This window comes from Rhinatrema bivittatum, chromosome 8 (genome assembly GCF_901001135.1).
Source record: "Rhinatrema bivittatum chromosome 8, aRhiBiv1.1, whole genome shotgun sequence".
Lineage (NCBI taxonomy): Eukaryota > Metazoa > Chordata > Amphibia > Gymnophiona > Rhinatrematidae > Rhinatrema > Rhinatrema bivittatum.
In genome coordinates, this window is record NC_042622.1 from 217,159,648 (window position 1) to 217,229,578 (window position 69,931).

General features: G+C 45.1%; 1 protein-coding gene across 4 annotated transcripts; it reads left to right on the forward strand.

Annotated features, from left to right (window-relative positions):
* Positions 1-680: 680 nt before the first annotated feature.
* Positions 681-23,808, forward strand: LOC115097979 (CTD small phosphatase-like protein 2). Of its 4 annotated transcripts, XM_029614203.1 has the most exons (13): positions 681-1,022; positions 1,206-1,544; positions 5,104-5,245; positions 5,791-5,926; positions 9,788-9,910; positions 15,073-15,169; positions 15,350-15,461; positions 15,958-16,044; positions 16,505-16,567; positions 17,868-17,947; positions 18,323-18,449; positions 22,675-22,770; positions 23,503-23,808. In XM_029614203.1, exons 3-13 carry the CDS (start codon positions 5,123-5,125, stop codon positions 23,563-23,565), a joined length of 1,107 nt encoding a protein of 368 aa, XP_029470063.1. In that variant the 5' UTR covers positions 681-1,022; positions 1,206-1,544; positions 5,104-5,122; the 3' UTR covers positions 23,566-23,808. The 4 variants fall into 4 exon arrangements, with proteins under 4 accessions (XP_029470063.1, XP_029470064.1, XP_029470062.1 ...); XM_029614204.1 differs by lacking the exon at positions 1,206-1,544; XM_029614202.1 differs by lacking the exon at positions 681-1,022 and having other exon boundaries at positions 1,086-1,544.
* The last annotated feature ends 46,123 nt before the right edge of the window (positions 23,809-69,931 follow it).

The window sequence follows — 69,931 nt, forward strand, 5'->3', positions numbered from 1 at the left end:
CCTGTTCCACTCCCATTTGTGATTTTATAAACCTCCATCCTATCCCCTCTCAGACTGACCTTTTTTGGTTTTGTATGGAGTTCATGCTGGCCATGACCAGTTTTAAGGGACGCAGGCATGGCAATTGCCTAGCACCCAACACCACAAGGGCCCCCCCTCCCCCCTTGGCAAAGCTGTGTGATGTCACCGAGGCAGAGCTTCAGGGCTCCTGGTACTAGCTGAGTTCCTGTACGTCTCACACCAGCCCCGATACTGAGAATGGGGTATGGTTAGAGTCTCTAGTTTCCAACAATGCTGTGACACTTGCTACAGAACCCATCTTCACCAGAGAATTTGCTGTTCTGCAGCACTGACTTCTCCCACTGCCATTTGTGCCGGCTGATCTGCCGCTGTCAGCAGGGCTGTAACTAGAGATGGGCAAGAAGCAAAGCACTTTGGGGCAGAAAACTGAAATGCAAGCTTGGACCAGCAGCAGATGAAAAGCCAAAAGCCACTCTCCTCCTACCCTCCAATGAGTAAATGTGGGGAGGAGGAAAAGAGAGAGAGTCTGATTGTGAGAGGTAAGTTTATCCTGGGGAGAGAAAATGGCAGAGAGAATCTGATTGTGGTAAATTAATTTATGCTGAGGGTAGTTAGGGAGGAGTCCAGGGATAGACTGATCATGAGAAGTGAATGTATGCTGGGGAGAGAAGGGCCGAGATAGATTGTGAGAGGAAGATTTCACCTTAAGGTCTGAGAGTAAAGAGTGAATTTACTGTGAAGGTAGTTTAGGACTAGATTGAGAAAAGAAGCCAGGAGGTAGTTTAGGCTTGGAGGTGAATTTATCCTAGGGGAGACAGTCTGAGTGTGGGGAGTAAGTTTCTCCTGGGGGTAGTTTAGGACTGCGGGAGGCTTCTCCAGGTCTAAATAATGAGATATAGGCACAAGGCCTCATCCTGGAGCAGCTTCCTGCTGGGGCCCCGCCTCGTTAAGCACAGCTGAGCTCCTGTTTATGCCTCTTCCCTTTGCTTTCCCTGAGAAAGGTGAGGTTTTGTGTGTGTGTGTGTGTCCCCCCCTTTTTTTTTTAATGAAAAGTTTGGTTTTTGCACAAATAAAAGAACGGATATGTTGGCAAATAATGAGGTTGTTAAGTTATACATAAAATATTCTGAATTGTGTACTGATAAACTTATAAGATGTGAGAGAGGATTCAATTTCTTTTAAAGAATCAGTTAAGTGCTACCAGGGAAAAAACAAACCCGGTTAAGCGAGAGTGGTTTTTGGAGCTGCTGGTTCGTTTGTGGAGGATTCTTTTCACCCTACGTAAAAGCGCCTGATGTGGTAAGCAAGTGCCTACACCATTCATAGATCGCCAAGAAAACGGCGATTTCCGATCGCGGAGCCTTCCTGCCGCTTTCCGCGCCTGTTCCCGGTGCAGCCACCTCCGCAGCGCGCACGGAGCGGCCCGAGGGCTGGGACATGGCCTGGGGCGCTGAGCCAGCCCCGCTCACTGTTCAACGCCAGAAAAGCAGCCGATTGCTTGTACGCTCTTCTGAAGACAGATGGTGAGTAGTTGTGGCTCAGAGCTGTTGTAATCTGCGCAGTATTTGCCTCGTTTCAGATCAGTAGTGTAGCTCTTTAAACTTACTCCCCCCCCCCTCACATGCTAATTAGCTGTCGTGACGTCAGAGGAGTGACGTCTAGCCTTGGAGGTTCTTCTCTCCCTTCGCCTCTGTCTGCTCTCTCTGCCCAGGGTCCTCCTCCCCCCCCCCCCCCCCCCCTTTGATATATGATTTTATCTGGATTATTCCAAGGAATCTAATCTCTTTAAGACCTGTAAACCCAAGTGCACAGAAATAAAGGTTAACTGAGTGAAATAATGTGATTCTTTTACTTTATTGTTATTGGACTTTTCAGACTTACTCCCTTTCTCGGCTGTCAACAGAATGAGGAAAACAAGGACCCTGCTTAAAAAAAAAAAATTATAAGCAGCTGTGGATTTATAATGCCTGCTCCCAGCTGCCCCAGAAAAAAATGGAGGCAGCGGCTGATGTACAATAAGTCACTGCCACAGCAGGAGGGCAGGGCTACCTATAGAAATGACGGCAGAAGAAGACCAAACGGCCCATCCAGTCTGCCCAGCAAGCTATGCATTTTTTTTATAGCACTCTCCTAGTGGCAAATGTGCCCCTGCTTACAAGTGAATGATAAAATGCCTTTCAGAGAGAAACGATGGCAGAAAGGCAGTATGATTATTTCTGCTAGGTTAAAAACACAAGTCTCTAATCTGGTTCCCGGAAAGATATTCCCATGCGGATGAGTTGCCCTGCTTTTCTTTTTGATGGAGTATATATTATTTAATGTAGAAACCGTGAAGAGGGCCTCTATCTGGGTGAAGCTTACTATAAGTTAAATACAAGAATAAACTTGAGACACCAAATCACAGAGAAGAGCAAGGCAGCTCCTCCATAGAGAGAGAGAGATGTTGTTGTTGGTTTTTTTTTAAATCGGACCATTGCATTAATGGCCTTACAATCAGGATACTAAAAGGGAAATTCAGAAGAATCCAGGAATGTAAATGATCAAACTCTTCAAAACTCGCATAAAAGGACTTAATGGAGGCTTGGCGTCTTTAATTCACTACCAGAAATAATCCCACTGCTTCTGTGTAGCCTTTGGATCCCTCTAACACTACAAACCCACTCCCATCCCCCTTCATACTACCATTGAAATGTATTTTATGGTTTGCTTGTGGTTCCTGGCAGTGTCCTCTGCTTCTGGGACCTGAACAAGAGAGCACTAACTGCTGAAGGCTAGTCAAATAATGCATTTAGGCCAATAAAAAGGTATTGGTTTTGTTTTCTAGGGAAGGAGGGGTTTGTTATCTTTATCTCTGGGCATTCAAATGGACTAACCCAGCAGCTGTACTACTGTGAGATGGTGGTAATGAAGGAGAGCGTGGACTTTAGTACTTTGAAAATGCGGAATGGTCATTCTTTCTGTTCTGGCATGTCCTCGGTGACAGGAATCTGTTTTCTGCACTGAGGAGATGGAGAAATGGGTTTGCGATCTTTCCAGGCACAAATCTAGATTCACACCCGTAAATACTCTGATTTAGAGCAGGGAGAAGGCTGTTTTTTACCTCCTCCTCCTCTCTGACTTTTCCCTGGATGGTATGGTAACACCAAAGAACTGTGGTCAGTACCAGCGGAGGAGCCGATGCAGTAAGATGCCTGCTGAAAACGGGCGCTAACACTGAGCGCAACCACATCCCCTGGGCAACCCGATGCAAGACTTCAATGAGAAATGACCTGTTATATGGATGTCTGATTAGAAATCTGAGTGTACCTTCATACGATACTGTGAGGATTTCAGCTATCGTGTCTATAAGCCTGTGTATAGGCTTTAAAAATCATTAGGTACCTCAGTGATGAAAACTCTTGAGGAGTTCACTGTCCACTTCCGAATTATTACATTGATGACATGAGAGGCGCCATAATAATTACTTATCTTTGGCTCTAGGGTCGGTCTTGCTCAGCTCAGCCAAGACCGACCACAGAGCCAAAGATAATTTACTTATCTTTGGCTCTGTGGTCGGTCTTGCTCAGCTCAGCCAAGACCGACCACAGAGCCAAAGATAAGTAATTATTATGGCGCCTCTCATGTCATCAATGTAATAATTCGGAAGTGGACAGTGAACTCCTCAAGAGTTTTCATCACTGAGGTACCTAATGATTTTTAAAGCCTATACACAGGCTTATAGACACGATAGCTGAAATCCTCACAGTATCGTATGAAGGTACACTCAGATTTCTAATCAGACATCCATATAACAGGTCATTTTTTGTTTAGATTGGTTACATGTTATACAGCTCAGGGTTTGCATAACTAGACTTAAATGAGAGGCAGTGTTAAAAAGGGAGCGCTGAAGGAAAATTGTGCATCCGTGGCGCTCAATGGTTTATTGCATTGGGTGCCCAACTACACCGGCACTCAATACGCTCGTCTGTTTTCATCCCGCTTCTTTTTTTGTTATAATTCACTTCAGTAACCTCAGCAAAATATTAGGGGCCCCTTGCTATGGACGGCTAAATTGTGGAGCCATAAGTGTTGTTTTCTTAATGAAGTGACAATGTACAGTTATTTTTCCCCACAACAAGCAGTAAATGAAAGTGTCACAATGATAGAAGGGGGAGGACCTGCTTATCCCAGCACCGGGATCCTATTTTTTAATGTTCTCATGAGCCCTTGACTGCAAGCTGACGTTACTCCACCTCCGGGGCTGGAGTCAAATTTGCCGCATTAAAAGGTGTGTGTTGGGTGCCCAGCGCTGTACTGCATCGGGGGTAATATCTAATGGCCTCATCTACATGCACTTTACATCTGACGGGCATTATCTGGTATACATTTGTTTGGGGGTGTGTTTTGGATGCACTAATCTCCTTACTGCATTGGGCGCTAGTCTAGCGCGTTGGAAACGCGCCTCCAACCGCATATAAACCCATGCGCTAAGCTTGGGCGCACTTTATTGCATCGGCCCCAGAATCTCACGCTGTCAGTTCAAAGAGAATCGTAACGCCTGGAGGAATAAGCATGGAGTGTAAAACTGATGCTTTTACAAGCTGGAATCTGCCAAGTGACACCCCCCCCCCCCCCCCCCCCCCCCCCGGGCTGGCCTCCGCCAGACAGATCCGTCGAGTCTTAACTTCCTTTCGTTTGACTCAGCAGGGCACGTTTTGTGTTCTTAAGAGCACTCTCTACATTCCTACTCCCCAGCAATGGCCGTGCAGCTCCCTCTGGAAAGGATGATGGTACTGCTGCTGCCATCCTGCCCTGTGCTGGGGCACTGCAGAGAAAGCAATGATAGGACGGGTCGAGGTGAAGGCACAATGTTGTCATTATGACCCAGTTGCAGCTGGTAGCCTGAAGAGACCTGCAGGCAGATCAGTAACTCTGGAACAGACTCCTTGGCTTTAGGTTGACCTGCCTTACAGCTGGTGGCCAATTGCTCCCTGGGGGTTCCAGTTTTAGAGATGATGGCCTACTTGGCTCCTCCTTAAGTAGTAAGGGTTTCTTTAATGGATTACGTCTAATTGGAAGGCTTTTATTTTCGTTCTTTTGCAGACTAGGAATCCATCACATAATGATTCTAAGATCCCGGATGTTACCTGGCCAAGAGCCCATAGAATCAATGACCCTGCAAACACCACAGAAATATCCAAGGAGCCCCAAAAGTCCCAGATCTGAAGGATGGCATAGGAAAGCAGTGAGTAACGATGCAACTCCGGGGCAGATTCCTATGCACCCTGGTTATTACCTGGGAGAGGAGCTGGGTTTATGGGAGTTAAAGGGGAAGGATGTGATTATTTGGAGAACGAGAAGTGATGTTTTCCTGTGACTTGATTCTTTGCAGCTTATGTTGACTTGGATTGGACTAATGCGAGAATAATCTTAAAGATGATGTGCTATGTGACTTTTTTTTTTTTTTTTTACCACGTGGAAATTTCCACCCAATGATCTTCTCAAGATCAATTTTGATTCCTTACTGTGACATCTAAAGGCAGGAATCTATGCGGCCTTGGCAGCTCACATACTACATTTCTTTTTATTACCAATATTGATCCAATCTTATAACCTACAAAGAATCCTGCGCTGGTACTAGAACTCTGCACTTCCTCTTGAAGTGATTTTCTGTGTTACTTTTTGTTTTTTTTTTAATCCCTCACCGAGAATCCATCCAGCGCAGGGCCTGTGGAAGTGTTGCAGTGCTTCTCCCTTGTCTCTCACGCCTGTCTCCATTCTTCTGTACAGGAACTATCTGAGACTTCCTGCAGCACGGCAGAGCTGGCCAGTGACCCCAATGACTTTGCCCTGCGATCCCCGCATCAGAGGACTTTGAGGCGTGCTAAGCTCAGAAAGAAACGGCGGCAGAAAGTACAGGAGAAAGGTAGAAGTGACCGCAGCGTGCAGATTTTTTGCCTGGACTGTGCAGCGCTAGGGAGGGGGGTGCAGGAGGTACCACGCGTCGCTGTGGCACGCTCTGTGCACACCGGAGTTTAGCCCTGGCTCTGGGATGAGGAGCGCTCTGCTCTGTCCTCGCAGACACACACGCGGAAGTAGGCATTCTTGTTTCACAGAGGGACCAGCAAGGGAATCTGACAGCAGATAAGGTTCTGTTCTGCCCTAAGTCACTTTCTGTAACAGCGCCATAGAGCTACAGCAGAAAACATACTGCAGTTGGAAATATATTCCAGCCATCCTGAAACTCTAAACATTTACAGGCCATCTTTACAGGGGTAATCGTATAAGACATAAAACCAGGTTCTTTGTCATAAACTCACCTGCATCTGAAAAATTATATTTTAATCCTTCAATTGATTGTACACTCATGTGTGTGTATGTTGGATAAGCTCCCAAGGTGTAGGTATGCAGGCAGAACCCAGAACAAGGCATAGCAGCCTATAGCTAATGTGGCCATGGAAATAGGCACCACTGCCTGTTGTCACCCTATGGATCCAGAAATGTATGGGATGAGGGGGGAGGAGAGGAGCACCTGCTCCGGGCATCATCAGGCTGCTGTCCCAACCCTGCTGCATCCTATGGGGCCCAAAATAAAATTCACAGCTGCCACCCCGCCCTCCTGATCCAGCTCATGTGGGGCTGAAGACTCTGCTGCTGCCTCTACAGCCAGAAATGTTGAGTCAGCTGCTGGTGTTCTCTCTCTCCTCTCCGTGGCCCAGCACAAGCCAAAAGGAGCTGGCGCCTTTCCCTCCCCTCTTGTGAGGTTCAGATACCATTTGAACCCCATGGAGCTCCCTAGAAATATATAAGATTCACCTCCGTGGTTCAAACTGCTTCCTCCCTCACGTGACCCATGTGGGAGGAAAGCAAAGGCACCAGGACTTTCTCTTCTTCCAGTTTGGGCTGGGCTGGGCCAGGCGAGGAAGGGAGCAGAGATTGAGGATTAGAAGGAGAAGAGCAGCACCCGGAGCATTTGGGAAGAAATATCTGGATTGGGGGGGGGGGGGGGAGCATGGGGGCGGGGAGGTTAGTGGTGGCAGAAAATGAACAGAGATTAGGTGACTGGGGGTGGATGTGGGGAACATGGATTGGCGTGGGGGTGGGTTTGTGGGAGTCGGATGAGGGGCCTGGTAGCATCTGGAGCATTGGGTGAGCAAGGACTGGGAGACTGATTGGAAAGAGTGGCAACTGAGGCATGGGTGAGTGAGGACGGAGGGATTTAAAGGGGAGAGCAGCACTTGGGTCATGGAGGAGGCAAGAAGAGATGGAGATCAGGTGGGAGGGGAATTGTGGGGACTGGAAGGATGGGGATGTAGAAAGAGAATTTGGGAGACCAGTGATTGGAAGACTGGGGTGAGCTGGGGGTATGCGTGAGATCTATTTTTTTTTTTTTTGGTGGAACTAAGGTGTGAGTCTGCAGGCTGTGAAACTGGGACCTAGGATTACGAGTGAGGGTGTATGGGATATGATATGCAGCTAGGGGGTGTTAATGGTAGGGTATGAGATGGGGTGGAGGGGAGAGAGAGTGGAAATAAGGGAGCTGGGGATGGGGTGAAAGAGAAAAGAGAAGCTGGGTAGAGGTGTGAGATGAGACTACAGCTAGGGGAGAGGGTGAGTGAGTTTGAGCAGATGAGGGAATGGGAGGCAGAAGAAAGTAGATGAGGACCGAGGAAAGGTGGCAACAGGGTGGACTAGGGAGAGAGTGAAAGACAAGAGGAAACTGGGAAAGGAGTGAGAATAGAGGTGAGACAAGGAGTGGGCTAGAGAGAAAAAGAAAATGGGCTGGAAGGACAGGTGAAATTGGGGGAGAGAGAGCTGGTAGGTAGGTGAGAGATGAAAATGAGATTGAGGAATAGAGAGAGAAATGAGATGAAAGAAAAACATGAATGTCAGAGATGTAGGGGAGGAAGAGAAGCAAACAGGAGAAGAGAAGAAAATGAAAAGGAGACCCTGAAAAAGTTTGGAGAGAATGGAGAAGAAGGTGCTGAGGGCAGGAAAAAAAATAAACAGGACCAATTCAATGCCCAAACAGCAAAGGTAGAAAACATAATTATTTTAAGATTAGCAACTGGAAATGTGTCAGCTTCTGGAAAGTGCATCTCCAATCTTTGTATTTTGCACAGTACAGAGGAAATGCATTTCTGTTTTTCTTTCTCCAATGTTGCACTGCATGAAGAATCTGGCTTCTTGGGGGTTTCCAATTCTACTTTTGTCTGCACATTTCCATATCTTATTTGAGGTCCCTTATTCTGCATTTGGCGAGATCGGTCTGTGTTCTGTACCAAGGTGTGGTATTTCTGCTACCGTGTAGGGCTCTGTTCTGTTTTCTCAGTTGAAGATGTATTGGTGTCTAGGGCCTGGTGTAAAATTTCTGGTGCTCCCTGTTCATAGGTTGGGTTATTGCAGATTGAGTCCTGGAAGTCAGAGTTGCTTTGTATGGCAGATTTGCTGTATGTAGGTTTGGAATGGGGTTTTGTGTTCTTTTCAAAGTGTGTGGTAGTGGAGAGTTTGTGTTGCTGTTACTGAAGTGACACCAGAATTTTGTATATGATGTACATTGCACTTCCCCTATGAAGGTATAATTGTGTGTTTCTGCTGTGGTACATGTATGGATCAATAAAAAAACAAACAAACCCCATAAAGTTTAAAAAAATCCATAGTTGGGTGCTATATCTGAATTCTATATTAGTGTAAATTTAATATATTTCTGTTTATGAAAAATTTGTGAAATAATAAAGCAGTAGGTAGGTCAGAGGTGTATATATTTTTTCTCTTTAACTTAGGGTGGGGCTATAAGAACACTTGTCTGTCCTTCAGTAACTCCAGTCTGCCCTGCCCCAGTGCAAACTGTGTGTGTGCAGAGGCCGCGGCGCAGTGACCCACGGCTCGACTTCCTCGCATGCTTGCTTGCATGCAGCCACGGTGCGATCCTCAGCTTTATTTATCATGAGATAAATATGCTGTGCACAGGCTGAGGGTACGCCTGGCCTTAGGTGCCAAATTGCCTGGCTACTTCTCTTAATTGACAGAAATTAATTTAAGAAGGAAAGATTACGCCTCCTGGTATTCCCATATAAAACTTCTTCACTGAAAAATGAATGTGGGCTTATAGCCACATCTAAAAATTAAACTAACAAAGTCACGATGTGGACCTTGATTTTGCATCCTTGTGCCTGCTTCAAGGGAATCTATTCTATCTACAACAACGACTCTTAAATCCTTCACGTCTCTTGAAGCAACCATTTTTTTTTCCCTGTTATTTTGGCTTGGTGGCTTCCTCCTCTTGTTCAGTGCAGTTTACAATGCCAAAGACCCCAGCTGATCTCTGTTTTTTGGACCTGGGCAGCACATTTCTTGTAAACAATATCCAGACTGCATTTACGGTTCTGTGCTGCAGAAAGAGCTGCACAGGTTGGATGACTTTGTGTTTTTTGGTACCTGGCATGCATGAAACATGTGGCTTATGGTTTTTTTTTCTTGTTTGTTTTTTTTAAAGAGACTATGTGTGCTGATTGGGATTTCATTCCAGGAACTCAGCTTGTAGCCAGCTTTGGTGAAATAATTTTTAAAAAAATGTTTCCATTTAACAGCTTGAAATGCTTTTAGGAAGCTGCTGGCATGTACAAAGTGTGTTTTTTGTTTTTCTTGGCTGAAGCAGCCGCCTCTGTTATCACCCTTGTGTGCAAGTGCTGTGAAATGTTATCGAATACTGTCCTAGTCCCACACAGAGACCCATTGCTGACCCTTGACACAGTGCTGCCTTTTTTTTTTTTTTTTTCCCTTGCAGTATATGCAGTCAGCCCGCTGAGAGAGAGGTCCCTGCGGGTCCGTTTTCAGCTGTCTGAGTCCGCTATTCCAGACCATGCCTTCTTCCCTGTGATCAGTTTCCCTCCCCAGGATGGAGTGGTAGGTGAGTGGCCTCAGCTTTTCTCATAAAACTGTGAGACCCGGGGTTTGGGGAAGATGGGGGGGTGTCCACAAGTGAAGGACTATGGTCAGCGCTTCTAATTTTCTGTGCCCTGTGGCAGTTGCTGTGTCTGCCGAATTTCCTGTTCCCCCAGACACCTGCAGAAATCGGGTGCCCTGTGAGCTAACATCTCCCACTGCTACAGGGGGGCTGGCCGGCCATCTACCTCCAGCCTCTTAACGCTTGTCTCCTGCTGCCTCCTGACATCTCATCTCTGCCTCCCTGAGGGGGGCGCTGCAGCAACCCTCTTCCTCTCACCTAGGGGGCTTCCCCCTATCCCACCTTCAGTCGATGGTAACTCTTCCCGGAGGGACCATGTTTAGAGAGAAGAAGGAAAATCCTTCGGGTGCTATGCTCAGCGGAAAAAGCAAGGCCAAATGCCTGGGGGTACTTTGTACCCCCTTGCAAGTTTCAAAGCAAAAGTCCCCCCGTATGGACAGTTTGAACATCTGCAGACAGATGTGTTGCTGCAGGGGCTGAGCTGAACTGCTGCTGGAGCCTGGGGGCCTGGGCTCTCGTGGCCGGGAACAGAGCCTGAAGCCACAACAAAGCTCACCTCCCCTGGGCTGCCAAGTGTATTAAATCGCCGAGGAGATTCGTATGTCCCAGCGTTAATGGGGCAATCTTTAAAACCTGCCCACATGGATATTTACTGGGTACTAGCGACTGTACCCGTTCTACGCCCGGGCGGCGAGCCTGTTTATTGGCACATCTGCTCTTGCATGGAAACGTTAGCTGACAAGGAAAAACGAAATTGTTTTCACGCAGGGCAAGGGACGTGGAGGCAGATTTGCTAAAGCCAGGGCTGGCAAAGTTTATTTACCAAGCTGTCTCTCGCACTCCCCCACACCCCCTCTCCTCTCTCACATTCTCTCTCACCGGCATCCCCCTCCCCTCATATAGGCTCCCTCTCTCTGAAACCCACACTCAAGCATCCCCCCCACCCACCCTCTCTTACCTCCCATGCTCTCTCACACCCTCCCCACCCCTCTCTTACCAACCATGCTCTCTGTCACCCCCCCTCTCTCACACACACATTCTCTCTCACACCCTCCCCACCCGTCTCTTACCAACCATGCTCTCTGTCACTCCCCCTCCCTCACACACATTCTCTCTCACCGGCATCCCCCCCCCCCCTCATGCTCTCTCTCACCCTCCCCTTCCCAACACACATTCTCTCTCTCCGGCATGCCGCGGGACGCGCTCCGTTCGCAGCATGCCGGGGGCTCCTCTGCTATTTTCTGCCTGTCCCGTGATGGCCGCTGTCCTTCCGGTGAGGGAGGAAATCTGCGGGAAGGAGGAATTCTGCGCAAATTCTGCCTTCCGCAGTAGCGCTGAACTCCCCCAGGAGTACCTCTTGTAGCTGGTGGTGTGACATGGCCGCTGTACGGCGTGTTTGAGCCTCCAAGGCGGCCAGGGAGCTGCCTGCGCCATCTATCGGCGGGCTGGGGAACAGGCGCGAGCACTGCCGGACGCACTACCAAGCCCGATATATTATGGATTTATTTATTAAGATTTAAATTCTGCTTTTCAGCTGCTTGAAGATGAGAGAACGCAGATTTGTAGACTTGATCTGTATTAAGTTGAGGAGGGCTCTGGGGGTAAAAGGGTTCAAGTTAATGGAATTTAAATTTTCGACACTGATTTCTCCCATTACCATGTTGCCTTCAGCGAGTGTATTAAAAAGGAATAATTATGGGCTGTGTGATGTCCTTTTCAGAATGGACTTAAATCTGCCCACATTGTTGCAAAAGTCCACCAGTACTTTTTAATCCCCAGGACTGCACCAGCTTTCAAAGGGAAGGTCCCGGGCAGAAGCACCCCCACGATTCGCACTTCTCTTTATGTGCACAGAGATGCAAAAGTGCAGGCTGTGTGATGTTGCCTGCCCTGGGCCTGCTTACTTTTTTGTCCAGCCCGAAACGTGCGCATGCCGTCCATTCCTGCGGATACCATTAGCCAGGTAAGGGCTGGGCCGTTTTCCCAGGTAAATGGCCTGATTACTCGCGTCCTGCTTTATGATACATTTTTGTGATTTTTAGGTCTTATAGGGTTCTTTTGATCATTTTGTTTGTTATTGCTCTATATTTGTTTGCCGGCTCAGATTGTTATTTATATATTTTTTTTTTTTAGGCATGGCAGGAATTAGAAATAAATGTGATTGTATGTGCATCTATTCAGAAGTATTAAAATTTATATCAAACAGGTCGCCCACCCCCATCTGAGAGTGTGATGTTTCTCAAGACTGAGCCCTTTCAGGGTGTCCAGCTTCTTGCATCCCCCTCTTTTTGGTTTCTCAGGGTGAAGCCACTCATTAGATGCTGCTCTCAAAGACCCAGTTGGTGAATCTAGACATGAGGAGTGATGTGAAGCTTCTGAAGTACCCCTGCAAATGCACTGTCTGTAAAAGGAGCTGCCTACTAAGAGAGAAGAGCCTGTGAACCTCTGGGGCGGTGTAAACTGTTCTCAGTGAAACGAATAAATGACTTTGTGCACCATAAAGTCATCAAGGGCTCACAACCTTAGATCAGCCATTTCAGGGGCTGAGGTACATAAGCAAGGCAAGTCAACACACAAAGTTGTAGCTGATGGTCTAACCCAGCGGTTCCGTATTGACGGCTGTGGACAGCTGTGCGGAAGACCTGAGTTTGGCTAGGCTCCTGTTCTCCAGGAGGCTGGATTGGCTGGGGATGCTGTGTAGGCAGCGTTTACAATCCCTGGGGTGGGGGGGGGGAAGTAGGATTCTCAGCCAGGTTCGGATTTAGGCATAGGCAATTGCCTAGGGCACCAGGTTTGGAAGGTACCAAAAATCCAGGCCAAAGAGGAGCCTACTTCCACTTGCTTTAGGGCAGTGTGCTGGCACAGCTTCAAAGAGGAACCACCGTGGTTCTCTGGCTATGGGCACCAAAATCTTAAACCGTGCCCTGTAGCCAGTGTGCTGGCACAGCTTCAAAGAGGAACCACCGTGGTTCTCTATGGGCACCAAAATCTTAAACCGTGCCCTGTAGCCAGACCTAGGGCTCTTGTTGACCAAGTTCCAGAGGGAGCTGTGGCCTGTGGATGTTGGCAGACAACTGTTGATGCAATGGCTGGGCTGAGCTGAGAGGATGATTATAAAAGAACCAGCCATCTTAGTGATCGTCAAGCATATGAGATTCTGATAACACATTTTTGCTTTATTTTTTTCCTTTTTACCCTTTGATTTTTTTATTTTTTTTTAATTTTTTTGACTTTTGTAATTTTGTATTTTTTTGTACCATTTAGTAACTTTATTTCCTATAACATGTTGTTTAGCCAGGTTCTGTTTTTATTATGTAAACCGTTGTGATGGTTCTACCGAATGACGGTATATATAAAACCAATAAATAAATAAAATTAAGGGGGAACCTTCCAAATACTTCGAGGAAGGAAGATCTTTAACACTGCCTCCTAATCCCTAAAGTAGAGCAAGGCTAGCTTTTTTACAAGACCATGATTGCCAACACTTTGCAGGGGCACGGTACCTAGAAGAAGGAGTTGTTGGTGTAGGCTGAAGGTCTGGAAGCTCTAAGGAACAGGAGGAAACCGTCAAGTCAAAAACTATGCAGTAGAGTTCCCACAATGGGACCTTGCATCTCTGAATACGTAGGCAGGCAAAAGCTTACACCATGTCTTTCCATCTCTGTCAGGTTTTAGCTTTATTGAACACGCAGGCAAGCCCGGTTCCTGATCACAGAACCAAACGCCTCCCTCGTGGAGGCCTCCTGGCTTACATCCGTCAAGTTCCTTTATCCTCCTGGGGCCAGCCGCCTCCTCTGGTCTCCGAGGCAGATCCAGATTTAAGAGGTAGACGGAGGCATCAAATACCCGGGTTGAAAAGGAGCCCTGCATAGGAGCATCAAATTCTTAAATTCAGCCCTGCTCTGAGGTGGCTAAGAGCAGGAGCGTTTAATTCAGACTAACTCTGTGTGGAATGGATCATTTTTATATAGGAAGATTTACGTAGCTCTTCTTGCATTGCTGAGGGGTTCATTTTATTACTGCAGAGCTGAATAAGTAACAGCAGGTTTAAAGATAGCCCTGTACTTAGCTGGATAAGTTTTGGATATTGCAACTTATCCGACTAAGTACCTGATTCACGAAGGGTTTTTCCCATAGACACAAAATGGGAGAAAAGCTTTAATGAATCCGGCCCTAAGTTAGCCGGATAGGTTTGTCCGTTTGCCCAGCTCTCTCTATGCTGACTCTGTGCCGTCCTGTCTTCTGTCTGCATCCTTCCCTGAGGCTGCTTGTTTTGTTACATTGAATTGCTGCCAGTCTTTAATTCAGAGTTTTACTTCTTTTCAAGTGCTAGTTCCCTGACCTGATGAAAGGAGCACAGCTTTTGACAGCTAGTCCCAAAAACAAAAAAGTGCCACCTATGCTTCCATCCATGTGGATATATGTAACAATGTAAAATAGGAATTTCTTGCTTACATGTTATGTTTTACAAATGTGGCTATGCAATGTTTTTGTGATCTAAGAGAGAATACATTTTTTTTTTTTAATTTTATCACCTAAACTTTTATTTACCTTAATTTCCATGGGGTCCATCTTCAGCCATTGAGCGGCTACATAAGTTAGCCGGATACACCTATCCGGCTACCTTAACTAGGATATTCAGTGGTGTGGCCACACTACCCGGCAATCTTAAAAAAAATAAAAATAAAATAAAATTAGCCAGTTAGGTATATCCGGATAACTTTAGACAGGCCTATAGCACGGTCACAGTTAGCCGGTTAGATTCACCCGCTAACTCCGCTCCTTCCTGAAACCCTGCCTGCCCCAGGTACGCCCCTGACACATCCGGCTAGAATTTTTAGCTAGATAGGTTGCCGAATATTGCAACAAAACCATTTTGGAGTTATCCGTTTTTAAATGGCTTTTGACCATCTACTCCTCAGTACCTAAGCGGACTTAACTCCAAAGCCACGCAACGCTATTCTGAGTCTGAGGGAGAAATCTGTGCTGCACGCGGGTCCTTGCCGTCTCTGAACGTCCCTGTCTTTGCATGCTCTGGTCTACTGCGCGTAGTGCACGTGCGGAACCAGGACCCCACAACCTGACACGTGCGCTGCTTTTCGCAGATTGCTGTAGCCTGCTTCATAAAGAGAGAAAGAAGAGTGTGGATCTGCCTTGCTTTGCTGACCTGCCTTCGGATGAGGCTGGGGAACTCTTTAATCCGTGAGTGCCGCCGCCCCAGTACTGGAGAAGTAACTGCTGAAACCTCCTACGCCCAGTCCTCACTCCATTTTGTCTCAACCCTGTGTCTTCCCCCCCCCCCCTTTCCCCCTCCCTCCTGACCTTTGTAGCCTGTCACCCTGCTGATTTCCTGCTTGCATCTCTCTCCTGCCTTGCTTTCAGGTACAAGTTTCTGTGTAACATCCCGCAGCTGTCGGGCATCCACCGGCCCCGGAGGAAGGAAATTCCCTTCAAAACGCGCAGCGTGCCCGTCTGTACTCTTGTGCTGGAGCTGGTAAGGGCGTCCCCGTGTGGGCCGGGACACTGCCGTGGCCAGGCGATGCAATTCTGGGGGTAGGAGCAGCTCTAGAAGTGCTAGCATGTATATTTATTTAAAATATTTGTGTGTGTGTTTACCGCAAACCAGAATTTCTACAGGGTGAGCGCATGCCAGAGGGTGGGGTGGGGGGAGCTCTCCCAGGGAATCGCGGTGCGAGGGTCTCTTCCGCCTTCCTTGAGGAGGCGACATTTATTTCTGTTTTGGGAGGGCCAGATGGATGGGTGACTGGTTAGGGATGGGGGGTCCTGTGTCGAGAGAAGTCGGGTGGAAGGGAAGGGGTTGGTATGGGGGTCTTATGTTGGGGGGGGGGGGGCGGGAGATGAGATGGAAGGAGGAGTTAGGAGGGGCTCCTGTGTTGGGGGAGCCTAGGTGGATGGAAGCAGATGGCAGAGGTGGTGGTGGCGACATGAGCTGCTGCTGCTGCTGACCCCATGTACTTTTGTTTTTTTAGGAGGATACTCTGGTCTGCTGCTCCATGGCCCCATTCACACATTTTGACTACAGCTTCCTTATTCCCTTTCAGGATGTTTACTACAAGGTCTGTAACGCTCAGAATGAATCGAAACTATTTAAACCATCAATTGTTTGTTTTGCTCCCCCAAGCCGATCTCATTTATTTGTATAGCAAATTCTGGTATCAGCAGGGATGATAGGATCTCACGAAAATCCTGCTCTGAGGGTATGATAAAGCCAGATTAGAAGCAGCAGCAAAATTGCCACCAGCTCCAGCTTCATCTGTCTTGCCCCTCAAGATTTGGGCATCACTTGTGGTCTGGCCCTGTCTGTATTTTCCTGAGGTATTGAGGCAGGGCCTAACACATGGTCCCCATCCAGCCCCCAGATTTCTGCCTCCTGCTGATGAATATTATCCAGTAATCCTGGGAACTGACTATGTTGTAAGTAGTTTGTGCTCTGCTTTGGGCTGCATGAGATGTAGAAATATTTTTATTGCAAATGTAGAAAGGGAAGATGTGACGTTGGAACTTATTCTGTCACAGGTTTACGTAAAGCTGAGGCCTTTCACCAAGGAGTTTCTTGAAACAATTTCTAAAATGTATGAGGTGAGTTCTTTGCAACGTAGACGTGAGTGGGGGAACCCTAGGGTACATGGAGCCCTGTAAGGGTTGGGTGCACTCTGCCTTATACTGGGGAAGCTCTGAGACATTAGGGTGTGCATACTCCTGGGGGAATTCTGCACACTTTATATTGGTCAAAATAACACAATTTACACGACAGTCTTAAGCAATTACATTTTAAATTAATACAGAAAAGTTCTTACTTAAAGTTGCAGAATTTCCCTAGAAATTCCACCGTAAGTGTCCCTTCCACTCGCTCTCCCTACTCCCCTGGCCACTTTGCCCTCTCAGGCCCCAACTCCTCCACCTGCCAATATCTCTCCCCTCCACCTCTAGGCTCTGTTTACTCTATTCCTGGATGAACAGCTCAACCCCTTCCACTCTATCGCCAGTCCCAGAGTTTGACCCCATTCTCCGTACTGCCCCTCACACAGGCTCCCTCTGTCCCTCCCTCTCTCACACATGCTCCCTCTCTCTAATACACATACACACACCCTCATACAGGCTCCCTCACTCTCTCGCACACACATCCCCTCATACAGGGCCCTCTCTCTTGCATACACACCCACACAAGCTCCCTTTCTCTCTCACACATACATCCTCACACAGGCTACCTATGTCTCTCTCTCATGCATCCCTTCACACAGGCTCTATCTCAACACATACATAATCCCTTCACACAGGCCAGCACCCTCACATACACAGGATCCCTTTTTCATACGCACCAGCGCGCTCTCTCTCTCTCTCACACCCCTTCACGATCTCCTCATATAGGCTCCCACACTCAAGCAACCCCCCCCCCCCCTGCTCTCTTACCTCCCATGCTCTCTCACCCTCCCCCTCTCCCTCTCCTCTCACACACACACATTCTCTCTCACCGGGGCCTTTATCTTCGCTGCGAGCAGAGCACACTCCGTTCGCAGCACTCAGGGGCCTTCCGTTTTCACCGCAAACGGCGCACCCAAGCCTTCATCTTTGCCGCGAGCGGAGCGCGTTCCGTGGCACACGTGGGCCTTCGTCTTCACGTGCTCCATTCGTGGCATGCTGGGGTCTCCTCTGCTATTTTCTGTGCAGAATTGCCAAATTCTGCGCAAATTCTGTGCTCCACGGTAGTGCCGAATTCCCCCAGGACTAGGTATGCATTACACTGGGAGTGGGAGTTCATAGATCTAAAGCTGGTAAGGGATGAAGAGGACACGAGGTTTTAGGTAGGAAGAAACAGGTCTCTTTCTCAGCGCAAACTTATCTTAGTTTCTTTTTTTGCTCTTTCCAAATGTTTTATCAGATATTTGTCTTCACCACAGCAAAACGGGAATATGCTGAGAAAATCCTGGCCTTTCTGGATCCACAGAAGAAGCTGATCCGGTGAGAGTTTGGGGAGGAATCAACTATGTGGAAAGTAGTTGGGGGGGGGGGGGAAGGGGGGAAGTAAGGGAGACAGGGAACTTGATTTTGCAGGTAGCATCGCTGAAGTTTTGCAAGGTCAGTGGTCACGCGATGACTTCACGTGCCATGCAGAGCTGGCGTAGGCTAGCTGGTGCCCCATCTCACCTTCCTTCTCTCTTCCTGTACCATCTGGTTCCTCCCACAGCAGCCCCTTTATGGCCCACACACCCCAAAAGCCAGACCTGATATCATGGCAGAGATCTTCAGGGGGGCAGAGTGGATCCGTGGGTATCCTATTGAAGATCTGAGAACTGAGGTCCTGTGTGTGTCTCTGTCTCTCTTTCTGACTAAAAGGCATCGTCTGTTTCAAGAAGATTGCGCCTGCATCCAGGGTCACTATGTTAAAGACCTGTCTGTGCTGAAGAGAAGTCTAGCCAGCACGGTCGCTCTGGACAGTGCGCCGCACACCTTCCCATATCATGTGAGTGATGCTGCAGCTCTCTCAGTAACTTTGCTAAGGGAAAACAAAAAAGGAAGAGGTCTGCCTACAACTACCCCCCCCCCCCCCCCTACCACCCTGGTGACACCTCCTACCCAAACTATTGAAAAGTGACAGAAATGCCCTCCCTAGCTTAGACCTCACTAAGCACAAACCATGAATATTTGACCTCCGTGTTGCCTCTACAGTACGAGATCATTTTTTTTTCCTGGAGGGGGGGAAAACTTAAGACCTAATAATGCTCGTTACACAGGGCAAGTTTGGAATTAACCTGCACCCTTGTCCTCTAGGATCTATTTAAAGAAATTGAAGGAGGGCAGGCTCGTAGCGTCGCGTAAATCAGGGCGTCTTTCCCCTTCGTCCGGTTTACCGGTGGGTTGACTGCTCCAGTGGGGACTGGGATGGACTCGGCTGAACACCCCCCCCCCCCCCCTACTCCTTTTCCCGCCCCCTCCAGCAGCTGCAATTGTTCGCTTAACACATGGGGCAGGGGTGCTGCCTGAGGCGAGGGATGATAAGATGGCTCTCCCTCCTTGGAGTCTGGCCCTTTAGCTGATGTGAGATGCTGCAGAAGGGGGAAAGCGGGAGGGGGGGGGAGGTGGGGTTAGAGCTCCCAGAGGAGAGGCAGATAATATTAATATTCTAGGAAGCTGGCAGCCATGCTACGCTCCCAAGACCGCTATGACTTGCCGCCCATGTTTCCCCAGAATTTGCCCCTAGAGGTCTGTCTGTCTCTCTCTCATATTTTTACAGGCACTGCTGTGCTGACAATCAGAGAACCCTGCATAAATGATATTTTGGAATTCACCTGTGTTAGGCCTATCATAAAGTGCATTCGATGTGGGCTTCGCGCTTTAAAAAGTCATGAATAAACTGAATAACAATTATAACATAGTCAACCTCGCGTACCAAAATAGCACTAAATGCCAGCACTCAGTGTAACAACCCTACCCATGAAAAAGCAACACTGCAAGACCCCCTCACCAAATACACCATCAAGTAAAACAGAAATCTACAGCCATAAAGTGAACAGGAAAATATAACATCAGTCACAATAAAACTATAGACATTAATATTTCAAACAGTTGATGAACAAAACATCATTCAATGATTTGAACCAAACAAAATAGTCTATTGGTTTTTGAGACCTTTTTAAATATTTCAAAAGACACATCAAAACCACCCTATGATTAAAACTAATAAGAATACAAAAATTCCCTTTCTCTGTACCTTGGATACTTTTGATTTCCAATCATCCTACGATTTGAGGGGGAGGAGTCTGAACAAACTTTATTCACTCTCACACGCACATACAGGCTCTTACCCGCACACACACAGGTTCTCACCCCACACATAACACATGCAGGCTCTTCCCCTCCCCCCCCCCCCCCCCCATACACACAGATGCACAAAATATGTATCCCCCTCCCGACAGGCACTTCCCGCACATACACGGGCACTCTTTTCCTCCCCCCCCCCCCCCCCCCCCCTTACGTGCATTGTACTCCCGTTCCACACACACACACGCATGCTCTCTCCCCGCCCCTCCCACATACACAAGGCTTAATTTGTAGAGGGAAGTGGAACTAGGGAACGGAGGTGGGGGGGAGGGGAGGTGGAGCAGCAGGGAGTGACCCATAAAAGAGGGTAGGATTGAGCGCCCGCTCTTGTAACGCGTGCCAATCCACCTCTCCTGAGGGCCCAATTTAATATTTAAATGGGCTGCCGCAGTGAAAAGGAGGCACTAAGGAAAATTGTGTGTCCTAGTGCCTCCTCGCCATTGGGCGCTCAGGAGAAGTGGTTGTCGGTACGGGTTAGGAAAATGGACGCTCGTAAAATTGAGTGTCCGTTTTCCTAACTTGGCTGCCAGCAACTTTTTTTTTTTTTTTCTCCAGTTCTCCTTTATTTGCTTCCTCCAACTTAATATGGCTTATTTTCTGCTTTTCTGTTAACTTTTGGGGCTGCTCCAGGGCAGGTGTCAATTTTTCAGAATAAAAATGTGCGCGTCGGGCGCACTTTTTTTTTTTTTGTATCGGGGGGGAGGGGTAATAGCTACCAGCCTCATGAACCTGAATTTACATGTGATGAGCGCTATTAGCTACGTGCTGGTTTGGATACGTGTTTTAGACGCGCTAATCCCCTTATTGCATGAGGGATTTTGGACACCCGTCCACACTGTGCATAAAGCTGTGTGCTCAGCCGAGCGCACTATATGGCATGGGCCTGTTTATGAGCACTGGTATGTGAAGGTTGGCTAGGGGCTGAGCACTGCTAGGGGATGGGGAATCGAGGAAGGAGGAAGAGGGTAGAGAAGAGGCCCTTTGGGTATTTTTTCTCTTCTCCCTATCTTTCTCCTCCCCTTCCTCTCTTCTCTGGGGATCCTGCTCCTCCATTCCTAGCCCTCCTATGAATCACCCAGTGGTCCTTGTCTCCCCCCCCCCCCTTCTCTCCACAGTGGTCCTACGGTCCCCAAATCTTACCCCCAATCCCTGGCAGTCTTTGATTTCCCCCCTGCCCCTGGAAAATTTCCCTCTTCAACAATTCTTTTCCTCTCCCTCCTTAGCTAGTAAGGAACAGGCCTCGTCTTTGAGCCAGAGTTAGTTGCTCGGTGTGTCCTATACCCACTCTCCTCAGACTGGAGGATGCCTTCAGTTCATAGACATGGCTTGCTCTTTGCTTGCTTGTGTGCTCTCCTCCCCTTATTCACGCTTTTCACACTCCATTCCCTTCATCTCACTCACCTTTCCCTCTGATCATCTCATTTGCACGTTAAAGTCACTCTAATACCTCATTCACACGCCACAGCACCTTTGATCTCCTCCCTCTTCTCCACAAAATTCTCAGCCCATCCAATCTGGTCACTTTAATGTTTTTGCCTTCCTGCAGACCCTCCCTCACTCTCTCTCTCTTCCTCCATATCCCCTTGCTCTCTTGTCACTTCCTCCTCCACCAATGTGTTCACCAGGGCCAGGTAGTGAGACTCAGGGGGCCAGTAATAGCAGACGCAGTGGGGCTGACAGGCACTCACCCCCATCTGTCTTTTGACTTTGCCCATTTTCCTTCACAGCCTCCTCAATTGTACTAAAGCCATCCCACCAAACGGAAGGCCTTGTGGCTTACCCACCACTCTCTGCTGTGCTCTGCTTTCTCTGGGACCTGGGGGGGGGCCCAGAAATGATCCGTGCCCTACAGGTTCTGCTCCATTCCCACAGGGGAGCCAGATCCAATTTACACTGCCGGCTCTATTTTGCTTCCTTGGGTCCTGGGAAAAACGTGGCAGAAAATAGTCCAGGGCTGTTCCACCAGAAATGAAGCCCTAGGGTAACAGACATGAAAGGGGATTGAATGAATTTAGCACAAAAGTTGAAGCCTTCACAATTGATGCTGCTGTTCATAGGTTTCAAACTTGTGCTGATTCTACCCTTTTTTTTTTTTTTTTGTGTCCTGTGCTTTGCAATGTCTGCTTCATGATCACCTTCTCCCCTCTCCCCCTCCTGTTCCCCTACAGGAGAGGAGGAGGAAGTAACATTGGAGTGGGTGGGCTGGATTAAGGAACAGAGTAACTGATTTCTGCCAGGTTCGTTTCCGCCGCTCCTCTTCCCTGCCCGTTGACTGGAGCAGAACCTGCGCTCTGCTCTGCTCTGCTCTTTAGTCTGAAAAGAAGTGCCAGAGCTCTGTCCCTGGCTGTTTTCCCTGCCCATCCAGGCGTGCTCTCACACATCCACATGCACACGGGTGCTGGCGCATAACACACACACTCGCACGGCCTCACCCTCTCTTCTTCCGCTGCAGCAAAAAATGGGGTCTGCCGCGGTCCTGCTGGGCCTCTCTTCGGGCCGTGGTGGAAACAGGGTCGGCCGTGACCCTGCCAGGATGAGGCCTTGCTGCAGGGTCGTCGTCTTGCGGGGCTTGGCATCCCGCCCCCCCCCCCCCCCCCCGCCAGCACGTTGTCCTGCAAAGCCGCAGACTTTCTTCCCCTAGTCCTGTCTGACAAGAAACCATTCCACCCTCTGCACCCGTAGCTGCCGAGACCTGCCCGCTTGAACCCAACGCATGGTTTCTACGAAGCTTGCTGTGTTCTATCCTTACAACTTTCTTCCACTTCAGCGAGGCTGGGTCTTGCTTGCAAATCAGTCTCTGGCTGAAGATTTTGTTTACACCTTCCCTTCTCTTATTGTTTGGCTTTTTTTTTTTTTTCTCCTTCCAGATTTCCAATAGGCTTCAGATCCAGAGCTGGTTAGGCAATAGCGATGATTCTGAACTCCTGAAGCTGATGCCTGTCCTGGACCACATGACCCAAGTGGTAAGGAGTGAGGGCCGATCTGGGGAATTATCTCTCCAGCTTATGCACGCGTGAGATGCAAGAGACCAGAAACACACCCCCCCCCCCCCCCAACCCCCTGCCCTGCAGCACCCTCTTGCTATTTCCAGGCCTGGATTTAGGCGCAGGCAATGGTAGGCAGCTGCCTCCAGCACCAAATTCTTATAGGCGCTGGAACGTCGCCGCTGCCGCCCTGCCTAAACCTGATCCTGCCGTGCCGCTCCTCTCATCTGGCAGCACCTGAAGAAGAAGGAAAAAAAATCAGCACATGCTGCCGTGACGCTCACATGGGCTTCCACGGTAGGAGGAGGAAGAGCTGGCACCGGTCAGAGTGTGCGAGGGCTGCCGTAAGCTCTGTGCTGACTTTCTTCATCTTCAGCTGCTGCTAGAGGAAAGAAGAGGGGCCATGACTTAGGGGGGGATTGGGCAGGAAGGATCATACTCGCCCCTCTCTCCCCATTGCCTATGGGTGCAGGCCTCCTTAATCCAGCCCCGACTATTCCTGACCTGCAGCACCGTCTGTCATTCCGGTACTGAGATTTCTCTACCCCCAGCTCCGCCCTGCAGCACCTCCTGCTTATCCCAGTATGAAACTCGCTCCTGGCGTGATAAGTTTCCATAGGTTTTTAACACAGTGCACTGTAAGGGGCGGGCGTGGCTGAGGGTCGGGCTTTCCCGTGTGCCCAAAGTGTTTTTGAATTCTTCTCTCGGCAGGGTGATGTTCGTGCTGAAATCTCCAGGAGGTGTCGCCTGAGCAAGATGTTTTCTGAACACTGAAGATCAGCTGGAGCCCCCCCCCCACCCCCTACAGCTGCAGCGAAAATGGGTTTCAAAGTAGAAATGAAATAAAAACCGTCCCTGGTGAGGACCATGGACCGGTGGCATTGAAAGCATCAGCAGCTGCAGCCTTCCTCCTCCCCTCCCCCCATCTTTTTTTTTTTCCGTATTCAGTCAGTGGCTTCTTTGGCTGTTAGAATTACCAGTTTTACACAAGTAAATCTTTCCATATCCCACTGTGAATGCTGGCAAGGATTTGGGGCGCTTTGGGGTGATGCAAGCTGTCCTCTCACCTGCGTGATCAGAGCATGTTAGGCTGCAGCACCTCCTCCTCGTTCATCCTTGGCATTGAGCTTTCAGCCACTGAACAAGGTTACTTTTTATGCTTTGCCGCATAAAGTGCGGAGGTCAAGCTTCAGAAAACGTCCTTTCCTTTTGGAGAGAAGTTTCTTCTTGAAAGCATCCTACTTTGCTTAAGTTTTTTTTTTTATTTTTAAATTCATAGTAGTGAACCAAGCTAATGTCCTGTTGGAAGAAGAGAGAGGGTGGGGACGCTGCGTGGCTTGATGGGATCACAGAAGAGCTTGGAAAAGAGAGCGGGAAGAAGTCCACACTTTATACCGGAGGACGCAAGGGGCTTGCTCTGCTGAGGGGCAGAATACAGGGGCAGTGTGGAGCTTGACTGACTGGTTTGAGGGGCCAGGGTTGGCAGCAGACAGGAGAATGGATGTGTGGGGATTGATTGGGTTAGAGAAGGGACTGTGGTCTCGGGAGAGCAGAAATACGCTGTTGTTTTTTTGGGGGCAGAAGTGGCCAACGCCTGCTCTTTGAGAGCCACAAACAGGCCAGGTTTTGAGAATATCCACAACGAATATGCATGAGATAGAGTTGCATTCACTGCTCACATTGTATGCAAAGCTATCTCATGCATATTCGTTGTGGATATCCTGAATTCTTGATCTGTTTGTGGTTCTCAAGGATCAGAGTTGGCCACCCCTGCCTTAATGTTTTTTCCTTTCTGTAAGGAGGAATTCTGAGTTCGTTTTTTTTTTTTTAAATATTTAACTTGTAACTGGTTTTTTGTTTTTTTTTTTAAATTTTAATAAATGTATCATTGCTTTTATGTGCTGGGAACCTGTGCCACCATCCTTCTTATTGAAAGCTCAGTACTCTTCAGACACTCCATATCTGCGCAATTTATGGGATTGTGGGGATCCAGAAGAAGGTGAAAATCCCATGAGCGTTTACCAGTTCTTTCCCCAGGTAAAGACTTGCTTTATCTGCCTGCCCTCAGAGACGGCTCTTGGAGCAAGGGTGGGGGTCTTCTAGAGAAATCCAGGTATGCTGGATAGGGAAGGGGGGAAACAACCATCCTGCCTAGGAGCAGATGCTGAGAGCACTTTCTGGTTTAGTACCTCCCTATGGGGCCGATGCAATAATCTTCGCGGAAAGCGGGCGCTGACTTTTCAGCGCCCGCTTTCTTAATGCATGCATGGCACCCACAACGGGGGTGCCATGCATGTCTTCATATCTCGGTGCCTGCCAAGTTATTTATTTATTTTTTACTTTAAAAAAGAAGTACAGAAAAGCAGGTTTTTTTTTCTGCTTTTCTGTACTTCTTTACAATGCACTCAGCTCCAGGCAGGCGTTAATATCTGAGGGAGAAATGTGCATCTGAGACGCACATTTATTTTTTTGCATTTGGAGTGAATGAGTAATAGCCTCATTCACGAGCATTTGCATGTGATGAGCGCTATCTCATTCACTCCGTGTCGGACGCGCGTTAAATAGGCACTAATCCCCCTATTGCATTAGGGGGTGGATTAGCGCCTATTTAACCCGCGTCCGACAGCGGGTTAAACAGTGCGCTCGGCCCCTATGGTGGCAGGAACTCTGCTTCTTTTTACATGTGTGTGAATTTGTTAGATCTGACTCGTGCAGCCCTAGCTTACTCTCAGAAACACCTTTTTTGCTTCTTTGGAACATGGGTAGGTGCCTGCTTATTGAAGGCAGATCTAGGTGTTAGATCAGGGTTGGGGGCCTTCTGATATTCTTGTATAGACTGAGTGCATCACCTCTTCCTCCTTAGTTCCCAGGATCAGAGCTCCCAGTTGATCCAGTTTCTCCGCCTCCTTCTACCACCCCTTCTGATTTATCTAAGAAGTGGTAAAGGGAAACTTTCTATTCCTTCCTACTGATGCTTCTAGAAAGCAAATCCTGGTGCATGGGCCCACAAGTAAATCATGTATTCACCTAAACGGTCATGTTCCTACCTACAGAGAATAATAGGCATAGAGCTTTTCTGTTTTTATTTACGAAGGCATAGGAAAAACCTTCAAAGGGTGTATTTCTTTGAATCTAATTTTACAAATAGTCTATAATTAGGACCTTTTTCTCCTAAAAGCATAGGAAAACATTGTGTGTGTGCCCACAATAAGAATTTTTCTTCAGGTGACAAGCATGCACATGTAACTTACTTGGAGTGTCATGGCATGAAGTAAGCAACGATGATTAAATAAAAACCAACCAATGTCATTTTCCATATAATTGGTGCTGTTTAGCCACCTCAGTGGTGCTGTTTGAATATTTGGCCCCACTGAGCAGCTGCCACTTAGCCAGATGGGGGCATTTCAGGATACAGCTACTTAGGCTAATTAAGCCGGAGAAGTCCCGATTTTCAGCCTTATCCAGCTTGCTTAGGGGGCCGACTCTATTTAGCAGCGCGGTAACATTGCTGAATATGGACTTCATGGTTTTCAAACAAAATATAATTAAATGAGAAGTTCTATCTCTTGTTCACACTCTTGTGGTTAGAGAAATCCAACTTTTCAAAGTCTTCAATCAAACATGAATGAAAATGTCAGGATTTTTTATTTTTTTTTTTGAATTTTATATAAGCAGCTTAGGGCAAGATCTGCAGCTTTGCCCACACTGCACAGATATTACTCAAACACTAAAGAAAAGACAATTGAATTTCTGCCTGGGCTCCCAAGTGTAACTCCCCCCTATTCTCACTCTCTCTTCTTTTCAAAGTCAAAGGAGAGTTTCTCTACTAGAATTTATTTTTTTTTTAATGTTTTAAGGACCTCTATGACCACCATATTTCAATATCCTCTGCAACTAGTAATTCATAGCAAAATGACTTGGAGCTCTCCAGGAGAGAGAGAAGACCTTGGAAAAGAGGTAGGTGCAGGGGGTAGTCATACCCATGTGCCTCTCTGAAACCTGTCAGCTGTTTTGAGAGTGCTCTTTCACAGAGGACTTACTGAAGATCATGGACAAGGAAAATGCGTAATCCGCAGTCTGTTGGACCGTTCCCAGCTGGGGATTCAGTAAAGATGTCTGGAGGCTCCTCTTTCTGTAGCAAAGACCTCTTCCTTCACCAGGAACTGCCCTGTGGATCTGGGAGACATGGTGACCTCCCAGGGCTGCTGGGAGCTGATCCAGCCTCTACCATCGATAGCAGCACGGAAGAAAGAAGACTTTTTCAATTTAGACACTACAGGCCAGGTTGGTACCAAGAGGCCACCCCTCCTCTATGTCGATGCTTTGCATTAGCTGCCTGGTAACAAACGTAATCCCTTTCTGGGCAGACTGCAGGGTCCATTTGGTCTTTATATGCTGTCATTTGCTATGTTACATCATTGATTTTTCAGGGCTTCCCACCCCTGTCTAGGGGACCCCGCAACCAGTTGGGTTTTCAGGAAAGCCACACTGAATGTGCACGAGAAATTTTCAGATCATGGAGACGCAGTATATGCAAATTTCTCATGCATATTCAGTGTGGCTATCCTGAAAATCTGACTGACTGTGGGGTTCCCAGGACCGATTTGGGAAGCTCTGAGCTTTTTTTTTCTTCTAGCTCAGGCGTGGCCAACTGTGGTCCTCAAGAGCCGCAAACAGGCCAGGTTTTCAGGATATCCACAGTGACTATGCATGAAATAGTACATGTAAATAGTCACTATGGATACCCTGAAAACCTGGCCTGTTTGCAGCTCTTGAGGACCACAGTTGCTCATTGAAACGTGGTATAAAAATGTTTAAATAAAATTGAGTTGGCCACCCATTTTAGCTCAATCATTACTCCAGATCTGGCCACCAAGTTTTGTCCTTCACATTGACCATGATGCGTTCACTGCCAGGGGCTGAGTGCTGCTGCTGCAGCATCTCTAGCCAACCCAGGGGCACAGAGAGCCTGATCTGGGAATCTAACCAGGGACTCTCCATATGATGATATGTCTGGCCTAGCAGCTCCTCGAGTCTTCAGTTTTAGACAATAGTTCCCTGTACGTACCTGAATCAGACCAGGCTCCTGGGTTTATTCATCCGTGCCAGCAGATCGAGACAGAGACAGTAAAACTGACACTGCTTCATAGACACTGATGCCACCTGCAGTTCCTCAGTATTTCTCTGTCTCCAGCAGATGGTGGCTGATACATAAACCTGCAGTTCCAGTATTTTTTTTTGGTCTCACTTTTTGTTGCTCTGAGCCTTCCTCCCAGGAGTTGGGGTTCCCTGTGAGGGATCCCTACCCTGTTTGGTTGAGGCGGATGGGCTGGGGATTGGCGACCCTTTTGTACGCCCGATCCAGGGATTGCTGTGGAGTGTCCATCTAGTGGTCCAGATCTCTCCCCTTCACAAGGTCACTTAGGTGGCTGGGTTTTTGGCTTTTTCCTCACTTTCCTCTCCTTTTGCTTAACCTGCTGAATTGAGCTGGACAGCTCTCTTCAGTTTTAGGAACTGGAAGCTAGAGTGAGGCTTTGTAAAGTTTAAAACTACCATTGGGGCCAATGCAATACAGTGCACTCAGCCAAGCACACTGTATAACCCACAGTCGGATGTGGGTTAAATAGGCGCTAATCCACCCCCTAATGCCATAGGGGGATTAGCGCCTATTTAACGATTGTCCTACGTGGAGTGAATGGGATAGCGCTCATCACATGCAAATGCATGGGAATGAGGCTATTACTCATTCACTCCACATTCAAAAAAAAAGTGTGCGTCTTATGCACATTTAGCTCTCAGGTATTAACGCCTGCCTGGAGCAAGCATTAATAGCTGAGCGCATGTATAAAAAGTACAGAAAAGCAGTTTTTTCTGCTTTTCTGTACTTCTTAAGTAAAAAAAAAAAAAAAAACCTCTGCAGAACGCCGAGTTATGAAGACCGACGCCGGTAAACTCTGCGTCCATTTTCATTACTGGCAGACGGCAGGTTATGAAAACAGAGGCCGAGTTTACTGGCTTCAGTCTTCATAATTGGCAGCCGCAGTGGGTCGCGTTAGGAAGGAAACGCTAAGGTTGTGCAAGCGACGCTATCGCCTCCTTCCTAGCGCGATCCCCTAATTTGCATATAGCATGGCGCCCCCCCCCCCCCTTGCGGGTGCCAAACACACTTTCCGTGCTTTTTTGCATCGGCCCCATTGCGATGTGGCTTAAGGAAGCTATTGGATCCGTTTACATCCTTAAGGGTAGGCCAGTTCCGGAAGGTTTGAGGGCCCATTCTACTCTATCTCAGGCAACCTCTTGGGCAGAAGCTCAGTTGGTTTTGCCACAAGAAATTTGTAGCTCGGCGACTTGGAAGTCTCTGCATGCTTTTGCAAGGCATTATCGGCTGGATGTGGGGATCGTGAGTCTCAGTTGTTTGGCAACAGTGTTTTGCAAGCAAGACTCTCCAGGTCCCACCCTGTTTAGGGAGCTTGGGTACATCCCAGGAGTCTGGACTGATCCAGGTATGTACAGGGAAGGGAAAATTTGGTTCTTACCTACTAATTTTTGTTCCTGTGGTACTATGGATCAGTCCAGATCCCATCCGATTTATGAGAGTGGAGAGTCATCTGCTCAGCTGTTGCATTTAGCTTGGGTACAGATCAATACTGAGGAACTGCAGGTGGCATCACTGTATATGAAGCAGTGTCAGTTTTACTTTCTCTGACTCCGTCTGCTGGCACGGATGAATAAAGCCAGAGTCTGGACTGATCTGTAGAACAAAAATTAGCAGGTAAGAACCAAATATTCCTTTACCCTTCCTCCTCCACGAGCCTGAATTATTCCTACTTATTGCCTTCCCCTTGAATGGTGTGAGCATGGCAGGCTACCATTGGATATAAAGGTGCTCTCTTTATTGGTTGCTTGCAGAGTGGATATCTGACTTTAGGAACATAAGAACATGCCACACTGGGTCAGACCAAGGGTCCATCAAGCCCAGCATCCTGTTTCCAACCGTGGCCAATCCAGGCCATAAGAACCTGGCAAGTACCCAAAAACGTTACCATTGCTAGTAATAGCAGTGGCTATTTTCTAAGTCAACTTAATAGCAGGTAATGTTTCTCTTTGCTCTCAGGATCTCCAAACAGGTAGCAGTTCCAGCACCAGTGAACAGGGCCTTGAGAGCCTTTTTAATTTGCTTTACTGATAAAGTGTGGTTTTCCGGCTTGTGTTCTGAATTAGAGCCAGGCCTTATACGTGCAATAGCAGGCCAGGGGTTTAATTAATGGTCTCTCTTGCTCTTAAATGGAAAACAGCAGCACTATCGGCTCTCCCCTCTGCTGTTTGGTTTGGCAGTTGCGGTACTGGCTGAGCAGATTCAGGCAGTTTCAGAATTTATGGTTAGTGGGTATAACAGTAAGATTTTATACATACATATATGGGATGTCATGCTTTGTCACATTAGATCTTCAACCCCAAGAGGGCCATGATCTCCTAGAAACCCGAGTAGTTTCTGGTTACAAAAAGAACTCTCATGATGGTACCAGCAGCAGTCATTCCTCTTTGCTTGTCATGTTTTAAAAAAGCAAGTGCTGCCTTTTGTTAGGCATTAATATTTCCAGAGCTTTTGCTCATCTATTCCAGCTGAATTGTGCTCTAGTGCTCAATAGGATCCAACAGGGGCAACTTTATGGGGTGGAGAGGGAGATGGTGAATCGGGGCAATTGGCCTAGGGCCCTGCTCCCTCCCAAATATCATTTTAGAACAGCTACACCCTGCACGGCAGAGAGACGAATATCAGCCAGGAAGTACAATCCCTGCACCCCTCTTCAGTCTTGAAGGGGTGGTCTCTATCCCCTATTAGGGGCAGCACTGACATCCAGCCAAGCTTAAAAGGACTGGATTTATCCTGCATAGATCAGATAATTGTCCTGCCTCTGCTCATTTACTTTTTTCAGCAATTTCATATAATCTGCCTCTCAAATACATTCTGCAGCTTAAATATATGTTTCTACTTTAATTTGGCAAAATAAACACAAAAAAACCTCAGTACTCTGTGCCTGGCTAAAACAAGATGGAGCATGGTCTTGCCAAATCTAATAATAAGTTACAGGGTGGCTAGTGTGGCATGTAGTGGAGACTAACGTGGAGGCGGGCACATAGTGGGCAGAAGGCATAGACGTCTCACTATTGACACAGTTCCCATCTGACCCACAAGGGTAGAAAATTGCTTGAACAACCTTTCTGATCACGCAAATGCTTAAGTTATTCCAGCCTGTGGGTAAGCATCTTAAAAAGAAGGGTTGAGTCTCTTTCCCCTTTAAAAATAATCCCACTACAGCTTTAGGTTCCCGTGGCTGGAGCTTGATTGGTTAAGAGAGCTATAGTTCCTGTGACAATAGAGGGAAGGAGATTGGAAATCTTTTAGTGCTCTATGGGCTGAATTTGAGTCTTCCTATTTTTGCATGTAGCTGCAGCTGAGGGAAGAAATCAGCCCTAAGGAAGCCAAGGGCAGTATGTTCAGATTGCCTTCACTAAGTGATATTGTATCACTTTAATTTCAAATCTTTTTTTTTTTAATTGAATTAACACTGTCCAACATACAAAGCAAACGTTTAGTAGGACCTGGGTGGTGGTTCTCTAGGTCACTACCCATTGATACAACTTAATCTCCCACTGAGTAATCCCCCCTCCCCTATGCCCCTGCGAGCATGTCAATCCATTACAACATTGCTGAAAGGAACAGTCTAAGCAGTGAGCACCAAACTTCTTGCAGATGGGGGTAAAGAGTGCAAATAGGACTCCCATACCAACAAAAACATTAGTCTGTGTTTCAGTAGATTGAGCTTCTCCATATATTTCTTATTAATTCACATTGTATGTGTGTTATTCCATAATTGTGTGATACTAGGGGTATCTGCCCTCAACCAACATTGTAAAATAACACATTTGGCTAATAATAAGGCCTGGCGAAGCCAGAGTTTTATGTATTTGCGACCCATCGCAGTCCCAGTCAGGCAGTCAAAAAGAAGAGTCGGGGCCTGCATTGGTAGAGAAATCCCCGTGAGTGTTTGGATATAGCGAATTAGACCACGCCAAAATGTTTGTATCGTGGGACATGACCAAAACTGGGGCCCCAGCCTGCCTGGCTCCTTGGTACATTTCACACACACTGCAGAAGGAGAAAGCACCCTCTGCTGCGGGCAAAAGTAGCGCAGTAAAAATGTGTAAAACATTGCCTGTAAAGTATTATTACTGGTTAAAGATTAGAGTTTCCCAAAGGTGCAGTTGTACTGGGGCACCGATAATGACAAAGTTATCTCACATTATCAGGCTCCTAACAGAGTTGTCCCAGTTCAACTTAGGCTTAGATTTATTTAAAAGGGCACAGAGAGAGGACATGGTCGGCCATGAAGGATCCTCCACATCAAAAGCCTCAGATAAAATTAATCTCTGTTCTGACCCCCAATGTGTCACCCGCAAAGATTGAACATAGTGACATATGTGCAGATATGCAAGGGAATGTTTATCTAATTCATATTGGTCTCGCAGTTCTTGGAAAGATAAGATCTCTCCCTCTTCTGTAAAAATAAATAAATACATTTGCAATCCAATTTATACCTTTTTGGAAGCAAAGATTAAAGACCCAGGGGGCTAGTCCCAGCAAAAACTTTGTTCCCCTTCAGTGGTAAAAATTGAGAAACCCATCAATCTAAGCACATTAAAGAACATAAAGCTCACCATGCTTGTATTACCAAGCATGTTAACGAGCTTTGCCTGTACTGAATGGGCAATATTGACAGTCTTTAGAGTGTAAAACTTAACTGGGCTGCCAGAGTGTCATCAACATAGACTCTAAAGACAGGGGAGTATAATATTGGGTCTCTAATAGCCAATCAGTCACATAGCATAAATTACCGGCCACACGATAATGGCGTATAGCTACCAAACCTAGCCCCTCATTTTCCAAGGTCGCACCAACTGCCAGAGCGCAATGCTTGGTTTACCATAATCTCTGTAGGTAACTTCGAATTAATTTTTCCAATCTACAACTATCTCTTTTTGTTAAATGGCAAGGAATGGGTTGAAACATCTATAACCATTTGGGTAAAATAATCCTTTGAAATAGATTCACCCTTCCTGCCAAGGATAGGGGGAAATCTCGCCAGCTATGAAGTAGTTCCTCCATTTCTTTGAATAGCTTATAGATGTTAACCAACAAGATTTGCTCCACATCCCTAAGTAAAATAATACCCAGGTAAATAAAGGATTCTGAGACCCAACGCATGGGAAAAGTCCCCTCCCAGGTTGGTTGTATTTTATTATCAGTAGGCAAACCTTCACATTTATCAAGAATCAGTTTTTAGTCCTGCTAATCATCTATAGGTTGTAAATCCCCAAGCATCACCTGAAGAGAAAATTGGGGGTCAACAAGGTGAAGTAATATATCTTTTGTGAATACTGCTAACTTGTTGGGAAGGGCGGTCTCCAAAAGGTACTCCCTGAATATGTGGATTGTCCCATAAGTGTTGGTGTAATGGTTCTAAAGAAAGAATATAGAGCAGGGCCGAATGGGGACAATCCTGCCTTTTACCCCTGCTTAATATAAATGCAGATGAATTCCATTGACCCTTCTATAGGGCTGGGGATCTCGATACAACAACTGCATCGCTTGAACAATGTAACTTTCTATCCCAAAGGCTTGTACAGTTTTGAACATCCATTCCCATTCTAGGCAGTCAAATGCCTTCTCCCCGTCTAAACTTAATAAAAGAGAGGGCATTTGAAGCCATTGCCACTGTTCCATAGAAGCCAGAATTTTCCATGTAGTATGGACCGCATATCGGCCATGCACAAACCCCACCTGTTCTTTAATTTAATCCAGGCAGAACCCTGGCCAAACGAGTAAGCATAATCTTGGCCAGCACCTTCACATGGAAATCCAAAACATAGAAACATAGAAATGACGGCAGAAGAAGACCAAATGGCCCATCCAGTCTGCCCAGCAAGCTTCACACACTTTTTTCTCTCATACTTATCTGTTTCTCTTAGCTCTTGGTTCTATTTCCTTTCCACCCCCACCATTAATGTAGAAAGCAGTGATGGAGCTGCATCCAAGTGAATATCTAGCTGATAAGTTAGGGGTAGTAGGGGTAGTAACCGCCGCAATAAGCAAGCTACACCCATGCTTATTTGTTTTACTCAGACTATGTTATACAGCCCTTATTGGTTGTTTATCTTCTCCCCTGCCGTTGAAGCAGGGAGCTATGCTGGACATGCTTGAGGTATCAGTTTATTCTTCTCCCATGCTGTTGAAGCAGAGAGCCATGTTGGATATGCATCGAAAGTGAAGTATCAGGCACATTTGGTTTGGGGTAGTAACCGCCGTAACAAGCCAGCTACTCCCCGCTTTGTGAGTGCGAACCCTTTTTTCTTCTCCCCTGCCGTTGAAGCAGGGAGCTATGCTGGATATGCGTGAAGTATCAGTTTTTTCTTCTCCCCTGCCGTTGAAGCAGAGAACTATGCTGTATATGCATAGAAATAGAAGTAACAGGCTTATTTGGTTTGGGGTAGTAACCGCCGTAACAAGCCAGCTACTCCCCCCTTTGTGAGTGCAGATCCTTTATTCCACATTTCCTCTTGCTGTTGAAGCTAGAACGATGTTGGAGTCACAGTAAGCATGTGTACGTTTATTGAATAAGGGTATTGTCTCCAGGCAGTAGCCATCATTCTGGTGAGTCACCCACTCTTCATTGGCGGCCTCTTGACTTTATGGATCCACAGTGTTTATCCCACGCCCCTTTGAAGTCCTTCACAGTTCTGGTCTTCACCACTTCCTCCGGAAGGGCATTCCAGGCATCCACCACCCTCTCCGTGAAGAAATACTTCCTAACATTGGTTCTGAATCTTCCTCCCTGGAGCTTCAAATCGTGACCCCTGGTTCTGCTGATTTTTTTCCTACGGAAAAGGTTTGTCGTTGTCTTTGGATCATTAAAACCTTTCAAGTATCTGAAAGTCTGTATCATATCGCCTCTGCTCCTCCTTTCCTCCAGGGTGTACATATTTAGATTCTTCAATCTCTCCTCGTACGTCATCCGATGAAGATCCTCCACCTTCCTGGTCGCCCTTCTCTGTACCGCTTCCATCTTGTCTTTGTCTTTTTGTAGATACGGTCTCCAGAACTGAACACAGTACTCCAGGTGAGGCCTCACCAAGGACCTGTACAAGGGAATAATCACTTCCCTTTTCTTACTCGATATTCCTCTCTCTATGCAGCCCAGCATTCTTCTGGCTTTTGCTATAGCCTTGTCGCATTGTTTCGCAGACTTCATATCATTAGACACTATCACCCCAAGGTCCCTCTCCTGCTCCGTGCACATCAGCCTTTCCCCCCCCATCGAATACAGTTCATTCGGGTTTCCACTCCCCATATGCATGACTTTGCACTTCTTGGCATTGAATCTCAGCTGCCATATCTTCGACCACTCTTCCAGTTTCCTTAGATCCCGTCTCATTCTCTCCACTCCTTCCGGCGTGTCCACTCTGTTGCAGATCTTAGTGTCATCCGCGAAAAGACAAACCTTGCCTTCTATCCCGTCCGCAATGTTGCTCACAAAGATATTGAACAGGACCGGTCCCAACACCGATCCTTGTGGTACACCACTTAAAACCGCTCTCTCTTCAGAGAAGGTTCCATTTACCATCACACATTGTCTTCTGTCCGTCAACCAATTTGCAATCCAGGTCACCACCTCGGCACTCACTCCCAAGCTTCTCGTTTTATTCACCAGTCTCCTGTGCGGAACCGTGTCAAAAGCTTTGCTGAAATCCAAGTATATGATATCGAGCGCTCTTCCTCGATCCAATTCCTTGGTTACCCAGTCAAAAAAGTCAATCAGATTTGTCTGACAGGATCTTCCCCTGGTGAATCCATGTTGCTTCTGGTCCATCAATTCTCCGGACTGTAGATAGTTCACTATTCTCTCTTTCAGCAGTGACTCCATTACTTTTCCCACCACCGAAGTGAGGCTGACCGGTCTGTAGTTGCCAGCCTCCTCCCTGTTCCCACTCTTGTGAAGCGGGACCACCACCGCTCTTCTCCAATCACTCGGCACCACTCCCGTTTCTAGGGATCTATTGAACAGGTCACACAGCGGAGCCGCCAGAACATCTCTGAGCTCCCTCAATATCCTTGGATGAATCCCATCAGGCCCCATGGCTTTGTCCACTTTCAGGTTCTTTAGCTCTTCCCACACATTTTCTACTGTAAAAGGATTTTCATCTATTCCACTTCCCACCAGTTTTTTGTTGTGTAGAGATGGTCCTTCTCCAGGGTCTTCTTTAGTGAACACAGAGTTGAAGTATTCGTTAATATTTCTGCCATTTCTTTGTCTCCCTCCACACATTGATCATTACCACCTTTCAATTTCACTATACCACTTTGGATCTTTCTCTTTTCGCTGATGTATCTGAAAAATGTTTTGTCTCCATTTTTTATCTCCTTGGCAATCCTCTCTTCCGCTTGACTTTTTGCCAACTTGATTAATTTCTTTGTCTCCCTCAGTTGAATCAGATATTCTTCTTTGTGTTCCTCCCTTTGGGATCTTTTATATATCTTGAATGCTGTTCTTTTAGCTTTAATTTTGTCAGCCACCTCCTTTGAGAACCAGATAGGTTTCAATTTTCTTTTGCTTTTCTTTACATTTCTAACGTATAGAGCAGTTGCCTTGGTGATTGCTCCTTTTAGATTGGTCCACTGCTGATCCACATCTCTCTCGTTCTCCCATCCTTTAAGTTCTTCCTCCAGGTACTTCCCCATTTCCTCAAAGTCTGTGTTTTTGAACTGTAAAACTCGGGTCTTTGTGGTTCTTTTCCCTATTCTTTTAGTGATATTAAACCATACAGTTTGATGATCACTGCTGCTGAGGTGGGCACCCACCTGGACATCTGAGACATTATCTGCATTAGTGAGCACTAAGTCGAGTATAGCTCCTTCTCTGGTGGGTTCCAACACTATTTGTTTGAACCAAGATACTTGCATGGCATCCACTATCGCTCTACTATTTTTAGTTTCTGCAGATGGGATTTTCCAGTCTACATCTGGCATATTAAAGTCACCCACGATCACCACTTCTCCCTTCTTACCTATCTTATGGATGTCTTCAACCAGGTCTCTGTCCAGCTCTTCCTTTTGGTTTGGAGGCCTGTAAACCACTCCAATATAAATGGATGCTCCGTCATCTTTTTTTAGGTCGAGCCATAGAGCTTCTTCCTTACCCCAACTTCCTTGTAGCTCAGATGCTTGGATGTTGTTTCTGACATAAAGAGCCACACCTCCCCCTTTTCTATCCTCTCTGTCCTTCCTTAACAAGTTATAGGATAAGAGGATATAACGGATGGATCCTTCCTAGGCTTAGGGAGAACTAGTATAGCCGCCCAATTAGGGGGAAAAAGGAAACTGGCCCAGGACAATTAAAGTGATATAAACTTCTTTCAAAGGAGGGCCCACCTTAGTGAACAATAGTTTTAAAATTCGGAGGGCAGGCCATCCTGACCCGGGGTTTTTAACAGTTGTGCCTCTTTATCCCCTGCACAATTTCCTGTACTTGGATAGGTTGATTTAATATATGTAATTGATCTGGTGGAATTTGAGGTAGCCCAGAGGCTTATAAATAGGCTTCTATATTTGCTGGGGAATCCGCAGAGGTAGTATACAAATTCTGATAATGCTCCTGAAATATCTCACAGATGTCTTTCCCAGTATTTACCAATCTACCCCCTGAAGTTAGTATCTCCATAAACTGAATTGCACAGGCTGGGTAAACAAATAAGCGTGGGAGTAGCTTGCTTATTGCGGAGGTTACTACCCCTAACCAATTAAGCCAGATACTTCACTTAGATGCAGCTCCAACACTGCTCTCTACAGCAATGGCGGGGGTGGAAGGGAAATAGAACCAAAAAGTTACTAAGGGCTAAGAGTAACAGATAAGTATGAGAAAAAAAAAAAGTGTGAAGCTTGCTGGGCAGACTGGATGGGCAGTTTGGTCTTCTTCTGCCATCATTTCTATGTTTCTATGTCTTTCCTTGCTAAATTAGCTAAGGTCCTCCCCACCTTATTACCATGTTGGTATAACTTGCAACAGTAATAAAGTAAAGATTTTTTTGCTCTTTGATGTAGTAGCTCATTTAATGCTGCTTGGGTGGTTACAAATTTTTCTTTTGAAGCGTTAGTAGGGGGATTGTCAAATTGTTGTTCCCTGTACGTACCAGGATCAGTCCAGGACACCTGGGTTGTGACTCCGCACCAGTAGATGGAGACAGACTAAAACTTGTGGGCGGAGCCATATATGCCCCTGCGCCAGTCACAGCCCCACACTCCATCCTCAAGCTGGTGGCGGTGATCGCTTTTCACTTGGCTATAGTGTAAGAGAGAATTTCTCCTCGCAATACCACCTTAGCGATGTTGTATCATTTTTATTGTAACTGATTTAAGTTGCTGTCAAAAATAAAAAATAAATTTTTGAGCAAACTCTAAGGTAGGGAGTCTCAGCAACTAATGTCCACACTGTTTGTTTATTTATTTATTTTGGATTCTTATATACCGACATTCTTGTATAATATACAAATCATATTGGTTTTCAATACAACAGAACAATCGCGGCAGAGGCGTTACATTGAAACATGTTTACTAGTATACTTTAGTTGGTTGTCTAATTGTTCAGTGGAGAAATGATACATGACACAGGAACTGTTTATTGTAAGACAGCTAAACTCACTCATAATTCAGCAACTGGAATAAGCCTATAGAGGCCCTGACTTCTATTTAAGTTTTCTACTGCCTAATCTGGCTAGTGCAGTCCGCAATGTGGAAGGGAGGATTTGTACATTTACAGATAGTGGTTAGGCAGGTAGGTACAAGGATGCTGGAAAAAGGCAGAATCCAAACTTAGCTGCGGGTAAAAGGTTTGCTGGGATACAGGGGTAGTGTTTGAATGCCGCAGTAGCCACAGCGGCATTCAAACACTGCACAGAGCGGCAGTAGCCACAGAGGCGTTCACGGAGCGGGATGCCAGTGGCCAGTAGTTGATGTTCCACCTTCATGGAGCGGAAGGATGGAGGGCTGCTATCTCCAAAAAAAAAACAAAACAAAAAATAAAAACAGGGGTGGGTAAGAGTATGGGGCAAGGGGGGTGGCCTGCTTGTTGCAGCGGTTGCTACCCCCAATTGAGCTGGATGTCACTTGGATGCAGATTCAAAGCTGCTCTCTAAATTGGGTGGAGGGGAATTAGGGCTGGAGGGTACTGGAAGCCAATAGTAACAGGTGGGAGAGAGAAAAAGGGAAAAAAAATGGATAAAGTGCGTAGCTTGCTGGGCAGACTCGATGGGCCATTTGGTCTTCTTCTGCCGTCATTTCTATGTTTCTATATTCGCTCCCAGGCATCTGCACAGTTGCAACTTAAACACATCATTAGGTAATTGATTAGATTGATCAAAGCTGACAGCCAAAGACTTTAATGATTGAGCAAAGATAAAACAGTATAATAGAAAGAGGCGGAATGGGTAACGTAGTTGGGTCTCACCATCTTTAGCTGCTGGTGTCATCTATTCATGTCAATTATTTGGCTGTACCTCTTAGATGCTGAAAGTAGGGTGGCCAGCTGACACCAGAGTTGCAGGGCAAGCTTAAACCAGTCCTTGTTTTACCTCACTGCCTGCATGGACTTATAAATGTGGGATCCCTCTTAATTTCTCTAAGAAAAGCAAAACGAAAAGTCCATGGAGGTAGAGGGATAAAACCAGGACTAGATCAATCCCTCCCAAAAAGCTGGGGCCAGTTGGCAACCTAAGCTGAAGGCTCTCCCCTACAATGCACTTGGGCAGGTGTGAAAAGCCTTTTGGGCAGGTGGTGGTATCTAACGCACGTTTTTCTTTAGACAAGCCTGGGTACTTCTGGTGTACCTTTGCTGTAAGGGTCTGCTTTACTAAGCGTTTCTCACCCTAGTCATATACTGAGAGAAAAAGAGAAATGTAGTGTTTTTGGTGGTTGTTTTTTTAACTTTGAAACCTTAAAATTTAATAAACAAACATAACAGTTTTGTTACAGAAATTCGTGGATCATCACAATCTGATTCAAACATATACAAATAGAATGAAGGCATAATATCCAATCCACTACCCAACAGAATACAATAAGAAAATGGGGGGGAAGAGAAAGCAACTAAAGGGAGAACTTAAAAGGAATTTAAAGAAAGGAAAAAGGCCTAGCATAGACATCCAACGCTACATATTTTTCTTTATAGATGCACTGGGGAAGAAGTGATAGGCTTCTTCGACTCCACAACTAATTTAATTGTTCAGGAGAGAAGAAGATAAAACACTCCTCCTTTTTTTTTTTTTTTGCCATTTCACATATGTTACAATCATATAATCAGTAGAATAGAGGTTCCAAACATCTTATCATTCAAAAGAAATATACTTATCAATCATTCACTTAATCATATTTCATCTCTAATTACACAACGGAAATATTGGGAGCCAAAATGTAATACAAAGAAAATTATAGGAGCTCAGGATGCGCATTCAATGAAAAGAATAAACCTCTGCTTGAGACGCTGTCCCCCTACCTTATTGGCTTCAACCTTCACCCTTTTCCATCGAGAAAACTCCTCAACTGTTCCGGTTCAAGGAAAATATACTTCTCATCTTGAAATTTCAGTAAACCTTTACAAGGGTATCTTAATACCATACTGGCCCCTCTAGTTACCACTTCAGGTCTCATTTGTATACATTTCTTCCTGCGCTCCTGTGTAGGACGGACTACGTCCGGATCCACCCAAACTTGTTGCCCATAATATTGGGCCGCTCTGTTTCTACAGAAAAATTTTAGAACAAGGTTCCTGTCCTGCTCGATTGAGACCAGTACGGTGCCTCTCGTGTGTATTTCTGTCTGTAAAGACATTTCATTCATATCTGAAATATTCAATGACTGCTGCTGTTCTTGCCCTTCTCCCTCATTTACAGGCAAAGATTTCCTGGACACAAAAAAGGCTTTAGTTACCACAGGTGTAATTTCCTTTGGTATCTTGATAGACTCTGCCATGTATTCTTTCAATATTTCAAGGGGAGGCATTTTCTTTATAACAGGAAAATTAACCACCCGCAGATTTAAATAGCGAAGTGGGTTTTCAATACTTTCAACTTTTTTTTTCAGTTAAACTTGCTGATTTAATTAAGTTAACTTGAACATTTTCCATTTTCAATGATGATTCCTCCAATTGTTCAATTTTCTTTTTCTGTAAACTCAGTTTTTTCAATAATCCATTCCCTTTTATTAGTTTCAAGAACTACTTGTGTCAAGCTTGATATAGCAGTCTGAATAGAAACTAAAGCATTCCACAATGATTCCAATGTGATAACGGGTGGAATTTGTAACGAAAAAACTATTCCGGGTATTAACGTTACCAATTCTTGTGTTGTGAAGCTCTCCTCGTTGTCCTGTGCCAGTGCAGACAGTGGGGGGTTTAGGAGTCGAGGTAATTCCTCTGACTGGGGCTCCCCGACCTCCCTCTTTCGCGCTCTCTCCTCCTCCGTCAGAGTCCCGGGTCAGCGTCTGTCTGCTCCTGTCTCCCAGAGATCGCGATGTTTCCTTCACTTCGACCTGCATCTGACCTTGGGGAAGTAATAGCGTTTCATGAGCCCCCGGGCTTAGCGAGATCATTTTGGCCCTGGCTAGAGAACCGAGCTCCTGGCTCTCTTCCAAAGCGGCCCTCGCTTCTGGCGTTTTCAGGGTTACCTCGAAGAAGCTCTGAATCTTTGTTGTTCAATTCCTTCATCTTTGTCAGATAAATGGTTTTTTAACTTAGCTTTACCCTTAGTATGCGGCATCTTAAGTATAAATCCAACAGCAGCAAATATTCCAAGGAAAATCAGTAGAAAGTATAAGAGAGCTCCTTCAGCGTGGCTCATGCAGTGGCCATCTTGGCTCCCTCTCCTCTCCTAATTACAGATTTGCAAGGAAAATGAAGTATAAAGGAAAAACCTAAAGCAACAATATCTTGACGAAGGATTAAAAACCCTCTTCACCCAGTTTGAGTAATTGAAGCTAAATCAGGAAAAAAATTTTACCAGTAAAGCATATTAACAGGATACTTCCTAAAGTAATTTTTCATTATTGCATTTAGATCACATGAGGAGATAAAAGAAACTAGTAACGTTCCTCTATCAATCTCCATTGCAGAATTCTCTAGAAAATTAGATCATTTTGAAATACAGTATTTACAGCCATTCTAGAAGCTCTGGGTTTAGGAAGGAAAAACCCAGCATTTATTGATGTTAAATTTTCACTTATAAATCCCAGAGCTTCTTGCAGGAATTTCTTCAGTGTCTGGCATTATTCTCCAAATGTTCTATATGTCTCACAAGGACTTCTCGATCTTTAACTGTAGCAGTCTTAAATTCTTGTCTTCTCATCATTTTCTTCTATACCAGATATTCTAGTTGACATCAAATTAACCTGAGTTTGAATTTCCAAGAGTTTTTGATGAAATTTAGAAACTGAATGGTCCATCTTAATGTTTTAAAGTTTTTAGTGTTGTCACAAAGCCAGCCACAAGATTTATTTATTTGTTTGTTTGTTCAGTTTTATATACCGTCATTCGGTGTAGCCATCATAACGGTTTACAACATCTAATGTCACCACCACAGGGCGAGGTGGAATCTGAAAGGACTCATCGCTGGCGATATTCCCTGTTGGAGTCGTTGATATCCCCACAATAGGGTCCACGTTTATCTCCCCAATGTCTGGAACAGAACCCGAAGGTCCTATGCTGGTCGACCCAGAAGGGAAAAATGCCGAGGAAGGACCCAGCTCCAGCGGTGAGTCACACTGAGACACTCTCTCTACTCTGGGCCAGGAAATGATGTCTCCCGGTGCCCCGGAGGGGTTCTCAACACTCGCCTTCTGTGCCAGTGGTTGTTGCAGGTCTGGACTCGGACGCCTCCTCTGCCGGCATGGGCAGTGCTCTCAAGCTGCCCCGCACATCAGGCTCCTCAGCTCCTGGATTGAATGCTGGTGAGGACATGAACCGGGTAATTTCCAGCTGGTGAATCGGAGAAGGGAAAGGCTCTGAGGGATAAACCCACACCTTTCCCTTATATGTAGGAGGCATTCCAAGCAAAAAACTTGAATTCCAAAGGCAAAACCGGAGCTACTCATCCACACATCCTCACTATGCCGCCATCTAAGAGAAATGTAGTTTTACCTGTTAATTTCAGTTCCTTGAATCCTGTAAGGCTAGGCCTCATGGTTAGGTTTATGCTATCCTGCCAGCTGCTGGAGACAATCCTTTTATAGCATCATTACTGGTATAAAGATTGGTGCAGACAAAGCACTTGCCAGTAATCTTTATGGCAGAGCAATGGAGCAGAGGAAAACCCCCTACAAAAACTATTATAAAAATGTTTTTTAAAACATTCCAGCAGGACAGAATCCATCAACCACCCTCTGTTACTCAGCCCTCAACCAGGGGCCAGAAGAGAGAAGGTAGAGAAGTAACCAGAAAACAGGCAATAGACAGAGAAAACTTTGGTTCCCCTTCCCAGAGAGAAACTGAGTACGTCTGAAAAATCCCAGGACAAACACATTTCAGCCTTTGACTTCCTGGGAGGATCTTGGACTGGTCTAGCAAGATTCAAGGAACTAGATTTCTCCTTATTTATCATACTGCTAGTCCAGTCTAGATCTGTAGGAAGTACCCAAGCCCATACTAAGCAAAGGTGGAAAGGCAACATGGTTGCCTTAAGAACTCCTGTCCCAAGGCAACATCACCTCTGGCTTGCCCATCCAAATTGAAATAATTAGTGAACCAAAGTAAGAGAAATGAAAGAGTAGCCTTACATGAGTCCTTTGGACAAAATGGAGGCTTCTCCTTTGAAGGAGCTTACTGGCCCTTCAGTAAATAGGCAGAGAAGATCATCTCTTTAATCCAATTGGACAAAGATGAGCTTGATGCCGCCCTCACTTGTAAAGCTCATACCAACTATCGGCTTTCAGAAAGGATTAGTCACTGCAATATATCCAAGTAGAATACAGTGAATGTCCAAGAGGTGGCAAGACCTTCCCTTATGACATTTCACCTTAGGGACCACTAAAAGAAGAATCATTTAGTCTGGTGAAATGACCCAAACTTGGTCAAGAAGGATGGTACTAGACAAAAAGATACTGACTCGGCAAAGAACCCTAAGTAAGAGACTCTCCAAATCCCGTAAATCCAAAATATGTTAGCCTGAATATATATAGCCACTAGAAGTACTGCCTCTTAGGGTGATCCTGCAGGGATACATGAATAACCAGCTTGAAGAGGAGATTCACCCTAAAACAAACATTGGAGAACCAGGACCTCAAGAGGGAATTGAAAACCTTGATGCCAAAAGACGAGCAAGACACAACTGGGTGGAAAGCTACCAAGATGCTTAGAGTCCAACACCTGCAACATAAGATAACTGCAACCTGGACTTTTATAGAATTAAGGGCTAAGCTCTTAATCAAACCTCTGCAAAAAGGACAAAATAGTCTGTATATCCAAACAGCAGGGCACAGACAAGTATTTTACAAGGATAGACCTTGTTATGTTAAAACAGAACCAGAGCAAATAATTTAGCACATTGTGTGGAAACAGAAGGGAGATGGCCCTGTAGAGGTATCAGAGAATATCATGTACATTTATATTCATATTTTTTTTGTTTTACCATTAAGTATTATTGTTCATTACCAAGACTGAAGTTAGTATTGCTGAATTTTTATTCAATGTATAGTCCTGGGGGAATTCTGTGCTACTGTGGAATTTACGCAGAATTCCCCCTTCCCACAGATGTCTACCGTCACCAAGCAGATTTCCTTCCTCACTGCCCTTCCCCACAGATTTCCACTGTCATCTCGTAGATTTCCTCCCTTGCCGAAAGAGGATTCAAAACCAAAAGCATGCCTGGCCCGGACAGTGGCCATCGCGGGACAACGCAGTCGTTCCAGCACAGCTGGTGCACGGAGAGTGGAGGCATCGCAGCATGGCATTGGTGACTCGAGGTTAGCAAGCTGCATCGTGCTAAGGCCAGGGACCCTACAATCAAAAAAAAGAGAGAAAGGGGGAAGGGAGAAAGAGAAAGTATGAGGGGAAAGCAGCTGAATGGGGACAGGGGGAGATGCCAAGGGGGATTCATATTTCCATTCATTCTGGGCCAAAGGTCTGCAGCCTTTGACATGTGTGCCCTGGCCCGGACAGCTGAGCGGACTTGCAAGACAGAAGTGGGAGATGTTGGGTTAAATGCGACTCCTACTGCTGCATGTGAGGCTTGGAGCTAGCTTTCTGATTCAGGTAGTGGTAGCGGTCATTGTCTGCTCAGCTGTCCAGTGCCGTGGGTTGCTGCCCCTAGTCTAGAACAGGTGGAGATGTGAGTCCTTTGACCTCTGCTTCTGTTCCTATTTACCTCCTCTCATACCACCCCCACTGTGGTGAAAGAGAGAGGACCCAGGGGCTGCCAGCAGCAGTCATCCTGCTGGTGGCTGAAGAAGAGAACCAGGCCCAGGCCCTGAGAGTGTATGCATGAGCCTTTGTGTTTGTTGTGAGTCAGTGTGGGTAGATAGGTGTCTACCTGGGAGTCTGTGTGTGTGTGAGAGAATTGTATGTGAGAAGACAAACATGTATATGACAGATGGCATTTGAGAGAAAGCATAGATCTGATTTCATGTAAGAGAGAGAGTGAGCGAGCATGTTGGGAATTCATCCCAAGTCTCTCATACGGCAGTGCATGATGCAGCCATTGGAGAAACCACTTCCACTGCATTCAGAGGTGGAGGTGCAGTTGCATCAGAGCCCATGCAGTGAAGGGGCCCTAGTCTGGACTCTCAAGTGGAGGGTAGCAACAACTGCAGCAGTCCCTGCCAGCTTGGCTCATCTGCCAGCAGCAGCAATTGCTGCCACTGGGTGCCCAGAGAAATTAACACCTACCTTTGGGTAGGCGCTAATTTCTGAAAGTAAAATGTATTGTATGCACCATTAGAACCTGATTGCAGTGGGCATGTATAATCCTTTTTTGGCAGACAGTGTTTTTAGATGTTGATAATCACTCAGCTGTTGCCCAAGCTGTAGTCAAAGCGGAAACTTAATATTGGATTGATTAGAACAGCATTTTGGTAATCGATACTGCTAATGCTAGTTATATGAAAAAAGCATTTCATTCTGTATTTTCTACACTGTTTCCAAATTCTGTGCATATCACTTGTTTGGCACATATTGTTAACTTAGTTGGTGAATCATTCAGAAAGCCTTTTCAGTTAGTTGATAACACTTGTAAGGTGCTTCAAAACCATGTTCTATAACTCTGGTAAGTAGGAAAGCTAAGTACCTCCGTTTCTTGAACAAAAAACTACAAGAGAAATCTCCAGCTGCCAAAGCATCCATGCCTCCTAGTCCTGTCGGAACACGCTAGAACAGCTGGTTCCATGCTGTTCAGTATCACTTTAAGAATTTTCAGTTTTACAAAGAATTCTTCAATGAAGAGTGAAACAGTATCTCCCCAGTTTCTATGCACACTATTCAGAAAAGATGTGAAAGAAACAAACCAGGACAGATGCCTTGGAAAGTAAGAACCTGGATTAGAGACTCTCCCACGTCTCTGCGTCCAGCGGTATCCTCGGTTCCTGGCGTTTCAGAAGAAAGCAAGTAACGAAAGATTTCTTGCCGTATAGGTGAGGGTATTATCTCCGGGTATACCCTCACCTTTCCGTGGAGGAGGTCTCTCTGAGCCCAGATCTGAGGCGGCCACCGGAGCGGAGGGGCGATGAAAGTGATGCGAATGATGACCCAGGAAATGGTATCGCTTCCGGGGTCACCCGCGGAACTGAACGGGGAGCCGGTTCGGAGATGCCGGGGAGGACATCGCCTTCGACCCCTGAGGGTTTACCCGCAATGCAAGAAACACGGGACCCGGGAGAGCTACAGAAGCTGGGTCATCTAATCGAAGGCACGACTGTGGAGCTCCCAGATACTGCCGGAGCAGGTGCGGGAGAGACCAGTGAAGGCGCCGGATTTGGAGGTGACCACCCCCCGCCCCTCAGTAGTGACCCTAGATGGAATCTGGGATTTAGTCGTGGGATTTAGATCTGAAATGAAATGAAAAGATCTGCTTGTACAGAATTAAATCAAGCTTCATTTAAACAGCATCAGGAATTAAAAGCCTTAGAAGGGAAACTAACTGAGACTAATTGCAGGATTACCCAAATTGGAAAAAAAAGAAGAAAAGACACTGGAATTTAAGGCTGCAGTAGTCAAAGACCGATTGAGGCTAGAGAAGCGTATGGAGACTCTGGAGAATAATTCTAAGAGTTTAAATTTACGATTTTTAAATTTTCCTCATATTGTAGGAGAGTCACCATACACTACCTTAAAAAAAGTTCATGGTGGAGATATTAGGTTTCTCAGATTTAGATATGCCTATGGTGAATTCATGCTATTTTTTGCCTGTTTCTAGAAGTAGAGAATCTAACCTTCCCTTTCAAGGAGATTTGACCAATTTTTTGGAAAACTCTAATTTAGTGGTGATCGATAAAGGTACATTATTAGTTTCTCTACTTACAAATTTTGAAATAAATAAGGTCATGAAGGTGTATTTTAGGAAATATCCTGTTATCTACCATGAGTCAAATGTAAAAATTTTCCCGGATTTAGCCTTGGCTACTCAACAAAGAAGGAAGGCGTTCTTGAACTTGCGTCAAGAAGCAACAGACTTAGGATATAATTTTCAACTGCGCTTCCCGTGTAAATGCTTGATTAAAAAAAGGGATGAATGCAAGATATTTTTTACACCAGAACATTTGGCTAGGTTTATAGAACTCAAAAGACAACCCACCTCAACACCTCAACAACCTTATCACAGGTGTTACTTATGCCACCATCTTATTTTTTCCTTAAAAACTGGTGTATAATTTACTCCCTATTAATTTCAAGGCCTTAATTTGAATCATTGTTTGTTCTTATTAAGAATTACCACATATATTTACTTATTTTAATTTGCTATGTTTCTTATGTTCAAATGATATGTGATAATATCTGAGATTTCGGTTATGAACTATTTTGGTTTGTAAAATACTTAAAAATTCAATAAATAAAGAATTAAAAAAAAAAAAGAACCTGGATTAATTAGAATAAAATGTTTTACTTTCCAAGGCATTGGTCGTGTTTTGTTTCTTTCACAGCTGTGGCCATGCTGGACTGATTTTCGCTTTGTTTCTTTGGACCTTCACTATTCAGAAAAAACTGAATGACCCAACTACATTCCCACTCTTAAGAGTACAGATCAATTTTCTAGCAAAAAAAGGTGAAAGAATTCTCAGTTTAAATCTGAGAGTAGGAAACCTTGCTCTGTTAAAGCATTTGATCTTCTGGAAGAACTGCAAATATATTTGAATTCACATCTAGAACTCCCTTCAGAAAACACTTCTGACTTCTTTGAATTTAAGAAGGCCAAAACCGTATGTCCTGTCAATAGTTTCTAGCAAAAATCCTTGAAAAAATTGTAAATACACAACTTACTGAGTTCCTAGAAAAATATAGTATTCTCTCACCCAACCAATTTGGCTTTTGCAGACATTGCAGTACTGAAACCCTGCTGCTTGCTCTCACAGACTCCCTCCTCACAGGATTAGACAAAGGACACTCCTATATACTGGCAATGCTTGATATCTCAGCTGCCTTTGACACCATAAACCACAACACCCTTATCAACCGCCTCCAGGAAATAGGCCTTTCAGATACCCCCCTGTGCTGGTTTGAGTCCTACCTAAAAAATAGACAAGATAAAGTCAACTTCATGAATAAGGAATCACAAGCCCACAACCTAGCTCATGGAGTTCCACAAGGTTCAGCCCTCTCCTCTACCCTCTTTAACATATACATTCTTCCTCTCTGTCACCTGCTATCCAAACTTGGCCTCAGATATTTCATATATCCGGACGATGTCCAAATCACCATCCCCATCACTGATTCCCTACACAATGCCCTTAAAACCTGGGACACTGCACTCACAGCCATTAGCTCACTCCTCACTAATATCAACCTTGCCATAAATGCTGATAAAACAGAATTAATGATTATTTCCCCCCTACGTAACCATAATAATATTACATCACCCCCGGTCCTCCCTCCTACAATCACCCCTGCACAATATGCTAGAAACCTTGCAGTCACCATTGACAACCAGCTAAGTCTTAAAAAACACATCAATAACACCATAAAAGACTGTGACTTTAAACTACACACGCCAAGAAAAATTAAAACCCCTCTTTCACAAATGCGACTTTCGTACCGTCCTCCAATCCCTAATCCTTACAAAGATCGACTACTGTAACTCCCTCCTCCTTGGCCTCCCTAAAGCAACCATCTTCCCTCTTCAAATGCTGCAAAACGCAGCTGCACGCATACTTACCAACACTCACAAATCCGAACACATCACACCTGTCCTCAAGGAACTACATTGGCTATCCATTGCCGAACGAAATAAGATATAAAACATTATCCAGTATACACAAAACCCTACACACAGAAAACATGCACTGGCTCAATAACGTCCTTTACTTCCACAAATCTACAAGGCCCCCCCAGATCTCAACATGCTGCCACTTTGCACATGCCATCTCATAAAGCCTCACTCCTCACCTCTACCAAGGAATGTGCTTTGTCCATAGCTGGACCCACAATCTGGAATGACATGCCCCTGACTTACGTCAGGAACCATGCCCCCAAAAATTTAAGCAAAAACTTAAGACATGGCTCTTCTTGCAAGCCTTTCCCTGAATTACCAATATTCGCACAACGCAGTAATCGCCAACCTTTTGGCCACCCTCCTAAACTGATTCTTTTGCTTTACGATGCCACAGCATTTCGCACTTGCTTTTCTGCCCTTGCCTCCTATTTTTGTAATTATCCCCTGCTATGATGCCCTGTTTTTTTCCTGCTATGATACCGTTTTTTTTTCCTCTTGTTTCCCTATCTCTCTCAGCTATTTGACTATTTTGTTTAATTTCCTCTAATTACTTGTCTGTTTAATATCCTTTGATTACTATAATTACCATTTTTCCTTAATACCCTTTGATTATAACAAATAGTTTATTTAATATCCTTTGATTACTTTAATTACTAGTTTAATATCATTTTGTATCCTCTATAATTGCATTTGTAAAGCACCGTTGATATCTTTCTTGTTGAATGTAAACTGATGTGATGTTTTTCACTAAAAGAATGTCGGTATAGAAAAATCCGCAATAAATAAATAAATTAAAAAAAAGATTGGCCTGTGTAGATCTCTTCAAAGAGGCATTCTATGAAGCTTCTGAAAAGCTAGACAAATATCATTTGGCCAACCAGGTCTTCATTATCTGAAGGTTTGTAGGTAATTTGATCTTCATAGAGTTTATATCCTACCAGAACAATATGAGCATTTTCAGGCAATACCTGGTTTCTCCGAGGTACCTGAATGTGAATTAAAATTGTACAGCGAAAAGATTATGCCTGAAGCTATTCAGAATCACACTTTGATAGACCTCCAAGTGTTTTGGTTTTCAGTCAAAGAGAAAATTCCAAATATCGCCAAATTGGCCTTCAGTTGTATAAACTGTCTCCAACTCTGCAGATGCATAGATAAGTTTTTCACTGTATAATCTGATACTTTCTGCCAGAAGGAAATCACTAAGGCCTATATTTTCTAAAACACCGTGGCATCGTGAATCGCGTGCTGCAAGGGGGCAGGAGGGCGAAGCAGGGGCGCGGTCCTGCGAAAGCCGGCAGCAATCACACCTCTGCAGTGCGATCGCTGCTGGCTTTCGCACCCAATAGCGCCATCATAAGAGATGATGCTATTGGGCGTGAAATGGGCAGCGAAAAGGCTCCTTACCTTTTCGCTGTCCACGCTGTCTTTGCGGCGTCCGCCCCAACTCCTCCTCTTCCGGGGCAGACGCCGCCCCGACTCCACCCCTTTTTAGCTATCGCATGCAAAAAGGGACTTTTCGCGTGCAAAACATCCCTTTTCGCGTGCGCTAGCTTTAAAAAAAATGACCCCCTAAGTGAGAAAAACATGAGGGCACTTTGTTTTTTGTACTATAATTTAAATGAAACTACTGGATTGAGTAGTAGCAGATAAAGATACTCTTATGGATTTATCCCAAAATTCGGACCTACAGTTGGAATCCTGAAGTCAACATCCTTCTCCCAAACTTTTTCAAACAAAAGGTACATCCTTCCTCAGTTCTAAAAGCTGAGTTAGTGTCCCTTAATTGGCAAAGCACTGGCAAGATCCAACCCTCCAGATGTTAGAAGGTAGGCTTCTCATGGGGCTTGGATCTCCTTATCTATCTTTTTCTCTCTGATAGTAAATAAAAGTTTGCACTCCTAGTGGTATAAAGTTCCAAGAAGTGTCCAAAATCCTCTTTTTAACCTCCAAAGGCTGAGGTGAAAATCCTCCTTAGGCAAGGGCATACGGCAGGTCAAATGCTTGTTGAAAGATTTAAACTCCTACCCCCCCCCCCCCCCCAACACTACCCCAGTTAAATATATTATCAGAAATTGTCTGGTGTTCCCATTTATATTGAAACTTTGACTTTGTTGGCATCTCTATACGGGAAACTATTGCTACAAGAACATTCAAAATCCCATTGAGACAATGTGTCTGGTAGAGAAGGAATATTGAATGTGATTCTTGATACACCTCTGAGAAAACCAGTCTGATTATTAAGCGCCTGAAGCAGCTCTGTCAAATGAGCGAAACTCAGCCAGAGTTGGGCTTTATTGGTTACCATACATTATATTAAAAAAAGAATCCCTTTTTACCGATCAACTTCTTTTGGTTGCTACTTCGCTACGTTGCATCAGCTTCCGCTTTGCTTTCTGGGACCAACCTATTTGATGAGAAAAGAGAGAAAATAGCCCTCAATTTTAAACACAGGAATTAGGAAATTCATATATATTTATGTGATTAAGTGGCTGCCCAGATCCAGTTTTTGCAACAACTTAAACATAAAAGACCAATGGATCCTATCAAAGGCCTTCGCCGCATCTATCATCAACACCAATGAAGAGAGATTCCCCAAATTAAATTCAAAACTTGATGGATATCAATCAGAATATCTCCCAGCAATGAACTCAGATTGATCCTCATGTATTAAATCAGGAGCCACTCCTCCCACCTCAAAGCAAAAATTTTCACCAAAAGTTTTGTATCCAAATTTAATAAAGTAATAGGCTGATACGACCCACAGAGAGTAGAGTCTCGTTAGGTATAACAGAGAACCCAGTCATTTACATAGAAGGTGGCAAACTGACACCCTCTAATAAAGCATTAAGCATACGAGTCAAAAAAAATCCATCAAGGCCTCTTCATAATTTGGAGACAGGAGATAGAGAGCTTTGGTCAAGACTAGATCATCAAGCTTCTCTCCCAGAGAAATCACACAGAGAGAAGGTGAGAACAGGATTGTAACATCAAGATCTAGAGACTCGCAACCGGATCTCCACCCCAAAGGGATCAGGGACACAGGTTGAGGGGAAAAGACAGAACTTTGGAATAAGGTAAGATATTTTTGTGGCGTGGGGCTCCCCCCTATGATTCTCCAAATTACTGGGCTATTTGCTCAGATGAGGAGACAGAGGCAAGCTCTTTCCAATGAGCTAGAGAGATGGACACAAGCACCCCAGGAGAGAAACTGTAAATAGTTCAAATGTACAGTTTCATTTCTGGAAAGTTTGTGGGTCAGTGATTGATGTTTTAGAAATAATCAGTAAACTTTATTTGAACACCCAGTCTGAGTCCATCCAGTTTGTTCCTGAGGAGAATACTGCAGCTATGAGATATACACACATTAAGAGAGACACTCCATCACCTGGGCTACAAAGGATTTCCTTTCCTCCCCCACCAAAAACTCATTTCCTGGGAGGTGCAGAGAGAAGGGGGAAGGATGATGAGAGCAGCCCTGACTAAAATACCTTTATGGCCCTAGGGGAAACAGCAGCCCTCACGACACTCAAAATATTGCTGCCGGGCAAGATTTAAATTTATGTCGTCATCTACATAAAAGAAGCGTAACTTATTTCTAGTACTTTCCAATTGTCTAAAGATTGAGGGATTCAGACTGTTTATACAAATGTTTCAGGAATTTAATAAAGGTCTGTAAAAAGACTAGTTTGAATATTTTCCCTTTTCTTCTAAACCCCTTTGGCAATTAAGTTCTTCGGCTTGAAAACCATCCCAGAAAATTTGAGCAGAAACGTCATCATTATCCCTAAAGTAATTTACAATATCAACTTGTAACTGTTGAAAACAATTCGAATCATCTAATAAACTTTCATTAAGTCATCAAAAGCAGCCATCCAGATCTTCTTGACCAAGGTTGAGGTCTGGCCAAACTGAAGCAAGGTCAGACCATGAGAACTTTTAATATCTGGATTTACAACTTGAGAGATCAGCGCTTTCTCAAGAAGATAAAAATCTATCCTGAAGTGCAGAGAAAAATGAACAATTCCTTTTAGATGGATTTAATAATCTCCAAATATCAATTAAATTTAAAAAGCTGTTTGTGAAATTTGATTTAAGTCTATGCCCTATCTATGCCCTATCTATGCCCTATCTCCCCAACCTTGTGCCAGAAGAGTTTTCCAAAGCTGGGTTGCTAGTTATATGTAAATCTCTTCCCAAAATGAGATGGCCTGCATAGCAAGAACCCGACAATTGACCTAAGGAATCAAAAACATGCCCAAATCAGAATTAGGAGCATAAACATTTACCAGAATATCTACTTGTGTATGCAACCTCATCTTAACCACAATAAATCTACCATCCTTATCCCCATATTACATCTTGAATATTCGCCAATAAATCTTTAGAAAATATACTACCCAACTCCACAATTCTTATTATGAACAGAACTAGAGGCAAAGATCAAAATTTACTGTTGAAAAGTCTCTCATCCCTTTTCCCAACAAGAGTTTCTTGTATAAAAAAAGATGGATGCCTTCATATTAATTGCTTTCTTAAATAATAACTTTCTTTATTGCTACATTGAGGTCTTTAACATTCAAGGAAACAATCCTAATAGATCAACTCACACATTAATAAAATATACAAAACAGCCCCAATGTTGCCAATGATAGCTCCAAGAATCTGAAACATGAAGAAAAAAAGAAAGAAATGGTTCCTGCAACAATCCCAAGCAAAAATATGTTCCAATACCCTTCTAGACCTCAAACCATAGATTCCTTGAAAATCCCCTGCAACACTCCTAATAACAGACTTACGACCCTTCAAGTCACAGTGCCTTTGGAAGTAGCAGAGCCTCCTGCATGTCTCCACAGATGCTTGCCACCTTTCAGTACACGCTGCCATTTCACAGAAGCAGTTTTCATTGTTGATGTAGAAGAAGGGGCATGCTTACTGCTAGATCCGCCAACTGCAAAATGAAGAAAGCCTCCTGAGCAGTCTTAACTATTGAAGTCACTCTGCTGATGGTAACCAAAGATGATGTCTAGCTCCCACAGAAAAGGCTAAAGACATAGCAGAGATTCTGATTATGTCATATAAAGCATCAGATAAATAAGCCGTAGCCAAATCTAGCAGAGCTTGCTACCTCAGACAACTGCTGAATCCAACGGAGCCGAGACCTAGCAGCAAACTTACACAAACTGATCCTTATAGCACAAACAAACCTGCAGAAAAAAAAGATTCTCAAGAACTGCCTCTAGCTTCCTATCCTGAGCATCTCAAAGGGAGGCACTTCCTTCCATATGAATAGTAGTCCTTCTGGCTTCAGCTGCAATCATCGCATCAATCTTAGGCTGCTGAAAAAGATAATCTAGTACCTTAGAGGGCATCGGATACAATCTATTAAAAATTATTAGATGCCTATATCCAGCTTCAGGAAATACCCTCTCAGCCTCTGGGTACAGAGGAAAAGTAGAAGCTGTCTTACATGTGCCTCTCAGGATTGGATCCCAACCTGGAGCCTCTTCATATTTTTCTTCCTCAAGGCATAACGTAGCAAAATTTAATGCAGACATCTCCTTATGGAACAACCTAATCTGTTCCCGCCTCATCTTCTGCTGAATGAATCTCACCTTTTTCCAAAGAATCATTGCCACTTCCTCCTCTCTCATCCTCCATTCTTAAATATGCCGGACAATCAAAATCCAGAGAAAGGGATTCAGCTTCATCTGAATCCAACTTCTCTCTCTTTTGAGATTTAAAAACTTCAGCAGCTGAAAAATCTTGTACATGCTCTGCAACATTATCACGCTCCCCTTGTAAGGCCTTATGCAAAAACTTGAAAACCAGACGAAAATGCCCCAGAACTGGTACTAGGGACTTCCTGTTTTGCCTCAGAGAGAAAATCTAGCCCCGGAACTAATTTTGGAGGTCCCTGGATTAAATTGGGACCTGCCCCTGCTGACAATGCTCCCAGCGAGTCAATCAAGATGTCTGACTCAGCTGTTAGAATGGCTGCCGCTATCGGCTCCTCGGAGGCTGAGGCTGTCCTAGAAATAAACTTTTGTTTACTTATCTGAAGCCTCAAGCAAAGGTACCTTCTTTAGTGACGCTAAAGCTTTAAGCAAATCTGGTGATTCAGATTTACTGTGGCAAACTGAGCATAAACATCCTTCTCAGGAATTGCGATTCGCACGGCACCAGTGACCTTTTTCAGACATTGAGAGGCTTCAAAGCAGCTCCCGGCGGTGACAGAGCAAGAAAAACCCGCTCCCAAAAGGCAGGTAACTCAATTTAATTCACCAAACACTGGCCGAAATAGAGAGCAGACACTCCTCCTTGCCAATAAAGACTAACTGTAATGAAGAAACACAAATTGTCGCCAGGGCTCGCTTCACTGCAGGAGCAACATCCACTGGAGCATGGCCCACAATTCTAGCCACATCGAAAATAGTAAAAGGCTGAATCTCCTAAAACAAATCTTTTTTTTTGCTATAAGCACTGAACTCCAAGCTCCCATCCAGCAGCTGGAGACAGAGAACACTGGCTGAATTGGTTCTGACCAGTGGCGTAGCCAGAATTGATTTTTTGGGTGGGCACAAGGTTAACATGAGTGGGCTGTAGGCATGCAGGTCTGCTAGTTGTTTTTTTACTGATAAATAATGCCAAATTATGCAGCATAGCATTCACATCTACGCCTAAGTATGAGGCTTACTTAATGATACAAACATAATTCACGGTGATTTGTGGTACTTTAGCCTTCTTATTATTACGATTTTATACACGGCTCCTACCTGTCCATAAATTTTGAGAGAGCGGTTTTGTTGCTTATATTTAAATTGCTAACATCTCAAAATATAGATATATATTTTTACCTTTGTTGTCTGATCTTTGTATTTTTCTAATCAGTTGGTCCTGGTCTCTTTGTCCCATTTTTTCCCTTATAGCTCATTTCCTAATTCCTTTTCAGTGTCTTTCTTCTATTACTGTCTTCTTCCCTTCCACACACACACACACACACACACACATACACGCTTTCTCTCACAGACTCCCTCTCACACACTCAAGCTCTCACTCTCATATGCTCTCCCCCCCCCCCCCCCCCCCCAAGCTCAAATTCAAGTTCTCACTTTCTCACCCCTCCCCAGGCTTATATTCTTATGCACACACAGACGCACATCCAGGCACCCATTCTCACCCACACACATAAACCCAGACTCCCATTCTCACCCACAAACCCATGCTCCCAGTCTCAACCACACATATTCAAGCTCCCATTCTCATCTATACATATACACATTTAAGGTACTATTCTCACCCACACATACACACATTCAAGCACCCATTCTTATCCACATATTCAAGCTTCCATTCTCACCCACCCAAACAAACCCAGGCTCTCATTCTCACCCATATATACACACATTCAAGCTCCCATTCTCATCCACCCACAAACCCAGGCTCCCATTCTCAACCACACATACGAGCTCCCATTCACCCACATATTCAAGCTTCCATTCTCACCCACATACACACCCAGGCTCCAGTTTTCACCCACACACACACTCCCATTCTCATCCACACATACACATTCAAGCACGTGCACAGCTTCCGCTTTCTCCCCCAGAGCAGGAAGATCAGCTGCCTCTCCTGCTGCCACCGGACTCCTGCTATCTTCAGGCGTCGGCCGTACTGCCCGCCGAACTTCCTGTCGGGGGGGGGGGAGCGGAAGAGCAGCGCACAACGTCCGCTTCCTCCCTCCCCCCCCCCCCCAAGCAGGAAGATCGGCGGGCAGTACGGCCCGACGCCCGAAGATAGCAGGAGGCCGGTGGCAGCAGGAGAGGCAGCTGATCTTCCTGCTCTGGGGGAGAAAGCGGAAGCTGTGCGCGGCGCTTCCGCTCCCCCAAACAGGAAGTTCGGCGGGCCGTTTGGTCCGAAGATAGCAGGAGAACGGGTGGCAGCAGGAGAGGCAGCTGATCTTCCTGCATTGGGGGGAGGAAGCGGAAGCTGCGCGCGGCGCTCCCCCCCCCCCCCCCCCCGAACAGGAAGACCGGTTGGCCATACGGCCGCAGCAGCGCTGCCCCACGTGTGCCGTGATGGCGCGCGAGGCGTGGGTTCTCTTGTTCGCTGTCGCGGGGATGGGATCCCGCGACAGCCTTGCAGTTCCGGTGCCAGTTGGGTGGGCCTGGGTCTAAGTTGGGTGGGCACCTGCCCACCCAGGCCCACCCGTGGCTACGCCACTGGTTCTGACCATCACATATATTCTAGTGATATAATTAAAAAAAAAAATATAGAACTCTGCCTCCAAAAAGGACTTCCAGCGATGACGTAATCAGGATGGAAGCTCGAGACCGGAGCTCCACGACCCCGCTCCCCAGGCCGGCCACAAAACCCTGGTAATTGTGCGCCAAAAATAAAGGGATCTTACCCGCCTGAACCGTCAACATTCCAGGCGTCTCTGGTTGCGTGGGTGATGCGCCAGCGAAATGCGCGGAACAGTGCTAATCATCGGCCCTACTCCCAGAAGATGGCGGCGGCCCCCTCTGGCGCGAAAGTGCTGGAGACTGTTTCGGAGGATGCCCTGCTTCAGATCTCGCAAAGCAAAACGGCAGCCCTTGATCTCATCAAAATCCAGTCCTCTATGGAGGAAATAAGAGCTGCTGTCAAAAGCCAGTCTAAACTGCTGGATGAAGTGGAGCACATAATATCTGGAAAGCAACAAGGATTAGATGCCACGGTCTTTTTCAAAACTTTATTGACGTTTTGAAAAAGACCGTGGCATCTAATCCTGATGGCTTTCTTAGATCGCCTACCTTCTTGCTTTTTGGGCACATAATATCTGAGCATGGTGACCACTTAGCTGAGTCAGAACGCCACGTGGCCGACCTCCGTACCAACAAAAGGAGCTGCTAGCTAAAATGGAAGACTTGGAGGATCGTGGGAGAAGGAACATAAAAATTATAGGGCTGCTGGAAATAGTGAAGGATGGGGAACTTACTGAATTTGTGGAACAGTGGCTTCCAGCGCAGGTGGGTCTGGATTTTTCCCCTGATCCTGTGAAATGCGAATGGGCTCACCGTGTGGGACAGCTCCGTGAAGGTACTAACAGATCTCAGCCGGTGATGGCTAAAATATTAAATTGGTCCCATAAAACGCAACTCCTACGAGCTTTCAAGCAAAAAGCAGGTACATTGGAATACAAGAGCACTAAGCTCTTGTATTCCAATGTACGTGCTAGCCAATGATTTTTTGGCTAGCACGGCAGCACAGCGGAAAACTATGTCGCCGGCCTGTACTGAATTACACAAAAATTACACACCCTGTTCGAATGTAAACCAGCATGATGTGATTTTTTCATGAATGCCGGTATATAAAAAACCTAAATAAAATAATAAATAAATAAATAAATGAGGCATTAAGTTTGGTCTGCTGTACCCGGCGAAGCTCCGTGTCTATCATGATAATAAGGTTCTATACTTCACATCTAGAGGAGAAGCAGATGGATTCATTGCTACTTTGCCACGCACTAGAGAGGTGTGAGTGGGGACTATGCATTTATCTGTTCATAAATTTAGTTCAAGTGCCGCGGTTCGTAGCCTATGCGGGAAATGGTGGCCTTTTCCCCAATAGAGACTATCTTACAAACAAGAGACCTAAGTTTGCCAGAGTGACAGATGCCAGTTTCAGTTTCTATAATCTTCAGTAGGCCTCCAAAATACAAAACCGCGAAGTTATTGTGACTCCCGATGGGAAGTTTTTGGGCCTGGACTAAAGGATCTCTTGCAATGTCTTGGAAATGCGTATTGCCCTTACTATTGTAGGGTTTGGGGGGCTGGTCTGGGGGGGGGTTGGAGGGGGCGTCCCCATGTTCACCAATCAGTTTGATGGGAGAGGGGAAGGCCCCGAGCCTCTTGGAGCGGGAGAAAGTAGTGTTGACGGTGTGTGTGGGGGTATTTATTTATTTATTTATTTATTTATAGATTCTTTTATACCGCGGTACGTATAGACATACATCACCTCGGTTTACAGTGAAACAATAAATTAGCAACAGGCTTTACATGTAACAGTTTAAAAAAACAGTAAAACATTTAACAGCAACAGGCTTTACAGAAACAAGGGTTTCTGTAAAGTTTTTTGTAAAGTTTCTGTTGGTATGGTTGCGACGGTTGACTGGAGTATGAATGGTAGGGGGGGGATGGGTGGGAGGGGTTGCAAAGTGCAGAATTTGAGACCAGGGCACATGGCCAGACAGAAATATTGCTACTTGCTCTTGCGGTCTAGGCTGGGGGGCTGCAGGAATGAGCTTTATAAAGGACTGGAGCCCTGTGGGTGGGCTCAGCAACTCATACTGTGTATTGTAGGATGGAATGGCCACAGTTAGAGTCACTACGTTAAATGTGGATAACATCCACTCCCCTATTAAGCGGAAGAAATTGTTAAATATGTTTAATCACGGGGGAGGGGGGTGACGTCATGGAGCGAGATGGCAGCTTAAACAGGTAGCTCCTGTTTTCCATGCGCTAATAAGTAAGAAAATTGCCATCCATCCTCACTCCACTACAGAGATTTGTGACTTTTCTCTTCTCATATCGCTGACACTTATGCCTTCAAAGAAAAAAGGAACTGATCTTAGCAAATACTCATATCTAAAGACCCGAGCGATCCTGGATGGCCTAAACGAAAGGGCAGACCTGAAAATGGCGGAGAGATAGGAGGAAGATCCTGATTCCAACCCAGGAGAAATAGAGCTTTCGGTGTCTGATGAACCCACCCGAAAGGAATTCAGACAATGGTTCAGCGATTTACGCAGAGACCTGAAAGCGAACAAACAGGAACTGCTCCAGAAAATTGAAGAGATAAAAGACGAAATGGCGGAAATGGGCCACAGAGTTGATGAGTGCGATATAAGGCTGGAAGCACAAGAAGACTGGAAAATTGGGCATCAAAATGGTAGATGAAATTTATTGTGGATAAGTGCAAGGTGATGCATATAGGGAACAATAAACCATGCTATAGTTACTCAATGTTAGGTTCCATATTAGGTGCTACTACCCAAGAAAGAGATCTAGGTGTCATAGTGGATAACACATTGAAATCATCGGTTCAGTGTGCTGCGGCAGTCAAAAAAGCAAACAGAATGTTGGGAATTATTAGAAAGGGAATGGTGAATAAAACGGAAAATGTCATAATGCCTCTGTATCGCTCCTTGGTGAGACCGCACCTTGAATACTGTGTACAATTCTGGTCGCCGCATCTCAAAAATGATATAATTGCAATGGAGAAGGTACAGAGAAGGGCGACCAAAATGATAAGGGGAATGGAACAGCTCCCCTATGAGGAAAGACTAAAGAGGTTAGGACTTTTCAGCTTGGAGAAGAGACGGCTGAGGGGGGGGGGGATATGATAGAGGTGTTTAAAATCATGAGAGGTCTAGAATGGGTAGATGTGAATCGGTTATTTACTCTTTCAGATAATAGAAAGACTAGGGGGCACTCCATGAAGTTAGCATGTGACACATTTAAAACTAATCGGAGAAAGTTCTTTTTCACTCAACGCACAATTAAACTCTGGAATTTGTTGCCAGAGGATGTGGTTAGTGCAGTTAGTATAGCTGTGTTTAAAAAAGGATTGGATAAGTTCTTGGAGAAGTCCATTACCTGCTATTAATTAAGTTGACAGCCACTGCTATTACTAGCAACAGTAACATGGAATAGACTTAGTTTTTGTGTATTTGCCAGGTTCTTATGGCCTGGATTGGCCACTGTTGGAAACAGGATGCTGGGCTTGATGGACCCTTGGTCTGACCCAGTATGGCATGTTCTTATGTTCTTAAATGGCGTAATTGAAATCCCAGTGTGAGGCAGTGGCCCAGTTAGGGGCCGATCTCTTAATAAAGGTTTTGGAAAATAGGAATCGCCGGTGCAACCTGAGATTCCAAAGTGTACCAGACTCGGAGGCCTATAGCAACTGCCACGAGGTGGTCCAGACGCTCTGTAAGTTCTTTCTGGGGAACGGCGAAGGGGGACACGTCATCAATACTAATCACCCGATCGAGCTGGAGCGGGCGAATTGGACCATGGGGCCCTGAATTGGAACTCAGCAGCGAGACATAATAGCCTGTTTCCTCCGCTACCCCGTCAAAGAGAAGGTTTTGATTGCAGCCAGGAAGCAGCAAACCTTGCTGTGGGAGGGACAAAATATTTCGGTGTTCACGGATCTGTCACCGGGAACACTCAAGTGACGGCGAGCTTATCAACCAATAACTGTGCTTAGAAATGAAAATATCCGGTACTGGTGGCTGTTCCCAGCAGGGATCTCAATTACTATCCAAGGCGCTACTTCATGAGCTACCTCGCCCGAGGAAGCCCTGGCCATTTTGAAAACGGCAGGCCTGCATATTAAAGTCGCAGAACCTGGAGCACCCGGAGACAGCAGGGGCAGATCGGAGACACCGAGATGGCAATGGTTGGAAAAAGGAGGCCGGAGACTCAGAAGGAATGCAGGACCTGCTTCTCCTAACAAGCAGGATGGCCCAGGCTGATATGCCAAACAGTGGACCTCAGTCAGGTTTAACTCTGAATAAGAGCTCTTACACCAAGAAGACAGACAATGGCTGATAGGTAAATGCTCTAATCAAATAAACATAATACACTTTAGCACTGTAGATAATATTAAGGGGAACGTCTATTAAATGACAAGGAGAGGGGAGGATGGTGAATTCAGAATTATGGGTGCCATGGGGAGAGCTGTTATCCCTCACCAAGTACTTACACCGTCCCTCATCTGCATTAGCAGAAGAGCCATGAAGACATGGCGATTTCTAAGGGGAGGGGAGAGGAAAGTGTGTGTGTGTGGGGGGGGGGGGGGAGATAGGGAGGGAGAGCAAACAGAGTTTAAAAATGTGTTGGGGAGCCAATTTGGTGGGGTAGCACTACAATATTGGGGGGACAACAAAGAAGAGGAGCTAGAGATAGGGTACAGTTCCCAAGGGGCAATGGTCTTATTCGTAGAGAATCCCTTATATGAATAATGGCATTAAATTAATTTCCTTTAACGTAAAAGGTCTTAATATCCCTCACAAAAGGCACCTTCTCAAACAAGACATTCAACTCAAGTCTACAGGGATAATTTGCCTGCAAGAAACGTACATGAAAAGGCGATATGAGCACTTGCTAGATTGGCCAATGTTCGCTTAACGGTTTTTCTCTGCAGCAAATAGGCTAAATAAATATGTGGGAGTATGTGTACTATTCAAACAATGGTACAATTACAAAATAAAGAAGCATGTCGAAGACCCTATTGGGAGATTTATATTAGTTAGTTTTATATTAGTTAAATTTATATTAGTTAAATTTATATTAGTTAAATTTATATTAGTTAAATTTATATTAGTTAAATTTATATTAGTTAGATTTATATTAGTTAGATTTATATTAGTTAAATTTGAATACCAAACACAGACCAGAAAAACTTTCTAGATTAGATAGACCAGTTACTATCTAATGAGGAAGAAGGGAACCTGATTTTTTTTTTACAGGGGACTTTAATTTGACTCAGTGCCCACACTTAGATAACACAGGGGGAAGTAATAAGGGGACTAGTACTGCTCGGAAACTACTTCGGTCTCTTATTACCAAATGGAACCTAACTGATGCATAGAGACAATGGAACCCGCACTCCAAAAATTACACTATTTTTCCACACTGCACCAATCATACTCACGCATAGATTATTTCCTCATAGATAAGGTACTCTTGGGAAGGATACACCAGATATACATTGATCCCATAACATGGTCCAACCATGCGCTCATTGACCTAGATTTAGGTAATAATGACAGTGGGGGGGGGGGGGGGGGGGGAGGGTTATCGCCCATGGAAACTGAATGATTTCCTTATTATTGATACCAAATTTCATGAGAAGCTACAAGGGGAAATAGAGGCATTCCTCCACCTTAATACTGGGGACCCAGTGGTTATCTGGGAGTGTTTGAAAACTGTAGTGAGGGGACACCTTATATCCTGAGGAGCCCATGTCAAAAAAACAGAAACTGAGGGTAAAACAAAAGCTACTGGATGAAATCACGAACTTAACAGAAACCCATAAAAGAACGCTAGACAAGGCTATGAAGGTGAAACTTCAGAAAGCTCGAGAAGCTTTGTAGTCTCTGGCAGATCAAGAACTTCAAAATAAAATATCCTTGATCACTCAGGAAAAATTTGAGTGGGGTAACCGAACAGGGAAACTCTTAGCTAGATATTTGAAAATTAAACAAACTCAGAATCAGATAACCAAAATTAGAGATTCCGCAGTGACCTTGCTCACTCCCCCCCCAGATATAAGACATCGATTCCAGCAATTCTATGGAGATCTATATGATGCTGACACCTCATACAAACGAGTCAAATAGAAGCATATCTTAAAGAGATATCTCTTCCTTGCTTGAATGAAAAGGAGCGAGAGTATATGGAAAAAGAAATCACGCAGAGGGAAATTGTAGAGGCCATCAAGGGACTCAAAGCCAATAAGGCCCCAGGATTGGATGGGTATACCCCCCAATTTTATAAACAATTTTCCATAGCAATTTTGAATCCATTACAGGAGTTTTTTAATCACTTAAGGGAAGGCCATTCCCTGGGGAAAGAGGCGAATGTTGCAGTAATCACCATTTTGGGAAAACCGGGGAGGGATCTAACTCAATGAGGATCTTACCGGCCGATATCCCTCGTCAATATTGACCTTAAAATTTTAGCTAAAAGTTTGGCGACTCGTCTCAATAAGATTATGGCCAGGTTGGTTCATATAGACCAAGCGGGCTTTATCCCTGGACGAATGGCCGCGGATAACATATGAAAAATTGTAGACCTTATATGGTGGGTGAAAGAGCAGAATATCCCTGCTGTATGTACTATTATCAATAGATGCAGAAAAGGCCTTCGACATGGTGCATTGGCCGTTTTTATTTAATACCCTTCAGAAGTTAAATGTTGGCCCACATTTCTTAAATTGTTTACAACAATTATACACTGACCCATCAGCTCACATGAAAGTGAATGGAATATACTCGGAGGCTTTCTCAATTAAAAGGGGGACGAGGCAGGGTTGCCCATTGTCTCCCCTACTATTCGCACTATTTCTGGAACCACTAGCCACTAAGATTTGAATAAATCCAATCATGCAGGGCATAATGATTGGAGATAGAAACTATAAAATATCGATGTTTGCAGACGACATCCTATTTACCCTATCAAATCCAGCCCAAGCACTAGGTAAGACCTTGATTGAGTTATGGAATTTCAGCCAGGTGTCCAGCTTTAAACTTAATGTAGAGAAATCCGAAATATTGAATGTATCGGTTGCCCAAGCTGAGCTCCCGAGTCTCAAAGCATCATTCCCATTCCAATGGGCTCGAAAGAAAATTAAATACTTAGGGGTCAACATCAGCAATAATCCTGAAGGACTTTACCAATTAAACTATCCTCCTCTTATATACAAGATATTTCTAGATCTAGATAGATGGTCCGAATTGTATCTCTCATGGTTTGGCAGAATCTCCTCCATAAAAATGAATATTCTTCCATGCCTGGGATATTTATTCCAATCACTACCTATACACATACCTTCGTCAGCTCTTAAAAAGTGGCAGCAGAGGATCTTCTCTTACATCTAGTGATGGAGGCCCCCTAGAGTATCACAGAAGGTTATGTTCAGACCCAGAATATGAGGGGGATTGGGAGTGCCCAATCTCCATTGGTATTTTATGGCATCCTAAATGAGGGCGGTACTAGACTGGTATAGAACAGGTGTTCAAAAGCAATGGAGCAATATTGAACAGACACTGATAGGCAGAATGCCCCTTAGAGCTCTCATATGGCAACTGAAGCGAACGTGGCTCCCTCTAAAGTATATTCAACTGCCAGTTCATACTACTTTAAAAGATTGGGGGAAGTGGAAAAGCTCACTTGTGGGAGATTGGAAATATTTCTATAGCTCCAATATAAAAGCCAATATAATACTATACCCTGGGAGTCAGATGAAACTCTTCTCTATGTGGGACTCAAAAGGTATTAAAAGTTTGGGCCACCTGTGGCAACAGGGAGCTATGATTCCATTCCAAACATTACAAGACCAATATGATCTACCCCATAAGGATATATTTGCTTTCATACAAATCCGACATTTCATTCAGACCGAAAGGATGCATAGGGATCTGGGAATGGGCAAAACGCAACTGGAGAATAGGTGTGACCATGTGGATATCTTTACAAAGGCGATAACACAGTTATATAACTTTGTCAAAGATCCTCCAGTTAAACCGTCCTTCATGAGAGCCTGGGAGGTGGATATAAGTAGGCCACTATCTGAAGCTACCTGGGACTCCATATTTCTAGCAACAAAGAAAGGATCTCCTTATGCTAATTTGGCAGAGAATTGCTGTAAGGTACTTCTAAGGTGGCATTACTCTCCTGTCTATGCAAAATCGCATCCTCCAATGATCCGCACCTTTTATCATATGTGGTGGTCTTGCCCCCAGGTCATATTATTTTGGGATTCTATAACACAAATTATACAACAAATTTTGCAAGAAGTGATCACTCTAACCCCTGAACAGGTGCTTTTGAATTTACCCATAGATACAACACATGATAAATGTAAACTGGCCCATCTGATAATAATGGCCGCTCGATGTGAGCTTGCTTTGCAATGGAGATCTGTCGATTTGCCCTCTTATGGATAATCTATGGGTTAGATTAAACAAGCTATGGAAGCTCCATAGGGGTGTTGCTCTTTCAACAGCCTCTAAAGGAAGGAGCGTGCAGTGGTGGCAACCTTTAGGCGATTGGTTATCCAAGAGTGGGGCAATGGGAGAGGTAGAGTTGGATAGAGCTATACCCCAGTGATTCTATTATTTTGCCTTATCTTACTGTTTTTCGCGAAGGTGTTTAAGGACTTCCATGTAGCTGCCCTGCAAATCTCTTGCGGTGAGACGTGTTGGCATTCCGCCCATTTGAGAGTAGATGTGCACCTGCGAACGAGTAGAATGGGCTCGAAGTCCAACCGGCAGAGACCTACCACGTCACAAGTATGCTGAAGTTATAGCTTCTTTCACCCATCGAGCTATCATAGTTTTAGATGCCATATTACCTCTCCTTGGACCACTCCCCAGCACAAACCGATGGTCAGACAGATGAATCACTTTCGTAACCTCCAGCTAATACAGCAAAGCCCTGCGAACAGCCAGTTTCCATAAGTCTCTAGAGAGAGAATCCAACTGGTCCAAATCTGGGAAGGATGGGAGCTCCACAGGCTAATTTAAGTGAAAGGAGGAAACTACCTTTGGAAGAAAGGAAGGAACAGTTCGTAAAGAGACTCCAGTATTAGAAATTCGCAAGAAAGGTTCTCTGCAGGATAATGCCTGAAGCTCCAACACCCCACAAGCAGATGTGATAGCGACCAGGAAAAATCACCTCTAACATGAGATCTTTCAGCGTCGCCCTCTTCAGAGGCTCAAAAGGCGGAACACACAGAGCCGTGAGAACTAAATTTAGATTCCAAGAAGGACAAGGATGTTGGATCGGAGGTCTCGAGTGTTTCGCTCCCCGAAGGAAATGAGGCACATCTGGATGCGTCGATAATGTCACTCCTTGAATGGTACCACGTAAACAACCGAGAGCTGCTACCTGAACCTTGAGAGAACGGCACGACAAATTTTAAATATTGGGCTTATATTGGCAAAGGGCTCCAGGGGCGATCTGGGTAACTATAGACCAGTGAGCCTGACTTCAGTGCCGGGAAAAATAGTAGAAACTATTCTCAAGGTACAAAACTTAGATTGTAAGCCCTCTGGGGATAGGGAAATACCTACAGTACCTGAATGTAAACCGGTGTGATATCTCGATTGAGATCAAATGTCAGTATACAAAAATAATAAATAAATAAGATCAAAATCGTAGAGCATATAGAAAGACATGGTTTAATGGAACACAGTCAACTTGGATTTACCCAAGGGAAGTCTTGCCTAACAAATCTGCTTCATTTTTTTTGAAGGGGTTAATAAGCATGTGGATAAAGGTGAACCGGTAGATTTAGTGTATTTGGATTTTCAGAAGGCGTTTTACAAAGTCCCTCATCAGAGGCTTCTAAGAAAACTAAAAGGTGTGTGTATATATACATATATATACATATACACATATACACACACACACTAGTCCAAGTACAGATCCCTGAGGCACTCCACTGTTTACTCTTTTCCACTAAGAAAATTGACCATTTAATCCTACTCTCTGTTTCCTGTCTTTTAACCAGTTTGTAATCCATGAAAGGACATTGCCTCCTATCCCATGACCTTTTAGTTTTCTTAGAAGCCTCTTATGAGGGACTTTGTAAAACGCCTTCTGAAAATCCAAATACACTAAATCTACCGGTTCACCTTTATCCACATGCTTATTAACCCCTTCAAAAAAATGAAGCAGATTTGTTAGGCAAGACTTCCCTTGGGTAAATCCAAGTTGACTGTGTTCCATTAAACCATGTCTTTCTATATGCTCTACGATTTTGATCATATATATATATATATATATATATACACACATTTATATAAATGATCTGGAAAGGATTACAAAGAGTGAGGATATCAAATGTGCAGATGATACAAAATTATTCAGCGTAGTTAAATCACAAGCAGACTGTCCTACATTACAGGAGGACCTTGCAAGACTGGAAGATTGGGCATCCAAATGGCAGATGAAATTTAATGTGGACAAGTGCAAGGTGTTGCATATAGGGAAAAATAACCCTTGCTGTAGTTACACGAATGTAGGTTCCATATTAGGAGCTACCACCCAGGAAAACCCAGGAAAAAGATCTAGGTATCATAGTGGATAATACTTTAAAATAGTCGGCTCACTGTGCTGCAGCAGTCAAAAAAGCAAACAGAATGTTAGGAATTATTAGGAAGGGAATGGTTAATAAAATGGAAAATGTCATAATGCCTCTGTATCGCACCTTGAATAATGTGTACAATTCGGGTCGCCACATATAAAAAAAAGATATAGATGCGATGGAGAAGGTACAGAGAAGGGCAACCAAAATGAAAAAAGGGATGGAACAGCTCCCCTCTGAGGAAAGGCTGAAGAGATTAGGGCTGTTCAGCTTGGAGAAGAGATGGCTGAGGGGGGATATGATAGAGGTCTTAAATGAGTAGATGTGAATCGGTTATTTACACTTTCGAATAATAGAAGGACTAGGTGGCATTCCATGAAGTTAGCAAGTAGCACATTTAAGACAAATCAGAGAAAATTCTTTTTCACGTAACACATAATAAAGCTCTGGAATTTGTTGCCAGAGGATGTGGTTAGTGCAGTTAGGGTAGCTGGGTTCAAAAAAGGTTTAGATAAGTTCTTGGAGGAGAAGTCCATTAACGGCTATTAATGAAATTTACTTAGGGAATAGCCACTGCTATTAATTGCATCAGTAACATGGGATCTTCTTAGTATTTGGGTAATGGCTAGGTTCTTGTGGCCTGGTTTGGCCTCTGTTGGAAACAGGATACTGGGCTTGATGGACCCTTGGTCTGACCCAGCATGGCAATTTCTTATGTTCTTAACCCTTGGATAGTCCAGCCTGCAGGAAACACAAAATGTCAGACACTGACTCCCGGATCGGAACTACCTCCTGTTCTAAACACCAAGCTTCAAATACTTTCCACACCCAGACATAAGTCAAGGAAGTGGAGGGCTTGCGGGACTTTAAAAGGGTCGCCACCACCGCGTCAGAATATCCTTTGCTCTTCAAACGTCGTCTCTCAAAAGCCATGCCACTAGACAGAAGCGATCCGCCTCCTCCAAACAGACGAAGAAGTGCTGGGAAGAAGTGCCGAGAAATCCTGCACATGCAGAGATTCTGCCACAGCTAGATTGCACAGATCCATGAACCATGGGCGTCTTGGCCACTCTGGAGCCACTAGAATCACCTCCACCAGGTGAGTTCTATTCATCAGAGTACCTTTACGATAAGAGGCCACTGAGGAAAGATGTACAGCAACACGTTTTCAGCCAGGGGAGCACTAGAACATCCACGCCTTCGGCTCCTGTCTCCCTGCGCCGACCAAAGAAATGTGGGACCTTGGTATTCTTGAATATCGCCATCAGATCCATACTAGGAGTGGTCCACGTGTTGCATATGAGCTGAAAAGCTTCGTCTGCCAGCTCCCATTCCCTGGGATCGAGATGGTTCCTACTGAGAAAGTCTGCCTGAACGTTGTCGACTTCGGCTATGTGAGATGCCGCAATGCTGACCAGATGTTGTTCTGCCCAGCGTATCAACTGTTGAGCTTCTACCGTCACTGGTCGACTTTTGGTCCCTCCTTGGCGATTGATATATGCCACCGTGGTCGCATTGTCGGACAGCACCCTGACTGACTTCCCCTGGAGGCGTGGAAGGAAAGCTTGTAATGCCAAATACACCACTCTGGGCTCCAGACGACTGAGTGACCACCGAGCCTCCACTTGGGACCATTGCTCCTGAATGGATTTCTCCAGACAAATCACTTCCCAGCCAGAGAGGCTAGCATCTGTAGCGACCACAGTCCACTCAGGCATTACCAAAGAACACCGCGTGCTAAGTTGTCCGAGAGGAGCCACCA

Coding starts and splice junctions, on each gene's coding strand:
- LOC115097979 (XM_029614203.1), top strand. CDS start 5,123: ATGATTCTAAGATCCCGGATGTTACCTGGCCAAGAGCCCATAGAATCA. Junction 5,246..5,790: donor AAGGATGGCATAGGAAAGCA/GTGAGTAACGAT, acceptor TCTTCTGTACAG/GAACTATCTGAGACTTCCTG. Junction 15,462..15,957: donor GTACTCTTGTGCTGGAGCTG/GTAAGGGCGTCC, acceptor TTGTTTTTTTAG/GAGGATACTCTGGTCTGCTG.